The sequence below is a fragment of the Mus musculus genome, chromosome 3 (assembly GCF_000001635.26).
Source record: "Mus musculus strain C57BL/6J chromosome 3, GRCm38.p6 C57BL/6J".
Taxonomy (NCBI): Eukaryota; Metazoa; Chordata; class Mammalia; order Rodentia; family Muridae; genus Mus; species Mus musculus.
The window spans coordinates 81,611,136-81,683,224 of NC_000069.6; the positions used below are offsets into that span (position 1 = coordinate 81,611,136).

Below are 72,089 nucleotides of genomic sequence, written 5' to 3' on the forward strand. Positions count from 1 at the left end.
TCAAATATATACCATGGCTTCAGGTTTAGTGCTATTATGTGATTCCTGAGTGTATAACAGGTGGGCCTCTGTGTCTGTATCTGGCCCATGTGCTTTTCTTTGGCTCTTTTCCTTCTCTTTTTCCATTCTAACACGCTACTTTTTTAAATATTATATCCCCCTTAAAACATGCTTGTTTTTAATGAGAGACAGAAAGAAGTTGGATCCAGATGGGAGGTGGGGAGGAGTAGGTGGAGAGAAACCATAATCAGGATATATTATATGAGATAAATCAATTTTCAATAAAAAGAAAAAATATCATTTGTGTATAGGAGAAATCTGTGATTCTGTTTTCCTTTGTAATTTGAGTTTTGAGTTTGTTGGGTATGTAGATAACATATCACAACATCAAGAGTTTAGGTATGTCTGTAAGAATAGGATTAGATAAACCAAAGTCTATTAAATATTTTGAATATCAATTATTTCACCTTGTTGGCTTAATTATTAATCATTATCATTATTACTATTGTTATTATATGAGGACAAATCTCTGAAAAATCACAAGGCAAAACCAAACAGCCTCCAAGTCCTCTCAGTCTTATAATACTTGATCTGGTATCATTGTTTCATGATTAAATCAAACAGAAACAACAAAGCTTGCAATCTACTATGGAATGATTGTTTTTCTGACTATGTAATCAGCCAAGCTATTGTCATTGAGATCAGTCAAAATGACCCTCAAACCTGTGGGAGATGACATGCCTCTAAATTTAACCACCACTTATTTCCTTTTCTGTGAATAGATGTACAGACATTATAGAAGCTAGTCAAGTTTTATTCAACAAGTCAAATGTCCAGAATATTGTTAAGCTCTGAAAAATAAAAGTCAAGATTTAACAGTGACACATTTGGTCAGCCAGTAATAATCGCCTTTATGCCTATTACTTTGTTTAGGTCAGAAATAGCATGCAAGTGTGTAAAGGCCAGAATGTTTGTCCTTAAAGGTCAAACTGGTTCCTTTTCACCTTCCAATCAATTGTAAGAAGTGTCATTCTTTTGCTTTCGTACCTGCCTCAAGACAATGCCATAGGTGAAAAACATATGCTTTGCTTAAGGGTAGGTAAATGAGAGGTAATGGTGAACCCCAGTGATAGAATGCTTGGCTAGGACACATCCTCAGATTGATTTCTAGCAAACTGATAGAAGGAGGTGTGGGTGGGTATAAGTGAGAGAGGAAAGCAGAGGAGGCAAGGGAGAAAAGAAAAACAAGGCAAGAGTACCAGATAGTTTCAAATGTCAGCTTGATCTAAAATAACCAGTCCCTGGGCATGAAGAACTGACTTGATTAGTTTAATTGAGGGAGAATGACCCACACATTAAAGGTGGTAGCAGTCTCTGGGCTTGGGTCAGGGGCTATGAAAGAAGAAAAAATTGAGGTCAGAGCATGCAGCCATCAGTTGCTGGTCCTTGACTATGAATACAATATGACCAGTTCGAGCTGCCAATAATGGAATGTGCCTTCAATCTGTGAACCAGAAGGAACCAACCTCTTTCTCAGTCAAATTTTGTGTAGTAGGGAATTTATCACAGTAACTGCAAAAGAAACAGAGAAGGGGAAAGGAAGAGAGGAAGAGGGCAAGGGTGGGGAAGGGGAAAGGAGGGAGGAGGAAAAGAGGAAAAAGAGTACCTAGCACACAATTTGAGAAGTCTAGTAATTCAAAGTGTTTAATTGAGTCAACATAAATCCTTCTTCATTACTGTAGATGTTTCTAGTGTTTATCCTCCTTGGGATTTTACTTCTACTTGATCAGGATGACTAAACTTTCTGAGTCTCTTTGTAGGTAACTAAGGGTGTATAAACAGATGTAGGTTCTGAAATGTTTGCATTTATGAATGTGGACACTGCCTTCTCCGTCCCTTCCTCTCTCCATACTGTGGCCATCAGGAACCCAAACTTGAATAGCATTGTCATAAAATGAGACTTTTTGCATCTCTGAATCGCATATAGACCTCTACTTTTGGAGGGTTAGACCATGCATACATCATTATATTATGTTTTTCATGTTGAGTCACTGAGAGTGGGACTTTGTGTTTTAACTTCCTGCTGTAATTGATATGTACCACAGATCTTAATCAAGACTTTATTAATTTATTCATAGATAAAAACAATGTGTCTACATAAATCAGCTTTTAATCATTTGTTTTTCTGCTTATGATTAGTGTACATACACAGTCTTAAAGGATCAAGAGAAAAGACATCTTTCACTTAGCATATGTTTGGTTCAGTCAATCCCTTTTCACATGTCAATGTTCAAGGTTTTTCTGTGCTTGCAAAATTATCATTGATCTCATGGTGAATAAGTCTTTTTAAAAGGCTGTGATATATTTCGTCTTGGAGAAGCAGGTTCTGAATTAGAGCAAATATAATCCACAATGTAACAAACCATAGACGAAGATAAATAATTTGTAAAGAATATGAAATGGTGAGCCATCCAGGCAAATGAACTTAACCCAATTAAATGTGTATCACCCAAGCGTCTCTTTCCTTCAGTATAATAACAATTAATTTTTTTATATCCAACTAAGAATAAGCTCACATTTTATCAGAACAGTGTTGGGTTCTCCTATTTTTACAATGCACTTTTCCTTGCTTTCTGAGTTCAAGGAGTAAAGTCATAGAGTCTTTAGTGTAAGAAATAATACAGAAATGCTTCTCTAAAGAAAACAGATATTTTTGGTGAGTGAAAGTTCAATTACACAAAATTATTTTTAGGCTTGACCTAGAGTGTTGGCTGTAAAAATAAAATAAAATATCCCCACTCCTTTCAAAAAGCTGTGAAGGGTGAAGGAGCAGGAACACAGTCTGCTTGATGGATGCGGTTTGTTTTTGTTTTATTTTTAATGGCAAAGACCAGGAAGGATAGGGCAGAAAGGAAGTAAAAAGAAAGAATTTAGAAATGTGTTCCTTTGATTTAAGAGGAAATGAAGAGCTCTAACTACTTACTCGCCAAACAGTGAAAAGCAAGTTTACAACTAATGGGAAACTTCCAGCATATGGTTGAAACTTTACAAAGAACGTATTGAAACAATTTCAGAAATTAGGTGAGATGTGGCCAGCATTCACATAGACTATTTTAATCTTTCACAGTAATCCTGAGACTGAAATATAGCATCTGTTCAGAACTTGAGAAAAATGACTAAATATCTCAAAAATATATTCTGATAATTATAGTGGATCACAGATTTTAATGTACACTGATTGCAAAGCTGATTACCATCCTGTTGCCAATTTTCATGCCCGATCTGGGTACTTTCCTCCTTTCAGACTTTTGAGCAAGACAGAGAACAAACTAAACAAGAATATTATTCTTTAGCCCAAAACAAGAAAAGTGAGAGGGAACTGGAAATCAGCTTCTCGACCTTTGAGAGTAAGGAGTTATCATTACCAATGAGGAGGGCTAGGCAAATAAGGAGAAAGAGAGTCAAATCTTTCTAAGATTCAAGGATCCTCCTTTGTTTGATAGTTCTTTTCACTCATTACCATAATAATTGTTAGCCCTGGAGATGTGTCACCTATTGTTCACTTGAGATTTCTTCAATTTAGAAGTCTTCTTTGCATCCTTCTGATAGATAACTCATGCCCAAAGTTTTCCTGCAGACGGACTTGACCCAAGACTTCTGGTCCATAGATATTCTGTCCTCAAAGAAAAGCAAAATTAGAATATGACAGACATGGCCGGGAATGGTGGTGCACACCTTTAATCCCAGCACTCGGGAGGCAGGCAGAGGCGCGGGGTGAAGGTGGGGGCAAGGCGATTTCTGAGTTCAAGGCCAGCCTGGTCTACAAAGTGAGTCCCATGTCAGCCAGGGCTATACAGAGAAACCCTGTCTCGAAAAACAAAAACAAAAACAAAACAAACAAAGAAAAAAGAATATGACAGACATTCATTCACTCACTTCGGTTGTACTGAGGGCCATGTGTCCTATGAGCTTCACATCTTTCCTTGGCAGCTAAATTAATTTTCTAAACAAAAGCAAATATTTACACCATTAGCTTCACATAAAAGTGCCTTTAAGCTATTGTGTCTCTTACTCTAGGTCTCTTTCTACCAACCCAAGGTTCTGGCCACAATTGTAGCCTTCCACTGCCAAGGATTACAGGGTTCCTTAAAGGAAAGCTGGGGATGGATGGCAAGGAGAGCGAGAAAAAGAATGAGCCAAGACAAAGTTCTCTGATCAAGGCTCAATGTTTTAATTCTAAGGTCTGAATATAATTGGGCAAAATGCACACACACACACACACACACACACATTGCCAGGACCTCATCAGGAAGACAAGCTCAGCTGTTCAGCAGGTAGTGGCTTCTTGTAGGAAGCTGCAGAAGTGGCAGGACTTTACCTAGGTTGAAAGACTCCACCATAGGTGAGCTAGCAACTGTGATAAACAAGGTCTGATCCAGCCGTTCAAGGCTGGGGTAGAGCACACACAATATTGACAAGGACTATTTAAAAAATAAAACAATGTAATACATTAAATATGAGTTATTTTGTAAAGAATACAGGTAGTGGAATGGTTGGCCTGAATTTATGGCTTATTTCTATAAAATAAGCAAGGAACATCATTTCTTCAAAATTTGGGGTCAAAAGAAACAAAGGATGTACTTGGACAATTACCTTATTCTAGGAATCTAACAGATAGTATCATATTTACATCTCTGTGCTCACTGTACTTAGTCGGAATGCAACTCAGACTCTACTGGTGTACATGTTTCATTAGGGTAGCATTAATGGGAGTCACACAAATTAACTAATAGGGCGTAGAAGTGATTACATTTTTCTACGAATGGAAAGTCTATATATATAATATTTAAAACATGTAAATATTAGATATTAAGTACTGCAGCTACTGAATTCAGCTTGGCAAACCCTTGGTCTGTTGGGCACTTATAGCTCTAAAAGAAGAAAATTTTATAGTAGTTAAGATGGCTATTGCCATTAGAGATAACATAGCCTGTCTGACTAAAGCCATTTAAAAAAATACTTCCAAAGTATTTATTAGTCATAGTTAAAATAAAAATTCAAATGCATAAAACCAAATATAATAAAACATATGAATATCTAAATTTATCTATTATTTATAAATGTAAAATCCCATCTATGCATTTTTTTATCCATCACAGTATTTATTAGGTAAGAGGCAATGTAATTCTAAAATATGAAACACTGTCATCAGTATGATAGTCAAATATAAATTGTATTCATTTTACTACTCAAAAAGAGCAAAAGTTGCAAATATTTAATAGGAGTAGAAAACCAGGCGACCTAAGCCACAGCAGCAGCGGTCGCCATCTTGGTCCGGGACCCGCCGAACTTAGGAAATTAGTCTGAACAGGTGAGAGGGTGCGCCAGAGAACCTGACAGCTTCTGGAACAGGCGGAAGCACAGAGGCGCTGAGGCAGCACCCTGTGTGGGCCGGGGACAGCCGGCCACCTTCCGGACCGGAGGACAGGTGCCCACCCGGCTGGGGAGGCGGCCTAAGCCACAGCAGCAGCGGTCGCCATCTTGGTCCGGGACCCGCCGAACTTAGGAAATTAGTCTGAACAGGTGAGAGGGTGCGCCAGAGAACCTGACAGCTTCTGGAACAGGCAGAAGCACAGAGGCGCTGAGGCAGCACCCTGTGTGGGCCGGGGACAGCCGGCCACCTTCCGGACCAGAGGACAGGTGCCCGCCCGGCTGGGGAGGCGACCTAAGCCACAGCAGCAGCGGTCGCCATCTTGGTCCCGGGACTCCAAGGAACTTAGGAATTTAGTCTGCTTAGGTGAGAGTCTGTACCACCTGGGAACTGCCAAAGCAACACAGTGTCTGAGAAAGGTCCTGTTTTGGGCCTTCTTCTTCGGCCAGGAGGAGGTCCAAATACAAGATATCTGCGCACCTTCCCTGTAAGAGAGCTTGCCAGCAGAGAGTGCTCTGAGCACTGAAACTCAGAGAAGAGAATCTGTCTCCCAGGTCTGCTGATAGACGGTAACAGAATCACCAGAAGAACAATCTCTAAACAGAGTCAACTATAACTGCTAACTCCAGAGATTACCAGATGGCGAAAGGTAAACGGAGGAATCTTACTAACAGGAACCAAGACCACTCACCATCACCAGAACCCAGCACACCCACTTCGCCCAGTCCAGGGAACCCCAACACACCTGAGAACCTAGACCTAGATTTAAAAGCATATCTCATGATGATGGTAGAGGACATCAAGAAGGACTTTAATAAATCACTTAAAGAAATACAGGAGAACACTGCTAAAGAGTTACAAATCCTTAAAGAAAAACAGGAAAACACAATCAAACAGGTAGAAGTCCTTACAGAAAAAGAGGAAAAAACATACAAACAGGTGATGGAAATGAACAAAACCATACTAGACCTAAAAAGGGAAGTAGACACAATAAAGAAAACTCAAAGCGAGGCAACACTAGAGATAGAAACCCTAGGAAAGAAATCTGGAACCATAGATTTGAGCATCAGCAACAGAATACAAGAGATGGAAGAGAGAATCTCAGGTGCAGAAGATTCCATAGAGAACATCGGCACAACAATCAAAGAAAATGGAAAATGCAAAAAGATCCTAACTCAAAATATCCAGGAAATCCAGGACACAATAAGAAGACCAAACGTACGGATAATAGGAGTGGATGAGAATGAAGATTTTCAACTCAAAGGTCCAGCAAACATCTTCAACAAAATTATTGAAGAAAACTTCCCAAATCTAAAGAATGAGATGCATATGAACATACAAGAAGCCTACAGAACTCCAAATAGACTGGACCAGAAAAGAAATTCCTCCCGACACATAATAATCAGAACATCAAATGCACTAAATAAAGATAGAATACTAAAAGCAGTAAGGGAAAAAGGTCAAGTAACATATAAAGGCAAGCCTATCAGAATTACACCAGATTTTTCACCAGAGACTATGAAAGCCAGAAGAGCCTGGACAGATGTTATACAGACACTAAGAGAACACAAACTGCAGCCCAGGCTACTATACCCAGCCAAACTCTCAATTATCATAGAGGGAGAAACCAAAGTATTCCACGACAAAACCAAATTCACGCATTATCTCTCCACGAATCCAGCCCTTCAAAGGATAATAACAGAAAAAAACCAATACAAGAACGGGAACAATGCCCTAGAAAAAACAAGAAGGTAATCCCTCAACAAACCTAAAAGAAGACAGCCACAAGAACAGAATGCCACCTTTAACAACTAAAATAACAGGAAGCAACAATTACTTTTCCTTAATATCTCTTAACATCAATGGTCTCAACTCGCCAATAAAAAGACATAGACTAACAAACTGGCTACACAAACAAGACCCAACATTTTGCTGCTTACAGGAAACTCATCTCAGAGAAAAAGATAGACACTACCTCAGAATGAAAGGCTGGAAAACAATTTTCCAAGCAAATGGTATGAAGAAACAAGCAGGAGTAGCCATCCTAATATCTGATAAGATTGACTTCCAACCCAAAGTCATCAAAAAAGACAAGGAGGGACACTTCATTCTCATCAAAGGTAAAATCCTCCAAGAGGAACTCTCAATTCTGAATATCTATGCTCCAAATACAAGAGCAGCCACATTCACTAAAGAAACTTTAGTAAAGCTCAAAGCACACATTGCGCCTCACACAATAATAGTGGGAGACTTCAACACACCACTTTCACCAATGGACAGATCATGGAAACAGAAACTAAACAGGGACACACTGAAACTAACAGAAGTGATGAAACAAATGGATCTGACAGATATCTACAGAACATTTTACCCTAAAACAAAAGGATATACCTTCTTCTCAGCACCTCATGGTACCTTCTCCAAAATTGACCACATAATAGGTCACAAATCAGGCCTCAACAGATTCAAAAATATTGAAATTGTCCCATGTATCCTATCAGATCACCATGCACTAAGGCTGATCTTCAATAACAAAATAAATAACAGAAAGCCAACATTCACATGGAAACTGAACAACACTCTTCTCAATGATACCTTGGTCAAGGAAGGAATAAAGAAAGAAATTAAAGACTTTTTAGAGTTTAATGAAAATGAAGCCACAACGTACCCAAACCTTTGGGACACAATGAAAGCATTTCTAAGAGGGAAACTCATAGCTATGAGTGCCTTCAAGAAAAAACGGGAGAGAGCACATACTAGCAGCTTGACAACACATCTAAAAGCTCTAGAAAAAAAGGAAGCAAATTCACCCAAGAGGAGTAGACGGCAGGAAATAATCAAACTCAGGGGTGAAATCAACCAAGTGGAAACAAGAAGAACTATTCAAAGAATTAACCAAACGAGGAGTTGGTTCTTTGAGAAAATCAACAAGATAGATAAACCCTTAGCTACACTCACTAAAGGGCACAGGGACAAAATCCTAATTAACAAAATCAGAAATGAAAAGGGAGACATAACAACAGATCCTGAAGAAATCCAAAACACCATCAGATCCTTCTACAAAAGGCTATACTCAACAAAACTGGAAAACCTGGACGAAATGGACAAATTTCTGGACAGATACCAGGTACCAAAGTTGAATCAGGATCAAGTTGACCTTCTAAACAGTCCCATATCCCCTAAAGAAATAGAAGCAGTTATTAATAGTCTCCCAGCCAAAAAAAGCCCAGGACCAGACGGGTTTAGTGCAGAGTTCTATCAGACCTTCAAAGAAGATCTAACTCCAGTTCTGCACAAACTTTTTCACAAGATAGAAGTAGAAGGTATTCTACCCAACTCATTTTATGAAGCCACTATTACTCTGATACCTAAACCACAGAAAGATCCAACAAAGATAGAGAACTTCAGACCAATTTCTCTTATGAACATCGATGCAAAAATCCTTAATAAAATTCTCGCTAACCGAATCCAAGAACACATTAAAGCAATCATCCATCCTGACCAAGTAGGTTTTATTCCAGGGATGCAGGGATGGTTTAATATACGAAAATCCATCAATGTAATCCATTATATAAACAAACTCAAAGACAAAAACCACATGATCATCTCGTTAGATGCAGAAAAAGCATTTGACAAGATCCAACACCCATTCATGATAAAAGTTTTGGAAAGATCAGGAATTCAAGGCCCATACCTAAACATGATAAAAGCAATCTACAGCAAACCAGTAGCCAACATCAAAGTAAATGGAGAGAAGCTGGAAGCAATCCCACTAAAACCAGGGACTAGACAAGGCTGCCCACTTTCTCCCTACCTTTTCAACATAGTACTTGAAGTATTAGCCAGAGCAATTCGACAACAAAAGGAGATCAAGGGGATACAAATTGGAAAAGAGGAAGTCAAAATATCACTTTTTGCAGATGATATGATAGTATATATAAGTGACCCTAAAAATTCCACCAGAGAACTCCTAAACCTGATAAACAGCTTCGGTGAAGTAGCTGGATATAAAATTAACTCAAACAAGTCAATGGCCTTTCTCTACACAAAGAATAAACAGGCTGAGAAAGAAATTAGGGAAACAACACCCTTCTCAATAGCCACAAATAATATAAAATATCTCGGCGTGACTCTAACTAAGGAAGTGAAAGATCTGTATGATAAAAACTTCAAGTCCCTGAAGAAAGAAATTAAAGAAGATCTCAGAAGATGGAAAGATCTCCCATGCTCATGGATTGGCAGGATCAATATTGTAAAAATGGCTATCTTGCCAAAAGCAATCTACAGATTCAATGCAATCCCCATTAAAATTCCAACTCAATTCTTCAACGAATTAGAAGGAGCAATTTGCAAATTCATCTGGAATAACAAAAAACCGAGGATAGCAAAAACTCTTCTCAAGGATAAAAGAACCTCTGGTGGAATCACCATGCCTGACCTAAAGCTTTACTACAGAGCAATTGTGATAAAAACTGCATGGTACTGGTATAGAGACAGACAAGTGGACCAATGGAATAGAATTGAAGACCCAGAAATGAACCCACACACCTATGGTCACTTGATCTTCGACAAGGGAGCCAAAACCATCCAGTGGAAGAAAGACAGCATTTTCAACAATTGGTGCTGGCACAACTGGTTGTTATCATGTAGAAGAATGCGAATCGATCCATACTTATCTCCTTGTACTAAGGTCAAATCTAAGTGGATCAAGGAACTTCACATAAAACCAGAGACACTGAAACTTATAGAGGAGAAAGTGGGGAAAAGCCTTGAAGATATGGGCACAGGGGAAAAATTCCTGAACAGAACAGCAATGGCTTGTGCTGTAAGATCGAGAATTGACAAATGGGACCTAATGAAACTCCAAAGTTTCTGCAAGGCAAAAGACACTGTCTATAAGACAAAAAGACCACCAACAGACTGGGAAAGGATCTTTACCTATCCTAAATCAGATAGGGGACTAATATCCAACATATATAAAGAACTCAAGAAGGTGGACCTCAGAAAATCAAATAACCCCCTTAAAAAATGGGGCTCAGAACTGAACAAAGAATTCTCACCTGAGGAATACCGAATGGCAGAGAAGCACCTGAAAAAATGTTCAACATCCTTAATCATCAGGGAAATGCAAATCAAAACAACCCTGAGATTCCACCTCACACCAGTGAGAATGGCTAAGATCAAAAATTCAGGTGACAGCAGATGCTGGCGAGGATGTGGAGAAAGAGGAACACTCCTCCATTGTTGGTGGGATTGCAGGCTTGTACAACCACTCTGGAAATCAGTCTGGCGGTTCCTCAGAAAATTGGACATAGTACTACCGGAGGATCCAGCAATACCTCTCCTGGGCATATATCCAGAAGAAGCCCCAACTGGTAAGAAGGACACATGCTCCACTATGTTCATAGCAGCCTTATTTATAATAGCCAGAAACTGGAAAGAACCCAGATGCCCCTCAACAGAGGAATGGATACAGAAAATGTGGTACATCTACACAATGGAGTACTACTCAGCTATTAAAAAGAATGAATTTATGAAATTCCTAGCCAAATGGATGGACCTGGAGAGCATCATCCTGAGTGAGGTAACACAATCACAAAGGAACTCACACAATATGTACTCACTGATAAGTGGATACTAGCCCAAAACCTAGGATACCCACGATATAAGATACAATTTCCTAAACACATGAAACTCAAGAAAAATGAAGACTGAAGTGTGGACACTATGCCCCTCCTTAGAAGTGGGAACAAAACACCCATGGAAGGAGTTACAGAAACAAAGTTTGGAGCTGAGATGAAAGGATGGACCATGTAGAGACTGCCATATCCAGGGATCCACCCCATAATCAGCATCCAAACGCTGACACCATTGCATATACTAGCAAGATTTTATCGAAAGGACCCAGATGTAGCTGTCTCTTGTGAGACTATGCCGGGGCCTAGCAAACACAGAAGTGGATGCTCACAGTCAGCTAATGGATGGATCACAGGGCTCCCAATGGAGGAGCTAGAGAAAGTACCCAAGGAGCTAAAGGGATCTTCAACCCTATAGGTGGAACAACATTATGAACTAACCAGTACCCCTGAGCTCTTGACTCTAGCTGCATATGTATCAAAAGATGGCCTAGTCGGCCATCACTGGAAAGAGAGGCCCATTGGACACGCAGACTTTGTGTGCCCCGGTACAGGGGAACGCCAGGGCCAAAGGGGGGGAGTGGGTGGGTAGGGGAGTGGGGGTGGGTGGGTAAGGGGGACTTTTGGTATAGCATTGGAAATGTAAATGAGCTAAATACCTAATAAAAAATGGAAAAAAAAAAAAAAAAAAAAAAAAAAAAAAAAAAAAAGGAGTAGAAAACCTATCAAGCACAAACTCAGTTTATTGTAGGCTTCATTAAAACTCACTCTCTAGGAATAACAGATGAGCTTGTCAGTCAGCCTTGGGCCATATAAATGTTTAAAAAACAACAACAGCAACCACAACCTTGTTTTAAAAAGATGTTTTATAGATATACTTTCAAAGATGTATTAATTTTAGTTTCCATGTATGTGTGCCTGAATGAGTTATATGCACCTCTGTTCCAGATACCTAAAAGGCCAGAAAAATGGAGTTGAATTATTTGGAATTACAATTACATGCGGTTATGAGCAGTTATTCTGGGAAACAAACCTATGTCCTCTGCAAGAGCAGACAATGCTTATTACAGCAGAACCACCTCTCTAGCTGAAGATGTTTGATATGAATAATTATAATCAAGAGTTTTGTTTGCTTTGATGCATGTGAAAAATCAAGCGAAGTATTTCCTAGTCACATTTTCTAAGGCGTTCCAGATAATTGTTTGAGGGGCACCTGCAGCTGCTACCGAGCACTGAGGAAATTCATTAAAGTTCATTTAAGGAACTCATTTAAGTTCATAGAATTGAACAGATCCAACCAAAGCACAAGAGGGGACAGCTCAAGAAGCCAGTTGCCACATAAAGAGTGCACATCCATGAACACATAAATATCCTACTGATTCTCATAACCAGACTCCAACAGCTCCTTTACTCTAAGACATCATTTGACATTATTTTATTCTCAGTTTACAAGTGTTTCCATGACACATTTTGTTATGTAACAGAATCTTGGTGGTTGCAAATGAAAAATAACTTCAATAAGAGTCTTGAATACTCAATATCCAAAACCAACTCAAATCAAATACATACTGAATGGTCAGTATCACCTGTGTTGTCATGTGGAATGTCCCAGTAGCCTTGTTTCTGAAAATGCATGCACACTTTGCATTGCGAGTGCCACTGTGCCACCGAACGTTAATGAACACTGCCTAAAAATAACTGTTTAGAATTGAAAGCACAGCACACTATGAGTTTCAGTGTGTTTACTGTATTGAACTGACCTTACAGAAACATAATGCCTTAATTTTGGAAACAAAGACTTTTGGTATTTTCTTACCATTGTTCTTGAACATACAGATATCAAGTGAGTATGCCACTGGACTTGTGTTTAGTAAAATGTTTGATCTTAAAATTCTCTGGTTTAGTTGTGACTCCTGTTTCACTAAATGTAACTTATTGATTTTTAGTTTGGGATTAGAACAGAATTTACAACAATTTCTAAAATATTCTTAAGCATTCTTCTGCTGCTATGTACTATATAGTTACTCAAAGTGATGCTATCAGTGTAGATGACCATGAGATCCAAATGCAGATCAACTAGAATCCAACATTAAATTCTTCATGGAAAATAAGCTAGCAAATCTATCTTAGTATAAAAAATTTGCTTTAATCTTTAATAACTATAAAATTACATATACATACAATGGTTTTATATGTAAATAAAAACATAGAGTTGTTTTTAAATAAACTGATGGTTTATCAGTAAGTGTTTGGTTTGTATATCTATTTTACATTCTTATGGAACCACAGCTAAGTCACAAATACACAGAGAGAACAGAGCAGAAGAAATTTAAAAAACCTTTATATAGTCTACCTGTGGACCACAAATAATAATCCTCAGATATCTATGTTTACCTATTCCTGATAGTGACCATTATTATTGCTTGTTCCAATATAGAAACACATTTATAGACACTTATAGGTTAAATTTTAATAATAGATTCTCAGCAACAGCATAAAAATATTATCTATCAGAATTATATAGGACTACTAATAATGCATTATATAACTCAGCCTTGAAATGTAGAATCCTTGACAGTTAAGTGTTTTGTGACCAGTGAATTTCAGGATGGTCTTAAAACCTTAAGTCCTAAGGTAACATAGAAAATGAAAATTTTAATAGGTTGTCACTTTTGATTTGTTTCCCATGAAAATGGATAACAGTTATTTGATACATGTACTCATCTCATTTGATATGCATATTCTTTTAAAAAATTGCTTGCTTTTTGCATGTCACTGTAATGGTATATGTTGCCAAATAAATACTTCTACAGTATCCCTTGTATTGTTTCTAGCTGCAACTTTAGAATGAATATATATTGTTTGAATAAAACTTATATGATTTAATGAATGTTTAAGAAGTCATAAGATCTTGTTCTAACTTGTTCTACACTAATGCCTCTGCTCTAAGTTCATATGTCTATGCAAGTGATGCTAGACTGGACCTGTGAAGCCTGACTTGCCTTGGCCAAGAACTTCATTACCCTCCTTAAACTTGTCTAGAGAGGAATTCTGGAAGGCTGTGAACAGAATTTTTCCTTCTTGCTTCACAATACTGGTATTTTGTCTGTCCTTATCATCCTTGACTCCAATCTTGTGTAATTCCTCTTTGAACAAGGCATTACCCGAAGAAATCCTTTCCACTTTGGTGGTGACATAGTGTATCAGAGACATACTCTCAAGGGTGGTTCCCCCAAGAGCTGAGAGCAAATTCTTCAGACCCCGAAGTTCCTTGGATCTCTTGTTCTCAGACAGCAACCAAGAGAGTCTCTTATTCTAGATCAAAAGGATAATCAGCTCACGCTTTGTATGTTAAATCATTTCTCCACATAAGAGTGATCGGGATTCAAGAACTAGTGTCCACTTTTGCAAAAGACAAAACAATGAGGATAACTTGATATGATTAAATTTATCAAGTTTTGTAAAAGTCTTCTTGAGAACTTAGACCTCGAGGTAGAGAATGGTTTTAAGTATGCCATGAAGTCTGAATAAGAGAAGGAACATAAGGAACTTGAGGTTCAATTAGCTGATTGTGGTAGGCACCTGAAATTTGTTTTTAGATAAATTGAATATTTATTCATCAAAGGATGAACTTATTTCTTTTCCATGGACAGGTCAGCTCCTAGGAGTCTGCATATCTTTCTGGAGGTAATATCTGTACTTTTCCCTCAGCAAATTGCCTTATAACCATATCATTAATTATTCATAGATTCTATAAATAATGTCTGTGTTGGGCTTTTTCCTTGTCTTTGGCAAGGTCAATAAAGTTAAATAGTAATGTGCACATCAATACAGCAAGTTGTCTGACTCTCTGCTCTGACATGACATTTCATTTATGGTTGTAGACTGAAATTACCTAAAAGGGTCTGTCAGAGAATGACATTAATGTTAAAGATTGTAATAGGAGCCTAAGTATTTTTCATGGAGTTGATATTTTCCCCTAAAAACATCCACACTGACAATAAGATTGAAAATGTGTAAGTGGGGCAGATATTATAATATAAACAAAGCAGAATCTCTTTTTGAAATATGCACAGCATCCTTGCTTTCCTCATTTTATTTCTTTCCTAATTTGTCATTTAGAAATTACAAATAATGGGTGATTTATTTGGAAAGAAGAGGAGATAAACTTGATATGGGTCATGACATCATTCTATAAAGGTGGTGAGGCAGTTGGGACCTCCTCATCCATCCTATTAGAGTGGAATCTGTAACAAATAGAAATACTCAGTTATTTCTCAGAGTGTGACATTTTCAAGGTGACCCTTCAATAGCTGAAGACATCTGTAGAACAGAAGTGGCTATGTGTGGGCATAGCACTGGGTTTCTGATTTGTTCCTGTAGCAATTCTCACTGAAGAACCTGGATCTCATTGTATATTACATTCCCTATTTACCCTCACAGCATACTCAAAACATAAAGTATCAGATTATGAGATATGACCTCCCCTGGGTCCCTGCAGTGAATTTTTGAATTTTTGCTAGAGTATCAGTAGTCAAAAGCACTCTCATTCCTTGTTTTTATTTCAGCAGTGGTTCCTAATTTAGTAAATCATTGTTCTCAGGAACCTCTTTGAAGAGAACAAAGTATCTACACCCATCTATGGATCTAGTATCCAACCATCCATCCCACTGTCCATCTATTCCTTTTCTCAGGGCTTGGCATGGAGCATGGATGTGAATGCCAGACCTCTATAGACATGTGTGGTATGTACACACTTATAAGTGGATATTATAGGAGGAACAACAATATGAACTAACCAGTACGCCTGCCCCCAGATCTTGTGTCTCTATTTGTATATGTAGCAGAGGATGGCCTAGTTGGCCATCAATGGGATGAGAGGCCCTTGGTCTTGTGAAGATTATATGCCCCAGTAGAGGGGAATGCAAGGGCCAGGAAGCATGAGTGGGTGGGTTGGGGAGAGGGAAGGGTAAGTATAGGGGACTTTTGGAGAGGAAACTAGGAAATGGGAAAGCATTTAAAATGTAAATGAAGAAAATATCTAATGAAAAAAGTGGATATTAGCCATAAAATACAGAAGATCCATGAAGAAGACCCAAAAGAGCTAAATAACAAAGAGGCTCAAGGATTCCTGAATCTCACTGAGAAAGGAAAATAAAATTGTCATTGGAGTTGGATCCTGGGAGATATCTGGGTGTGAAAGGGGATAGAAAGTAGAAGAGAAGGGGTACCAAATGTAGGGGGAACTGGGGAGAGAGGGCTGGGAGAGTGAACAAAATGAGCAGGAGTAGGGTGGTGGAGACTATCTCTATGATGTGGAAGATACCTTAGATGAGGGAGGCTCCAGGGAGTCTATGAGGGTGACCCTAGCTGAGACTCCTATTAGCAGGGGAAATAGAACCGGAAGTGGTCACCTCCTATAGCCAGGCAGGACTACCAGTGAAGGGATAAAGACAGCAAGCCACTCATAAATCCTTTGACCCAAAACTTTTCCTGCCTAGAGAAAGTGCAGGGACAAAGATGTCATAGAGTCTGAAGGAATAGCCAACCAATAACTGGCCCAAATTGAGGCCCACCCCAAAGGCAAGAATTAATCCCTGACACTATTAATGACACACTGTTATGCTTAAAATAAGATCCTAGCATAAGTGTCCTCAGAGAGGCTCCACCCAGCAGCTGATGGAAACAGATGCAGAGACTCACAGCCAAACATTAGCTGGAGCTCAGGGAATCTTGTGGAAGAGTTGGGGAAGGACTGAGGAACCTGGTGATAGGTGGGGAGCGGGGAGGGCGCGGGGAGGATAGGGAATCCACAAGAAGACTAACAATGTCATTAACCTGAACTTTTGGAGGCTCCCAGAGACTGAACCACCAACCAAAAACATATAAAAGCTGCACCTAGGACTCCTGAATGTATGCAGCTTGGTCGTCATGAGGTCCCCTAACAACTGGAGCAGGGGCTTACCTGCTTAATGCTTATGTGCTTACCGCTGCTTGCCTCTGAATCCTGTCCCTCTAACTGGGCTGTCTTGGCCTCAATGAGAGAAGATATACCTAGTTCTGCACTGACTTGAGGTGTCTGAGTCAGTTGATAACCAAGGGTGGTACCTCATTCTTCTCAAAGATAAAGAGAAGGGAGGTACTGGGAAAGAGCAATGTGAGGGGAGGACAAGGGAGGAGAAGTGGCTGCGATTGAGATATAAAGTGAATAAATAAATAAATGAATGGAATAAACAACAACAACAAAAAAGAGTTCTACCATTGAGCCATATCTCCAGCTTCTGTACTTACATTTTAGATTAGAAAATTTTGGATCTCTTTAAAAAGAAACATTACAAATATCTTCCAATACATAAATGTTAAGGATAAAAAGAATAAACATATAGAAGCAGTTTGATTTATACACCACAAGTTTTATGTGTTTTGCTTACTATGCTTTGAGTGTCTTCTGTTTGCCTCTGGATGATGCACCAGAAAAAGAAGTTCACATACTCCATTACAGCCTTGTCTAATCGTATCTTAACAGAGCATGGCAGCATTTTGGATGTGAAGAACTCATGTTTGCCATATTGACAAATATTTAACACCACTAGCTACTTTTGCCATCAACTCTCTACATTCTATCCTGGCTTGCATAGTTCTGTCCACCAAATACAACCAACTATATCAAAGACATGTGCTGCACTTGAAGTTGAATAATTTATCGGTGAGTGGATGCCGCACATCTCTATTCTAGAACTCAGGAGGTGAATTAATGGCTCAGGAGATTGGGGCCAACAGGACTAAAGAGCAAGATACTGCCTTACAAATCCAGGGAAGAAAGACAATTTAAATGTAATTTTATTAAGTAGATGATATAAGTTGATAAAACATTATTCCCCAAGTCTCTCTTCATCAGCATGGAGTCTTCCTGTGTGAGACATTACGTTTTGTTTCTTAAATACCTAATTCTATCACCTCTTTACTGAGCTGGTGCCTCAGCCTTGTCACCTCAGTGGAAATAAATTTTCCAGAGTGGATAATCCTACTTTTGGAGACCAAGGAGTCTTTTATTCATCTACTTGCCCAGCTGTCTCCTACCACTTCACTCCTACTAAGCTCCATTTCCTGTCTGAGGAAACCGTCTATCCTCTGCTGAATTGCTCTGGGCCAGTGAGTAGCCTGTCTTGAGTCATCCAGGCATTTCCAGCGTGGTTACCCAAACTTTGGTCTTATGAATCACTCACTTTCCCTCTTCAGAGGCTCCTTCAGAACCAGTGCTCTATCAAAGGTTCACTTAGTTTTTGCAAACACAGTAGCACACCATTTGTACCTAATTAGGAGGAATTCTTGGCCTCCATATGGGTCAGAAGTGATCACTGTCATAATGGGAGATGTACTAACATCACAAAGAAGCACTATCTACTCCTGGTGCGTGGCGGAGGTCAAGGCTCTCAGGTCTTTCCAGAAGACAGGTCCATTTCTCATGATGTCTCCGAAGCCCTCCAGTTTATGTGAGTCTTCATGAGGTAGAAAATTCATGACACTTGTGTTTTAAATATAAGGTACGGTTTAAATTTAGTTGCACATAGCTCTTTAGGTTTCCCTGAGTTACAGAAAACAGTGAATACATATGAGAATGTAAGTAGGAAATGTATTTTAGTAGCTCGCATCTAGGAGATTCTTTGGAGTCTGTTTTTAATTTTCTACATTATTTTTTTCTAAAATCATTCAGCCATTTTCCAAGCTCCAGTGTCTAGTTAGGACGGTAAGTAAATATGTTAGTGCTCCATGGGGAGGTATTGTTGCCCAGCCATAGGGCAAAGCTGATCTTAGCAATGTTTCTAAATCAGGTGGAATTATTAATAGGAAAGAAAATAATGGAACACCAGAGCAAGTAAGCTTTGTGATCAAGATTTTAAATAAATTATTCTAATCTAGTTATGTGAAATGATAAGAATTGCTCATAAACTACATTTGCCCCATTTATAAAGCAAATATACTTCTTCTTAACTCATTTTCAAAGGGTAGCTTTGAAGTGTCAGTATGATAATGAATTAAAATATTTATGGTGAATATTTAGGAATCAATTCTTGGCCATTGATTAGTTAATATACAAAATTTTTACCTCTATTATTTCATTAGATACGCCCATGCCTTTCTCCACAAAATACCTATTTCAATATCCCTAATACACAGCTTTTGATTCTGGAATTATATCTTTGAAATTTCCTTTACTGAAAACTGCAAGCAAAAGATAGATTACCATTAAAATAAATGCACCAGTTATGAATATCCAGTCTTCCTTCATCATGAAACAGGGTGATGTGGCCTCCTACACTGACCATGGTCTGAGCACTAAAACTGCCACATGGGAATATGGTAATTTACTTGCAGGTCCTGGAGAAAATTTGTGTTCTCTTGACTCAGAATAAAACAAAAACACTTAGAGTAGCCTACATACCCACAATCAGAGCTTTACTGTTACCTCACTTCTCTTCTGGAATGAATGATTCCAGCCACCCAGATTTCCTCACAACCCCTTACATTCACATATGCTCTGGTTTTAATGCATTTGTACCCTCATTTTACCTTTCTAAAACTATTTTCTCTAATTTTCATGTCCGATCAGAATTTGCTTAAATATTATAATTTGTCCATACTGGCCCTGAACTTCTGGACCCAAGTGATCTTCTAGCCTTATTTTTTTTAAGCCAATGGAACTATGAGCTCCTGTTAAAAAGCACAGAGTATCACCTTTTCAATGAGCAAGGCCAATATATCATATCTCAGTTTGTAACCCATTGAAAATCCAGTTTCTGCAAATAGTTAGAGAACATAATCTGATTTTCATGGCATTAAATGCTTCCATTATAGTTTACTTACATATTCAATTTATGGGCTGATGTCTACAAATTTACAGAAAGTAACAAAAAAGTAAAACTATTTGCTGTTCCCAAATATCTATACTTAAATTATTGTTAGATTATGTATACAGTCAGTGTGTGTGTGTGTGTGTGTGTGTGTTTTGTTATACTTAAATTATTGTTAGATTATGTATACAGTCAGTGTGTGTGTGTGTGTGTGTGTGTGTTTTGTTATACTTAAATTATTGTTAGATTATGTATATAGTCAGTGTGTGTGTGTGTGTGTGTGTGTGTTTGTGTGTGTGTGTGTGTGTGTGTTGTTGGGAAAGAATAGCATGAGTAGAGAGTAATGATGTAGATGCTGTTGGTGACAATGACATCCTTCATCGTATTTTTTTCTAAACAGGTTACAAACAGATATATCATAGAAATAGAAAATTACCAAGCAGAAATCCAATTTGTTTATAAGATTACATAAAATATGGTCTCTAGGAATAATAAAAGAACAAGTAAATCATTTATGGGAGCACTTATGTTACAAAGCATTGAATTATTTAAAGATGATTTATAACAATAATTGAATTCCAAAATTTTGTTTGTTTTAAATACAAAGAAAGGACTTCATTTTTTCAAATAATATAGTGTTTTTGAACCATATTTTGCAATGATGTTAAAATGAATTATTTGGGGAAATACCTACAGCTGATAACTGGGTACTAAGTTTCTGATTTTTTTTAACTCTACAAAAAATAATTTAGCTAACATATAAGAGTACAGTTCCTTAAGTTAAAGTAAAATTTTAGACTTTCAGATAAAGAATACATATCCATAAATATATAAATGTCCAAATGTAGGATTGATTTTACATTACAAGATAACTAAAATTGAGAGTAGATATTTTATATAATGTTCCATTTCTGCTAGTTTTTCCACAGTACAATTTGTTCCTTAGTATTTTCTAATAATAGAGGTGGTATGTCATCACTACTGTTAACATTGAAGAAGAGAGGAAAATAGCTGCATATCATGCAACAACCAGAGCAGTGCAATATTACAGACATGAATTTGTTGTTTGTTTGTATTTGTTCACTGCTAAAAATTGGTCCACAACCTTGTACCATCTGTAAGAATACTGGGTTTTTTAATTCTTCTTCAAATTATAAATACATAAGCAACAATAAAAATTATTTATAACTGTTTTTGATAATCCATTAATCCTTCTCCCTGAACAATGATACATAGGGTCCTAACCTTCACTTTACCAATGTGAAAACTGAACTGGGGAAATTCAGCAACTTGCTCCAAACTACACAGCGAGAAATGTCATTAAATTAACCCTTAACTCTAGAGCTTCCATACTTCATGTTCTATGCCCTTAGGCTGTTCTATTACTTATTGCTCCTTTACTGCAACAGATGTCTGCAGGAATCTACTGGAGGAAAGGGGTGAGGCTGACACGTTGTTTCCTAGGTCTCAGTTCATAACCTGTTGGCTTCCTTGCTTTGGAGGCAGAACAAGACCTGAATGGCAGTGCAAACCACCCAATTTCCAGCAGCAGCAAAAGAATATAGGAGTTACGAGAACACAGTTTTCAGATGAGTTATGCCTAACGGGTCTCCAATTGTCTAAAATTCTCCCACAAGTACTCACATGTTAAGATTTTGAGCAATTGTAATGGAATCAAGCCTTTAAGACATGAACATTTGGGGGTGGGGTGCTTAAAATCCAAATTATAGAAATAAACTGTAATTCCTGCACATTATAATATAGAAAAATTAATTTATTGTTTGCAAATATGTAATATACAAATGAAATATATTTATTTTGTATAATCTATAGGATGGCACATGGGCGTTAATCAATCCACTTGATTTGAGATATTATGATATCCAGGTTCTTGAAGACAATGAGTTACTTTTTCTTATCTAAAATTGACAGATTAAATTTCACAAGTGGGCTACATGTTTCACTTGGGTTCCCAGGGCATTGGCTTAAAATAGTTTCCTCTGTGCTCTTCATTTTAACTAACACTTCTGATGTCCCCTTGATTCCCTGTTCTACTGTTTCACTACCTGTGGAAAGCTTTTGTGCAGTGTTCTTTCACTGTATTTTCATCTCTAATCTACTATTTTCCCCTGACTAAATGCATCCATACTCCTGCTTAATAGCTTTAATAGTCGTAATTTCCTGACTCCTTCACACATCGTACAATAAACACAGAAAACAATATTCTAAGCTAGCACCACAAATGCGAGAGAACATGTGGCACTGGTCTTTGGGAGCATGGGAGATCTTACTAATATAATTTTTTCCAGTTCCATCCAATTACTTGCCAATTTCTCTTTTCTTTACAGATAGCAGTATTCTACTTTGTGTGTCTGCTACATTTTCATTATTGTCAGGGGATAGGTATCTAGATTGTTTCAATTTCTTAGCAATTGTAAATATAGCAGTAGTGAGTGTGCATGCACAGTTATCTCTGTAGCATTATAAAGTCCTTTGTGTAGATACCTAGGAGTAGAATATTCCTATCATGTATGTATGTAAGTTCAGGTTCCTATGGAAGACAGAAGTATGGGATACCCTGGAACTGGAGTTATAAGATGCAAGCCACTTGAATCCTGGTCTTCTATAAGAGCAATATATGATCTTAATTACTCAGTTATCTCTTCAGCCCTTGATATGAAAATTCAATTTCTATTTTTAAAGACATCTCCAGACTTAATTCCAAACTTGTCACACACATTTGCACTTCCTCAACAATGTATAAGCATGGCCATTTTGTCATATCTGTACCAGAATTTGCTGTCATTTATATTCCTGGCAGAAATTCTTACTGGGATGACCTGGATGTTTAAAGTAATTTTTGCATTTTTATGATAGCTAAAAGTTTTGAACACTTTTCCAAGTGTTCCCTAGCAATTTCCTTAGAGGAACTTTCTCTGTAGATCCACATTCCATCTTTAAATTAGGTTGTTTCTTTTCTTCATGCCTACTTTTTGTCTGTTTTAGAAACTGATCCTCTGTGAATCTAATCTCTATGGCAAAATATTTTCTCCCATACTATCATCTGCCTCTTCACACTAAAACCTTTTAACTTTCAAGTCACCCCGTCTATTGGTTTCTTGTGCTGCCATGGTCTTCTTCAGAATATCCTTCCCTTTGCTTCCAGTGTACTCCACATTTTGCCCTTTAGCAGTTTTGGTATACTGTGTCTTCCATTTAGGGCTTTATTTCCATTAATTGTTGACTTTGTGCTGGCGGAGAGGCAAGCATATAGCTTCATCATTTTTCATGTTGAAATTCAAGTTTGCTAGTACCATTGACTGAAGTGGTTGTGCACTTCCGTGTGCATTTCTGTCATTTTTGTAAATGTCAGGCAATGGAACGTGCATGGACTTACCTTTCAGTCCATTGATTATTGTGCCAGAAAAATGATTTTTCATCATCATTATCATCATCATCATCATCATCATCATCGTCATCATTATTGTTATTAATATTATTATTACTATGGCTTTACAGTATAGTTTGAAATTAGGTATTGTGATATTTCAGCAATATATAATTCTTATTTTTTTGTTCAGGATTGCTTTGGATATTCTTGGGTTTTTTAACTCCATATAAAAATTTAGATGTCTATTTTTATATATTTGTGAAGATTGCCCCTCATATTATAATTGGCATTGCATTGAATCAGTTAATTTTTTTCTAGTGGGTTATACGTCCTCATAAGATTAATTCTACTAGTTCATCAGCACAGGATATACTTCCATCTACAAGTGTGACTTAAAGTTTTCTCTATACAGGTTTTTCCCTTCATTCACTGGGTTCATTCCCAAGTATTTAGAGTGTGTGTGTGTGTGTGTGTGTGTGTGTGTGTGTGTGTGTGTGTGTGTGTATTGTGAAAGGGATTGCTTTACTGAGTTATACACACACACACATGGTTAATATATTTGTTAATTTTGTATAAATTTTAGTAGTTTTTCTTGGAATTTATGTAAAGAATACCTTTTATGAATATGCATACCTTGAATTCTTCCTTTCCTATTTATGTTCCTTTTTTAAAATCTTCTCTCATCTTATTGATCTAGCTAAGACTTTGAAAACTATACTCAATAGGATGGGATAGAATGGATTACCAGGCCTTGTTCCTGACCTTAGTGAAAACTCTGAGTCTTTCTTTATTTAAAGTATGCTTATGAAAGTTAAGCAATACAAATGAACTATTTGGCATGAAATATTCAGAACAACTTTAAAAATTATTAATTGCTTTATAATATAGGAACTCAAATATTTGAACTCTTGAAATATGAAGGAACAAGAGTGCTCAGCATGGGAGGAGGAAAAAAAAAACAACAACAAAAAAAATTCTCAAGGCTGCAAACTGGACAAGCAAAAACTAAACAAGCAAGAAATATAATGCTTTATCTTTTGCAGTTATTTTACTTAAGTATATTTTTCAATAAGATATGTATACTATGAGGAGTAAATATAGAAGATGAGAGGAGAAAAAAATATAAAGTTTTAGGTAGATGGACACCATCATTGTGCAGTACAGGATACAGAACATTTTAGTATTTCTCTCTGCTGCACCTTCTTCCTGCTATCTCACGAGCAATCTAGCCATAAGCCCCCTCCACATTTTGGTTCATCATTAAAAATTCAAAAATAATGATTCTTCCACATGTTCAAAGTAGGAAATGGAAACAAGGGCCATTAATCCTGACTGATCTCTTTCTTATTGCAAGAAAATGGAAAGAATGATATATTTTATAATTACATCTTATTAAGTCCACAGTAGATACTGAAAGTTGTATGAGACATATAATATTAGTTAAAAATTGTAAGCAGGAGATATAGCTGGTAAGCAAGCGATTAAGGTACCTGAGAGCATGCAAGCACATGTTCCCAGGTTTGATGTAAAGTAAGAAAAAATAATCACAAAGTTAGCTGAAAATCTTCTTACCTGGTTTAAACTTTTCTAGTCAATAAGAGATTCTGGCTCCAGTTTCCGTGTTCATTCCCCATGGCAACATCTTGAGTTTCATTAACAATAATTTTTTTTCCAGTCTCTTTATACCTAGCAAAATTCTACCACTAGTTAGTTTGGTATTTTAATTTTTCTCTCTAAATACTGAACATCTTCAAGTAGTATTGATTATATAATCTAGATCGTCTTTACCTGCATCCTTCAAATAATATAACCTAGACCTATGATTTTTTTATATATAGGCACACCTCTAATTCCAAACTTTTTTTATATAGGCACACCTCAAGTCATCTGAAGAAAAAAATCTTTTTTACATATTTAATTTTATTTCTAATGCATTTTTCCACGCCGTATTCCATTCCCTGCCCATCCCATCTACCCTCCGACTGCTCCACATCTCACACCTCCTCCCCACCTCATCCCATCTCTTCGTGGATGCCCCCACCCCCTACCCCACCTGACTTTTAAACTCCCTGGGGTCTCCAGTCTCTTGAGGGTTAGGTGCTTCATTAATTGAGACTGCTGGTCCTCCTACAGGATTATCCTTCTCCTCAGCTTCTTTCAGCCTTCCCTAGTTCAACAGCAGGGGTCAGCTGCTTCTGTCTATTGGTTGGGGGCAAATAACTGCACCTGACTCTTTCAGCTCCTTTTTGGGTCTTTCAGAGGGCAGTCATGATAGATCCCTTTTTGTGAGCATTCCATAGCTTCAGTAATAGTGTCAGGCCTTGGGACCTCCCCTTGAGCTGGTTCTCACTTTGGGCCTGCTGCTGAACCTTCCTTTCCTCAGGCTCCTCTCAATTTCTATCCTTGTAATTCTTTAAGACACAGTTCTTTAAGAAACAATTATGGGTGGAAGGTGTGACTGTGGTATGACAACACCTTCCCTCACTTGATGTCCTGTCTGCTCCACTATGCCACAGGAGCACCTTTATGTTCATAGAGGACTTATTTGTGATAACCAGAAGCTGGAAACAACCTAGATGTCTCACAACAGAAGAAAGGATACAGAAAATGTGGTTCATTTAATGGAATGGAATACTACTCACCTATTAAGAATGAGGACATCCTGACTTTTGCAGGCAAATGTATGGAACTAGAAAATATCATCCTGAAGGAGGTAACTCAGAACCCAAAGGACATAAATGGTATGTAATCACTAATAAGTAGATATTAGCCAAAAAAGAAAAAAGAAAAAAAAACCCATACAGAATACACAAGCTACAGTCCACCGAATTCAAAAGGCTCAACAAGCTGAAGTGTCCAAGTAAGCTGGAAAGAACCCAGATGCCCCTCAACAGAGGAATGGATACAGAAAATGTGGTACATTTACACAATGGAATACTACTCAGCTATTAAAAAAATGAATTTATGAAATTCCTAGGCAAATGGATGGACCTAGAGGATATCATCCTGAGTGAAGTAACCCAATCACAAAGGAACTCACACAATATGTACTCACTGATAAGTGGATAATAGCCCAGAAACTTAGGATACCCAAGATATAAGATACAACTTGCCAAACGCATGAAATTCAAGAAGAACGAAGACCAAAGTGTGGACACTCTACCCTTTCTTAGAAATGGGAACAAAACACCCATAGAAGGAGTTACAGAGACAAAATTTGGAGCTGTGACGAAAGGATGGACCATCTAGTGATTGCCATATGCAGGGATCCATCCCATAATCAGCTTCCAAATGCTGACACCATTGCATACACTAGCAAGATTCCGCTGAAAGGACCCAGATATAGCTTTCTCTTGTGAGACTATGCCGGGGCCTAGCAAACACAGAAGTGGATGATCACAGTCAGCTATTGGATGGGTCACACGGCCCCTAATGGAGGAGCTAGAGAAATTACCCAAGGAGCTAAAGGGAACTGCAACCCTATAGGTGGAACAACATTATGAACTAACCAGTACCCGGGAGCTCTTGTCGGCCATCACTGCAAAGAGAGGCCCATTGGACTTGCAAACTTTATATGCTCCAGTACAGGGGAACGCCAGGGCCAAAAAGGGGGAGTAGGTGGGTAGGGGATTGGGGGGGGTGGGTATGGGGGACCTTTGGGATAGCATTGAAAATGTAAATGAGGAAAATACCTAATTAAAAAAAAAGGATGACTCAGTTCCACTTGGGAGAGAGAAGAAAGCAATCACAAGTGGGGAGGGATGAAGGGAGGGACTTGGCGGGATTGTGGATGGGGTGGGGGCAGTGAGGGCTATAGGGGAACCTGATCTTGTATTGGTTGAGGGAAAAGGACTGAAGCCTGAGGGCCACCAGAAAGAATGGAAACAGGCAACCTCAGGAGATAGGAGATTTGGGGAACCTCCCAGAATGCACCAGAGACCTGGGAAGTGAGAGACTCCCAGGATTCAAAGCGAGGGACCTTTGATGAAATGCTGGACAGTCAGGAGAGGGAACTTATAGAGCCCACCTCTAGCAGAAAAAAAAAATCTTTAGAAAATCCAATTGCGGATCTGTTAATGCTATTCAAAAAAATTTTTTTTTGCTTTTAAGATTCATTTTGATTTCTTAGGATGTCCAAATATGCTGTGAAATCCAATCTGGATAACAGACAATACTGTCCTATTTTTTTAAAAAAATGTGTTTTGTTGACTGTAAAACTATACCATATGAAGTTGTCTTATGATATTAGATGTTTTTTGCTGTGAGAACTGCATGCTCCCTGACAAAGCTATGAGATCCATCCACTTTTGCTTTTAGGGCCCTGAAAGGGTGGTGTTTAAAAAAAAAAGCATGTTTCTCATGGAATTTAACTGTAGTCCTCAGATGATCCTTACCTCTTACTAGAGTAACTGCGATACTGTGGAATAACATAAGGATCTGTTAGCAGTGGATTAATGTGCATGGTGAAGGAAGGTTTTGTTTTGTTGTAGGTGTCGGTTTTTTGGGGTTTTGTGTGTGGTTTTTTTAGAACTAAGAATTTATGCTGTATATTTAAGAAGGCTTGTGAATAAAGCAGAAGTCCATGTGTCTAGACATAAACTGTTAGCAGTGATTGTTTTGATGTAATTGGGAGCAGACAATAGACAGGCCATGAACAGAACTTACTCTCAGATGGACAGAACTTGTGTTGTCAGGCAAGCCCACAAGCATCAGCTCTCTTATGAAGATGAAGGACAGCCAAAGGGAAGCAAGGAAGCTAGTATGCTTCTAAAAAATATGTTGATTTGCTTCCAATGCAGTAAATGTCCCCGGTGACAAATGTCCTTTCTGTTCGGCTTATTTAATATGTTAAGTTGCTCTCAAGGGCCTGCCAGATTTGCAGTGATAAAATAGCCCACATCAAGTGTTCCTTCAGCCCAGGAACACCATCATCATCATACACACACAGAGGTAGCTACTTCTAGATAAACAACTGAAAAATCACCAAGTCTTACTGTGGAGTCACCAACATTCACACATTACAGTAAGTGGTTTCCACCGTTCCTGACAGAAAGAACAAGAGAACGGATAATAAGAGGAAGACAAAACGTTCAAAAATGGCTGAGACCTTCCTGAAAAGGATTCTGGGCCTTTCAGGGATGAACAAGTTTGGTAAGCAGGTGACCCTGTGTGACTGCAGTTTGTCAGAAGGTGCTAGCCTGAGGCCTTTCCTCAGCCAATCCTCTTGTCTCCGTTCACTCTCCTCTCAGCCAGGTAGGACCAGAGCCCATCATTCCTGACCCCAGACACCCATAGGAGGTAAAGGTTAAAATAGAGTGTTTATCTGGTGGTTGTGATATAAATGTGTTTGTAGTTTGCAATCTTCATAATAAAAATAGAGTGAAGTCTGGATTTCTGAGTACATAGAAGTGCTATGTTAAAGAATTTTTTCACAACTATATTTATGGTGTAGCTTTCAAATACCCTCCACTAATGGGGAAATGTTATCATAGTTGCTTAGTAAAATAGACAAGTAATATAGTATTCTTAGACACAACTTTCCTTGAAATATCACCATCACTGATAAAAGTATCCAAATCAAGAAATAGAATGAATATTATCTTAACAGAATAAAAGAAGAATCAGTTTTTCATCATTACAATTAAATATCCCATCTGTATAACTTTCCCTTGAAGAGTTTCAATTATTTTTAAGAAAATGAATATAGGTAAATGTTACATAATTATTAATAATATCCATTTAAAATTGAAACTAAAAGAGCATGTATATAGACCAGTGATGATTCACTTACCTAGCTCATAAAAGGTCCTCTGAGGTGGGGAAGAAACTTAAAAGGAACTAAAAGAAACAACACCAACCAACAGGGCTCACTCCTATGACTCAGGAAGCAGGGGCAGAAGAACCACAAGTGTGAGGCCAGCTTGCTACTTACTCAGTGGTACCCTGTTAAAATTCCAAACAAAAATTTTAAACTAAGTTGACTGACTGACCTGTTCAGCCTTGTCTGGCCTCAATGGGTGAGGATGAGCACTGCCCTGCAGTGACTTGATGTACCAGGGTGAGTTGGTAGCCAGAGGGGGTCTTCCCCCTTCTCAGAAGGGAATGGGATAAGGGTTGGAGGGATGGAGGAAGTCTGTGTGAGGGATGGGGACTGCGAAGAGAAGAGAGGGTACAATCTAGATGTAAATGAATAAATAAGTAAATGGAGAAAATATTGGAAATTTGTGAATATTCTCCTCACAGCTCAAAGTACTAATTGGATACTACTGTAGTAGGCATTTCCTCCAGGAAACCTGGCTGCTAGTAGCATTCTTTCACTTGTCAGTAAGTAGATGTTAGGCTGCTTATAAAATAGCGGAAGTCAAATCATTAACACTAGGCTGTGTGGCATAGGCCAAATTATACTACAGAAGATGGCATGCTATTACTGTAAGCATTGCACCATAAAGGTACACTGTGAAGTCTGTGCACTGTATTTCTAATATGTATGTGCAGAACACATAATGGTCAGTCTCAGTCATTTTAATTCTAAGTCACAGATTTAAAAGAAAAACATCTTTTTTTTTAAAGACTGTTTCTCAAAATGGGTAAATCATTTTCTTTTCAAAGGCTAAGAAAATATACAAACCTGCTAATGAAACCCATACATTTTCTCCACACAATTCTGGGCATAACGGGAATTGAAGAAGGATGGAAACAATCTTCTATTCATATTCTAAATGCAGATATGTATTTAGAGCAGACCGAGTTAAGTATCAGACTTTCTCAAAGCCACACCAGGAAAGAATAATACCATGGAGCTAGGATAATAAACATGTCAGCTAAATTATGGTCCAAATGTGGGATTTTCACAAACAAACAGTTATCCCTCATCTGGCACCTCTAATATGGTACCTTTTACTTTTAACATTTAAACCAGAGGTCCCACTTGAACTGTAATTTGAAAAGGTGCAGAGTTAGTCCAGTCTTGACCCAGAACTTTGCCTTGATTTTTTTTTTGTCTACCTTTTTTTAGTTGTTATTGTGGCTGAAACAATATTTCCAGAATCATTTGCTTAAGAGCAGAACTGTAAAAGGCAATGTTTGATTCTTCTATTATGATTTTGTTTTTGCTTTTACTTTTTCTTTGGCAGCTGGAATTGGCTTCCTGAATATTTTTTGAGGCTCTGTAGTAACAGAAGAGGCTAATTTTGGCTATGGATCTAAAACCAGGGAAGCTAGATATTTGCTAAGAAATGCTCCGTTCACTACATTCAGTTTCTACTTTTAGGATTTAGTTATTTTGTTTTGTTTTTGTAAATGCCTATTTTCTTGCTTGAATGAAAGTGTGTACAGTGGTGTAGAGATGCCCAGAAAATGGTAGCAGATCCCCTGAACTGTAGTTTAAGGCAGTTATGAGCTGCTAGCATGTGTGCTGAGCTGATCCTGGCTTCCCTGCAGAAACGTAATTGCTTTTAGCTGCTAACCATGTTTTTAACTCCTCCAGTGCTATCTTGGCATGAACTTTTGGATATTTTATCTTCAGTTTCAAGCAATTTATTCAAAGTCTTCTAAGATTTATTTTATATATTATTAGCACAGAGAAAAACATAATTCGACATTATGTTAAGGAAGAGTTGACCAAAACAATAATTCCAAAATAGATTTGCTGACTCTATTGTTTCCACAATTAAAGAAAGAAATAAAAACCTGTTATTCTTAGAGCAAGTGTAAGAACTTTCATCTCATTATTAGAACCAGGAATCATACAAAAACACAAACAATAAGAACTTCAATGTACGTTTCCTCTATGGCATTGTGTTGCTCCAAGCCCTTAAATGCTACATAGCTCAGTTTCCCTATGTTGGTCAACATCATTTATCACCATCTCACCAACTGACACCTTCAACAAAAGAATTATGATGTGCCACTGCTAATCAATTCACTTTGAAGACATTCATTGGTTCAAAAGGCAAAGGGATTACATGACAAAATAATAGAGAACTACTTGTACTTATGCATATATTCTAAAAATATTTACTTATAGCTCATTTCCTTTATTTTATGTGTGGGTTATGTGAGATGTTTACATTTTTATCTGTATGTGCTCATGCTAATTTATCTCAAAATTTTTAGTGGATGACTAGGTCTAATTTGTGTATATATATGTGTTTGTGTGATATATTCATTTCCATGTTTTTACTTTAATATCATTTTTAATTCATGCAATATTTATTTATTCATTCATTCATTTATCTATCTATCTATCTATCTATCTATCTATTTATTTATTTACTTATTTATTTATTTTATTAGGTATTTTCTTTATTTACATTTCCAATGCTATCCCAAAAGTCCCCAATATCCCCGCCCCCTTCTCCCCGACCCACTTACTTCCACTTCTTGGCCCTGGCTTTCCCCTGTACTGAGGCATGTAAAGTTTGCAAGACCAAGGGGCCTCTCTTCCCAATGATGACCGACTAGGCCATCTTCTGATACCTATGCAGCTAGAGACACCAGCTCTGGTGGGTACTGGTGAGTTCATATTGTTGTTCCACCTATAGGGTTGCAGACCTCTTTGCTCCTTGGGTACTTTCTCTAGCTCCTCCAATGGGAGCCCTGTGATCCACCCAATAGCTGACTGTGAGCCTCCACTTCTGTGTTTGCTAGGCCCCAGCATGGCCTCACAAGAGACAGCTATATCAGGGTCTTTTCAGCAAAATCTTGCTAGTGTATGCAATGGTGTCAGCATTTGGAGGCTGATTGTGGGATGGATCCCCGGGTATGGCAGTCTCTAGATGGTCCATCTTTCATCTCAACTCTAAACTTTGTCTCTGTAACTCCTTCCATGGGTATTTTGTTCCCAATTCTAAGAAGGGGCAAAGTGACCACACTTTGGTCTTCGTTCTTCTTGAGTTTCATATGTTTTGAAAATTGTATCTTATATCTTAGGTATTCTAAGTTTCTGGGCTAATATCCACTTATTAATGATTACATATCATTTGAGTTCTTTTATGATTGGGTTATCTCACTCAGGATGGTGCCCTCCAGGTCCATCTATTTGCCTAGGAATTTCATAAATTCATTCTTTTTAATAGCTGAGTGGTACTCCATTGTGTAATTGTACCACATTTTCTGTATCCATTCCTCTATTGAGGGGCATCTGGGTTCTTTCCATCTTCTGGCTATTATAAATAAGGCTGTTATGAACATAGTGGAACATGTGTCCTTCTTACCGGTTGGAACATTTTCTGGATATATGCCCAAGAGAGGTTTTGTGGGATCCTCTGGTAGTACTGTATCCAATTTTCTGAGGAACCACCAGACTGATTTTAAAAAGTGGTTGTACAAGCTTGCAATCCCACCAACAATGGAGGAGTGTTCCTCTTTCTTCATGTCCTTGCCACATCTGCTGTCACCTGAATTTTTTGATCTTAGCCATTCTGACTGGTATGAGGTGGAATCTCGGGTCGTTTTGATTTGCATTTCCCTCATGATTGAGGATGCTGAACATTTTTTCAGTTGCTTCACAGCCATTCGGGAATCCTCAGCTAAGAATTCTTTGTTTAGCTCTGAGCTCCATTTTTTTTTCTTTTTTTGTTTTTTTGGGTATTTATTTCATTTACATTTCCAATGCTATCACAAAAGTCTCCCACATGCTCCCCCACCTGCTCCCCCACCCACCCACTCCCACTTTTTGGCCCTGTCGTTCCCCTGTACTGAGGCATATAAAGTTTGCACGACTAATGGGCCTCTCTTTCCACTGATGGCTGACTAGGCCATTTTCTGATTCATATGCAGCTAGAGACATGAGCTCCAGGGGATACTGGTTAGTTCATATTGATGTTCCACCTATAGGGTTGCAGATCCCTTTAGCTCCTTGTATTCTTTCTCTAGCTCCTCCATTGGGAGCCCTGTGATCCATCCAACAGTTGACTGTGAGCATCCACTTCTGTGTTTGCTAGGCCCCAGCATAGTCTCACAAGTGACAGCTATATCTGGGTCCTTTCAGCAAAATCTTGCTAGTGTATGCAATGGTGTCAGCGTTTGGAGGCTGATTGTGGGATGGATCCCCGGGTATGCTAGTCTCTAGAAGGATCTGATGGTGTTTTGGATTTCTTCAGGATTTGTTGTTATGTCTCCCTTTTCTTTTCTGATTTTTTAAAATTAGGATGCTGTCCCTGTGCCCTCTAGTGAGTCTGGCTAAGGGTTTATCTATCTTGTTGATTTTCTCAGAGAACCAGCTCCTTGTTGGTTTGATTCTTTGAATAGTTCTTCTTGTTTCCACTTGGTTGATTTCAACCCTGAGTTTGATTATTTCCTGCTGTCTACTCCTCTTGGGTGAATTTGCTTTCTTTTGTTATAGAGCTTTTTGGTGTGTTGTCTAGCTGCTAGTGTGTGCTCTCTCTAGTTTCTTTTTGGAGCCACTCAGAGCTATGAGTATTGCTCTTAGAAATGCTTTCATTGTGTCCCATAAGTTTGGGTATGTTGTGGCTTCATTTTCATTAAACTCTAAAAAGTCTTTAATTTTTTCTTTATTCCTTTCTTGACCATGGTATCATTGAGTAGAGTGTTGTTCAGTTTCCAAGTGAATGTTGTCTTTCTATTATTAATGTTGTTATGGAAGATCAGCCTTAGTCCATGGTGATCTGATAGGATGCATGGGATAATTTCAATATTTTTGTATCTGGTGAGGCCTGTTTTGTGACCAATTATATGGTCAATTTTGGAGGAGGTACCATGAGGTGCTGAGAAGAAGGTATATCCTTTTGTTTTAGGATAAAATGTTTTGTAGATATTTGTTAAATCCATTTGTTTCATAACTTCTGTTAGTTTCACTGTGTCCCTGTTTTGTTTCTGTTTCCACAATCTGTCCATTGATGAAAGTGGTGTGTTGAAGTCTCCTACTATTATTGTGTGAGTTGCAATGTGTGCTTTGAGCTTTACTAAAATTTCTTTAATGAATGTGGCTGCACTTGCATTTGGACCATAGATATTCAGAATTGAGAGTTCCTCTTGGAAGATGTAGCCTTTGATGAGTATGAAGTGCCCCTCCTTGTCTTTTTTGATAACTTTGGGCTGGAAGATGATTTTATTCTATATTAGAATGCCTACTCCAGCTTGTTTCTTTGGTCCAATTGCTTGGAAATTGTTTTCCAGCCTTTCATTCTGAGGTAGTGTCTGTCCTTTTCCCTGAGATGGGTTTCCTGTAAGCAGCAAAATGTTGGGTCCTGTTTGTGTAGCCAGTCTGTTAGTCTATGTCTTTTTACTGGGGAATAGATTCCATTGATATTAAGAGATATTAAGGAAAAGAATTGTTGCTTCCTATTATTTTTTTTTTGTTGTTGTTAGAGTTGGCATTCTCTTCTTGTGGCTGTCTTCTTTTAGGTTTGTTGAAGGATTCCTTTCTTGCTTTTTCTAGGCCGTACTTTTTGTCCTTGTATTGGTTTGCTTCTGTTATTATCCTTTGCAGGGCTGGATTTGTGGAAAGATAATGTGTGAATTTAGTTTTATCATGGAATACTTTGGTTTCTCCATCTATGGTAATTGAAAGTTTGGCTGGGTATAGTAGCCTGGGCTGGCATTTGTGTTCTCTTACTGTCTGTATAACATCTGTCCAGGATCTTCTGGCTTTCATAGTCTCTGGTGAAAAGTCTGGTTTAATTCTGATAGGCTTGCTTTTATATGTTACTTGACCTTTTTCCCTTACTGCTTTTAATATGCTATCTTTATTTAGTGCATTTGTTGTTCTGATTATTTTGTGTTGGGGGGAATTTCTTTTCTGGTCCAGTCTATATGGAATTCTTTAGGCTTCTTGTATGTTCATGGGCATTTCTTTCTTTATGTTTGGGAAGTTTTCTTCTATAATTTTGTTGAAGATATTTACTGGCCTTTTAAGTTGAAAATCTTCATTCTCATGTACTCCTATTTTCCATAGGTTTGGTCTTCTCATTGTGTCTGGATTTCCTGGATGTTTTGAGTTAGGATATTTTTGAATTTTGCATTTTCTTTGATTGTTGTGCCCATGTTCTCTATGGAATCTTCTGCACCTGAGATTCTCACTTCCATCTCTTGCATTCTGTTGCTGATGCTCGCATCGATGTTTCCAGATTTCTTTTCTAGGGTTTCTATTTCCAGCTTTGTCTCACTTTGGGTTTTCTTTATTGTGTCTACTTCCCTTTTTAGGTCTATTATGGTTTTGTTCATTTCCATCACCTGTTTGGATGTGTTTTCCTGTTTTTTGTTTGTTTGTTTGTTTGATTTTTAGGACTTCTACCTGTTTGGTTGTGTTTTCCCATTTTTCTTTAAGTACTTGTAACTCTTTAGCAGTGTTCTCCTGTATTTCTTTAAGTGAGTTATTAAAGTCCTTCTTGATGTCCTCTACCATCATCATGAGATATGCTTTTAAACCTGGGTCTAGCTTTTCAGGTGTGTTGGAGTGCCCAGGACTGGTTGTGGTGGGAGTGCTAGTTTCTGATGATGGTGGTTGGTCTTGGTTTCTGTTAGTAAGATTCATAAGTTTGCCTTTTGCTGTCTGGTAATCTCTGGAGTTAGTTGTTATAGTTGTCTCTGGTTAGAGCTTGTTCCTCTCATGATTCTGTTAGCCTCTATCAGCAGACCTGGGAGACTAGTTCTCTCCTTAGTTTTAGTGGTCAGAGCACTCTCTGCAGGCAAGCTCTCCTCTTGCAGGGAAGGTGCACAGATATCTGGCATTTGGACCTGCCTCCTGGCAGAAGATGAAGGCCTGAAAAAGAGCCTGTCTCAGAAGCTGTTAGTTTCTGTAGTCCACACTCTCACCTGTGCAGACTAGTCTCAGAGGGATCTGGGAACCAAGATGGCTCACCCAGGTGCTCTGGCAAAGCTCTCCCGGGCTGGGTGGACACCTCTTCTCTGGCAGGGAAGATGCCTGGATGTCTGGAGCCCAAAATGGGGTCTGCCTCAGAAGCTGTGTAGCTTCTGCCTGTCCCAGACTCTGTTAGCTTCTGTGGTCCACACTCTCACCTGTGCAGACTAGTCTCCTAATAATCATTTTTTTAAATAAGAAGAGTGTAGCCTTGATATGTTAAAAAGAGAAACAGAATTAGCAAATTCCACAGCTAAATTTTCCACTCCGTTTTTAGCCAAATATATGACATTTTTTTATTTGCTTGCTTTGTGGCTGGTAGACAGGGATGTACAGAGGTGTGTATATGTATGGACATGTATGTGATAACACACACGTATATATATATATATATATGATTACTCATAAATATAAAGTGGGAATGTTGAGTATGACTATATCACCCATATCTTACATGATATTGAATAAGCTCTTCATAGACTTCAACCCATTCATTTATCCGTAAAATGGAAATATCACTTAGATAAATTTAAATGAAGCTAAGCAGAAGAGGCCCTAACTGTGGTGCTCATTATCCATGATTGTTTTTATAATTCTAAATACAGAAACCAGTAATTTAAAAAAAAAAGATGCACAGATGAATGCCTGCACATCTTGAATTTCAAAGATTTCTGTTAGTCTTTCCTTACCAATGTCACTAGTACATATGAAGTACTACAACATGTCGCAATATCCTGACAAACTAATCTGGAGATACTTCTGTTGTTGTAGCAAGAATGTACTAGAATAGATAGGGAAAGAACAAATCTGTTGTTCTTCAGTTTATGAAAATCCTTTACATGTAAAGTCTACTAAAATGACTGCAGAAGCCCAATCGTTTTTTGTTTTGTTTTGATTTTTGTTTGTTTGTTTTGTCTATTTCATGTTGGAATGAAATCAATTATCATAAATTCTAAAATGAAAGAACATCTCCCCAGGGTAGCTTGAGTTCTCAAGCTCTTGAAGCCTGTAAGGAGACTGGTAAAGTCCTCACTACAGTGTTGCTCATTGGAATCTCAGCCTTGCTTTGGGATCTTCTGTCACTAGGGCCAAATTTCAGGTTTAAGGAATTCTGATTACTTTTAAATACTTACCTTTATTATCTATAGTCTAGTTAAATTAATTGACTATCTTCAGTGATCTGTATATGCTTTGTATAATGGATATTTTCCTTCTAGCAATGATACTTTTTCCATTCTAAACCTCATGTCTTTTATTCCATTACTTTGGCATAGTATGATGACTATAGAAGATCATCTTATTTCTTTTGCTTTAATTTCAAGACCCAAACTATAAATATTTATCATTAAATGTGATCTTTTCTGGGAATTTTCTTGTGACCCTCTTTATCAGATTGGAAAATTTCATTGGTATTTTTAACTCATTGATAATTTTGCCATGAATGAGCATTAAACTCTTTTCCAAATCTATGAAAAAGATGAAATAAATTTCTCTCATTTTCCTCTTTAGTAGGTGACTTACTAAAACATTTCAAAAGGTTTAAGACACTAAGTCTCCCTTGCACATCTGAAAGAAACTCACTCTTGATGATTTATACCATTTGATCTGGTTTCTCACTAAGAATTTCCACTTGATGCTTTCTAAACTATTATATATTTATTGCACATAGTGATGGATTTCAAGAAATCATTCATATCATGTGGTTTGATGGCACCCTCTACTCTTTCCATTAACTCCTAATCCACTGTTTCCACCAGTTCACTTCCATACTCTAAATAGGCTCCATTTTTACTTTCATACAAATATTTCCATATATTGTTTATGGCTACATTGTGTATATTTATATAATCTAGGAACGTAGATAAGAGGAAAAAAATGCACCTGTCTTTTGAATCAGTTCATTTCTCTTATTATGGTCATTTTCCATTCCACTCATTTTCTAAAAGTGACATAATTTTTTTGTTCTTTATAAATGAATGAGATTCAATTTATCTCTTGTCTACAAAATACACTTAGAAAGAATCTATTACTTGGCTTGTCTGAAAATGCCACAACTATCAGTTTTTTCTTTATTTTTCTATTTTCCTATTATTTGGGTAATAATGGCTCTCATAGGCTCATATCTTTGACTTCTTAGTCATTGGGGAGTGAAACTAGGAATTAGAAGAATGTGTTACATTGTTGCAGGAAGTATAGCCTTGTTGGAGGAAGTGTGTCACTGGGGCTAAGCTTTGAGTTTTCAGAGCCCCAACGTGGCTCAAGGTCTCTCTCTCTCTCTTTGCTGCTTACAGATCCAAATGAGGAACTCTCAGCTACATCTCTCTTCCTGCTGCCTTGAGATCCAGATATAGAACTCTCAGCTACCAAATCTGCCTGCATGCTCCCCATGCTCCCTGCCACGAGGATAATAGACTAAGACTCTGGCATTGTAAGCAAGCCTCAATTAAATACTTTCTTTTATGTGTTGCCATGTTCATAATGCCTCTATACAGCAATAGAATTCTGATGAAGACATGTGCCTACTTATATTCTCACATGTAGTTCAGCTAGATCCTCTGGTAGTTCTTCAGTTGTTATTGTATTTCAGTGTGTGTGTGTGTGCACTCCTGTGTGTGTGTGTGTGTGTGTGTGTGTGTGTGTGTGTGTGCACACTCGTGTGTGTGTGTGTGTTTATGTGGTTTGAATGCATCTGGGTGTGCCTGGGGAATTCATGGGAATCAGATGTCTTCCTAAATTAAACTACCTGGTACATTGAGACAAGGTCTCTCATTTGAAGTCAGAAGTTGCCAATTTGGCTACTCTGGCTATCCAGCTTGCTCTGGGAATCACTTGCATGCACTGCTCAAGGGTAGGAATTATAAGAAGCCCTCCCTCCCCCCCCCCCAATTGCCAGGCATTTACATGGATGCTGTGGAATCCAGATATCGTTCTCATACTTTCATAGAAAGTGCTTTTACCTTTACTACAGAGCAATTGTAATAAAAACTGCATGGTACTGGTATAGAGACAGACAAGTAGACCAATGGAATAGAATTGAAGATCCAGAAATGAACCCACACACCTATGGTCACTTGATCTTCGACAAGGGAGCTAAAACCATCCAGTGGAAGAAAGACAGCATTTTCAACAATTGGTGCTGGCACAACTGGTTGTTATCGTGTAGAAGAATGCGAATCGATCCATACTTATCTCCTTGTACTAAGGTCAAATCTAAGTGGATCAAGGAACTTCACATAAAACCAGAGACACTGAAACTTATAGAGGAGAAAGTGGGGAAAAGCCTTGAAGATATGGGCACAGGGGAAAAATTCCTGAACAGAACAGCAATGGCTTGTGCTGTAAGATCGAGAATCGACAAATGGGACCTAATGAAACTCCAAAGTTTCTGCAAGGCAAAAGACACTGTCAATAAGACAAAAAGACCACCAACAGATTGGGAAAGGATCTTTACCTATCCTAAATCAGATAGGGGACTAATATCCAACATATATAAAGAACTCAAGAAGGTGGACTTCAGAAAATCAAATAACCCCATTAAAAAATGGGGCTCAGAACTGAACAAAGAATTCTCACCTGAGGAATACCGAATGCAGAGAAGCACTTGAAAAAATGTTCAACATCCTTAATCATCAGGGAAATGCAAATCAAAACAACCCTGAGATTCCACCTCACACCAGTCAGAATGGCTAAGATCAAAAATTCAGGTGACAGCAGATGCTGGCGAGGATGTGGAGAAAGAGGAACACTCCTCCATTGTTGGTGGGAGTGCAGGCTTGTACAACCACTCTGGAAATCAGTCTGGCGGTTCCTCAGAAAACTGGACATAGTACTACCGGAGGATCCAGCAATACCTCTCCTGGGCATATATCCAGAAGATGCCCCAACAGGTAAGAAGGACACATGCTCCACTATGTTCATAGCAGCCTTATTTATAATAGCCAGAAGCTGGAAAGAACCTAGATGCCCCTCAACAGAGGAATGGATACAGAAAATGTGGTACATCTACACAATGGAGTACTACTCAGCTATTAAAAAGAATGAATTTATGAAATTCCTAGCCAAATGGATGGACCTCGAGGGCATCATCCTGAGTGAGGTAACACATTCACAAAGAAACTCACACAATATGTATTCACTGATAAGTGGATATTAGCCCCAAACCTAGGATACCCAAGATATAAGATATAATTTGCTAAACACATGAAACTCAAGGAGAATGAAGACTGAAGTGTGGACACTATGCCCCTCCTTAGATTTGGGAACAAAACACCCATGGAAGGAGTTACAGAGACGGAGTTTGGAGCTGAGATGAAAGGATGGACCATGTAGAGACTGCCATAGCCAGGGATCCACCCCATAATCAGCATCCAAACGCTGACACCATTGCATACACTAGCAAGATTTTATTGAAAGGACGCAGATGTAGCTGTCTCTTGTGAGACTATGCCGGGGCCCAGCAAACACAGAAGTGGATGCTCACAGTCAGCTAATGGATGGATCATAGGGCTCCCAATGGAGGAGCTAGAGAAAGTAGCCAAGGAGCTAAAGGGATCTGCAACCCTATAGGTGGAACAACATTATGAGCTAACCAGTACCCCGGAGCTCTTGACTCTAGCTGCATATATATCAAAAGATGGCCTAGTCGGCCATCACTGGAAAGAGAGGCCCATTGGACTTGCAAACTTTATATGCCCCAGTACAGGGGAATACCAGGGCCAAAAAGGGGGAGTGGGTGGGCAGGGGAGTGGGGGTGGGTGGATATGGGGGACTTTTGGTATAGCATTGGAAATGTAAATGAGTTAAATACCTAATAAAAATGGAAAAAAAATATAAATTTCAATATAAAAAAAAAAAAAAAAAAGAAGGTGGACTTCAGAAAATCAAATAACCCCATTAAAAAATGGGGCTCAGAACTGAACAAAGAATTCTCACCTGAGGAATACCGAATGGCAGAGAAGCACTTGAAAAAATGTTCAACATCCTTAATCATCAGGGAAATGCAAATCAAAACAACCCTGAGATTCCACCTCACACCAGTCAGAATGGCTAAGATCAAAAATTCAGGTGACAGCAGATGCTGGCGAGGATGTGGAGAAAGAGGAACACTCCTCCATTGTTGGTGGGAGTGCAGGCTTGTACAACCACTCTGGAAATCAGTCTGGCGGTTCCTCAGAAAACTGGACATAGTACTACCGGAGGACCCAGCAATACCTCTCCTGGGCATATATCCAGAAGATGCCCCAACAGGTAAGAAGGACACATGCTCCACTATGTTCATAGCAGCCTTATTTATAATAGCCAGAAGCTGGAAAGAACCTAGATGCCCCTCAACAGAGGAATGGATACAGAAAATGTGGTACATCTACACAATGGAGTACTACTCAGCTATTAAAAAGAATGAATTTATGAAATTCCTAGCCAAATGGATGGACCTGGAGGGCATCATCCTGAGTGAGGTAACACATTCACAAAGAAACTCACACAATATGTATTCACTGATAAGTGGATATTAGCCCCAAACCTAGGATACCCAAGATATAAGATATAATTTGCTAAACACATGAAACTCAAGGAGAATGAAGACTGAAGTGTGGACACTATGCCCCTCCTTAGATTTGGGAACAAAACACCCATGGAAGGAGTTACAGAGACGGAGTTTGGAGCTGAGATGAAAGGATGGACCATGTAGAGACTGCCATAGCCAGGGATCCACCCCATAATCAGCATCCAAACGCTGACACCATTGCATACACTAGCAAGATTTTATTGAAAGGACGCAGATGTAGCTGTCTCTTGTGAGACTATGCCGGGGCCCAGCAAACACAGAAGTGGATGCTCACAGTCAGCTAATGGATGGATCATAGGGCTCCCAATGGAGGAGCTAGAGAAAGTAGCCAAGGAGCTAAAGGGATCTGCAACCCTATAGGTGGAACAACATTATGAGCTAACCAGTACCCCGGAGCTCTTGACTCTAGCTGCATATATATCAAAAGATGGCCTAGTCGGCCATCACTGGAAAGAGAGGCCCATTGGACTTGCAAACTTTATATGCCCCAGTACAGGGGAATACCAGGGCCAAAAAGGGGGAGTGGGTGGGCAGGGGAGTGGGGGTGGGTGGATATGGGGGACTTTTGGTATAGCATTGGAAATGTAAATGAGTTAAATACCTAATAAAAAATGGAAAAAAAAAAAAAAAAAGAAAGTGCTTTTACCCACAGAGCCATGTCTGTAACCCTACTTTAACTTTGATGAGCAAACTATAATAATGGCTGTAGTGGGTACAAATTTATAATCCCTTCTTCAGTACTCCAGTGCCCTAGTCCCCTACATAATCACTAGTATTTCTTGTTATGTGGTTTTTTTTAATAATGTCTAATCTGAAAAATTTTACAACTATGTTCATCAGAAAAAAAAAAACTGACTGATAATTATATTTTGTTGTCTATTTAATTGCCTACCAGTGTAACCCTGGGATTGTAAAATGAACTTCTTAGCATTCCATGCCTTTCTGTCTGGCAATAATTTAATGAATATTGGTGTGAGCTTTTAAAGAATATACTATAATTTAGCACTGGATTCAACAGGGCTCTTGTAATTGGGAATTTTGCTTTGGTTTGTTCTATATTATTGTTTCTATCTCATTATGCATTATAGACTTGTTTAAGTTGTTTGAGCATCTCATGGTTTAAACAGAGTAATTCCATCTATCTGGAAATATATGTCTTTTTCTTCACTCATAGTTTCCACTTTAACTGGAGAGATTTTGAAGAACAGCACTTGTCATGGAAGGGCAATGAAGAGAGGAATATTTGCCTCTGTAGTGTCCTTGCTAAGGATTCATTGTGGGCCTTTTCAAATGGCTTTTCATTGCTTCAGAACAACACCTACCGGAAGTGGGGGTGTCCAAGCACATGTATGGCATCTGGACTCTAGGTTCCTGCACTGGTTGGTGTGCAATTCTGTGCAGTAATGAGAACCATGTTAATTTTGTTTCCTAAGTGTCTCTAGTTTCTTTCTTGGGTTGTCACTCTTCGCTCTACTGATAATGCTTCTTTTTTTTTTTTCTTTGCTTGCTATGCCATATGTCTCCCACCTCCTAATTTTTCAGTCTAAATATTTGATTTTGAAAACTACAGGGCATATTTGTGAGGCACTCTTTTTCTCTAGTCTCGGTTGTCACCTCCTACAACTGCACTCTATACATAGAATAAAGCATTCCCGGTGTGACACTGAACCCTCTAGTGTACCTCTCTCTCTCTCTCTCTCTCTCTCTCTCTCTCTCTCTCTCTCTCTCTCTCTCTCTCTCTCCCTCTCTCTCTCTCTCTCTCTTTCTCTGTATCTCTGTCTCTATTTCTCTCTGTCTTTCTCTGTCTCTCTCTCTCTCTCTGTCTCTGTCTGTCTCTCTGTCTGTCTCTCTCTCTGTCTCTGTCTCTGTCTCTGTCTCTGTCTCTCTCTCTCTCTCTCTCTCTCTCTCTCTCCCTCCCTCCCTCCCTCCCTCCCTTCCTCCCTCTCTTTCTGATCCCATGCCTTTCTATGGTCACCCATATCAGAATTAGAGGATGACTATTTCTTTTCCTCTCAGTTTAAGCCCAGAGACTCCAATGTTGTTCTCCATCTTTGTCCCCATAGAGTCTACCACTAATTGTGTTTACACATACTGAACTAGTCATGTAGTCTTTTTTTCTTGGGGCATGTTATATTTTTTAAATTAACATTTATTTTATGTAAATACTCAAACTGGTAATAATCACCTTTAATTTCCACTTCATGCCTGTATCCATGTGGTTAAACTTACAATGATGTCTCCTTTCTCATTTTGTTTTTTTTTTCTTTTTTTTTCCATTTTTTATTAGGTATTTAGCTCATTTACATTTCCAATGCTATACCAAAAGTCCCCCATACCCACCCACCCCCACTCCCCTACACACCCACTCCCCCTTTTATTTTGTTTTATTTTTATTACTTTTATTTTTTACACTCCAGTCCTTGCCACCCTCCCAGTCTGCCCTCTCACAGTTCCTCATCCCATTCCTACTCTCCACCCCACTTCTTCAAGAGGATGTCCCCCTTCCAGGCCTCCTCTCTCGCTGGGTCCTCAAGTCTACTAAGGGTTAGGAGCTGAGGGTTCTTCCACTGAGGCCAAGCAGGCAGTCCACTGCTGTATTAGTGTTGGGGGCCTCAGAACAGCTCCTGAATGCTACCTGGTTGGTGGCTCAGTGTCTGATAGATTTCAGAGTTCCGGTCCAGTTGACACTGCTGATATTCCTATGGGTTCATCCTCCTCAGCTTCTTCCAGCCTTTCCCTAATTCAACCACAGGAGTCCCTGACTTCAGTACCTTGATTAGGTATAAGTAGCTGCTTCTGTCTCAGTCAGCTGCTTATTTGGCCTCTCAGAGGACAGCTATGCTAGGCTCCTGTCTGTAAGCTCACCATAGCATCAACAATAATGTTGGGTCTTCGAGCCTCCTTTTGAAGTGGATTCCAACTTGGGCCAGTCACTGTACCACTTTTCCTTTAGTCTCTTCTCCATTTTTGTCCCTGCAGTTCTTCTTTCCTAAACAAAACTCTGATGGCTCAGGCTTTAAGATCAAGAATTGATAAATGGGACCTCACGAAACTGAAGAGCTTCTCTAAAGCAAAGGACATAGTCAATAGGACAAATCTGCAATCTGACTATTGGGAAAAATCTTCACTAACTGCACATCTGCTAGAGAGCTAATATCCAAAATATATAAAGAACTCTGGAAGCTACCCTTCAAATATACGAAGAACCCAATTTAAAAAAAAAAAAAAGAAAAGAAAAGAAAAGAAAGAAAAAAAGGAATTAAAAAAAGGGGGGGGGATATAGACTGAAACAGAATTCACAATAGAGGAATCTTAAATGGCCTAGAAGCACTTAAAGAAATGTTCAAAGTCCTCAGTGATCAGAGAAATGCAAATTAAAACAACCCTGAGATTCCACCTCACACCAATCAGAATGGCAAAGATCAAAAACTCAGGTGGCAGCAGAGGCTGGCAAGGATATGGAGAAAGAGGGACACTTCTCTATTGCTGGGCGATTGTCAGGTGGTACAACTACTCTGGAAATTCCTCAGATAATTGGAAACAGATCTACCTGAAGACCCAGCTGTACTACTCTTGAGCATACACCCAAAAGATGTCCCACCATACCACAGAGGCCCATGCACCACTATATTCATAACGACCTTATCTGTGATAGGCAGAAGCTGGAAACAACCCAGATATTCAACAACGACAGAAGAATGGATACAGAAAAATGTGGTTCATTTACACAGTGGATACTATTCAGCTACTAAGAATGAGGACATCATAAGTTTAGCAGGCAAAGGGATGGAACTAGAAAATATCAGCCTGAGTTACAGCTAGTAACTCAGACCCATTCTAAGTAGGTATTAGTGAGTATGTACTCACTAATAAATGGATATTAGCCAAAAACCTACAAAATACATAGGGTACAATTCACAGAACTCAAGAAGTATTTCAAGTATATCAAGTTTAACTTGAATAAAGTATTATTTAGTACTTTACTGATACTTTCATCTCAGGGAACCAACAAATAGGATTTCTTTCTTTCACTGTGATGAGAGCAAAAAGATACATTTGAATGAATTTATGTGTTCCTTCATAACACTTTAAAATTAATATATGGATATAAAAATTTAGTTCAGTTCTTCTAATATTTGTTTAAGACACTTAGAACCTATGAAGCCAACTTAAGTTTTTGTCAGAATTTATATATGATCTGACGTTCTATTAATTTCATAATGAAAAAGTTTTGATTAATAAAAATTATTTATACTAGTTATGATCAATAGGTTCCATCATTGCAGAACATGTATATAAACCTTAGTAACAATGTTACTCTATCCCTGGTGGAATACAGTGTAATCTTTTCTTTTAAACTATGGAGACACTTACAGCACATGCTGATTTTAAATCTAGGCTGGAATGATCCAGAAGCATAATCACAATAATATAAAATGGATGATACCCATGCTGGGGCCTCCAAACTCGGTAGATTCCTTAGGTAACTTAAGAGGAGACTGATTCACTTTCATGTGACTGAGTAAAGTCCAGATAAGAAAATAGTGTTTCTCAGATTTTATTTAAGAACTCTCTAAGGTGAGAAGTCACAATGGCCCCACCAAGAGAAATCATTTCCCTCTAAGAAGTAGTTTTTGCCAGCTGACCTAATTGGAGATGATGAGTTTGCAGGGTGTGGAAAATGTGTAAATAGTAAGTTCCCATTTCTTTCCTCTTTCTACAGCCTTGGGCATACCTACTCCAATTCAATAAAGACTAATGAAATTAATTAGGTAAATAAAAATGAATTATCTCAAGTCTATAATGTATCTTTATATCAAATTAATGTGGGCTAAAGATAAAGCTTGATGAGAAAAATTTAAGATCTATAGCCTAGAAATTTAAGGCTTCTTGCTAGATTCTGTCTTGAAATGTCTTTCTTTAAGTCTGCGTTTAGTTGACTGACTATAGCGTTTTAAAACAAAATTACAAGTAAGAATTAAGAGGTAATTTTAAAAGGCTGAGTCATAGTAGTGCTAGCAGAATTATCTGGTTGTTCAGTGATATGTAAATTAGTTGCCTACCATTTGGTGAACTCTAGATGGTTTATAGAAATTTGCATTGTGACCAGTTCTCAGGTAGGGCTAGGCACAGTAAAGTTTGGGAGATGGCTTCATAATTAGATAACTTGTAGAGTACTAGATCATTATATAATCATTTATTACATTTCCTTTTTACAAGGACTAAACTCTAATAAATAAAATCACATTTTAAAAAGTAAATGTCTTACTTTGTAACTATCTACAACACTGGAGAGTAAAGATACCCTTGGTGTAAAGATGAATCTTTTACATTATTATACTTTATGGTTTTCCTATTAAAATAAAATAGGCTTTCATCAGAATTGTGTAAAATATTTTGACATATAATCAGTATGCAGAATGATTTGTTTAATCTGTAATTATAAAAGAAGTTCATGGACGAAGGCCTTCTCATCTTTTTTGAATTTTTCAGGTTTCTCTATTTTAATAGTTTTAGAAAGATGTATTTTTGTGTAAAATAAGGTTATGTTACCTTTATAATAGAATGCATACAAAATTAAGATATATATATATATATATATATATATATATATATATATATATATATATAGGCACAGGAGGAAGAGAGCTAGTAAAATTAAATTATATACATCACTATAAACTAATAATTAGCACACTCTGAAGACTTTTCAATGGACTAGAGGTGTGGGATGAAATTCCAGAAAAGCAGGTAAGCACTGACATGCACATACAAAGCTATTACATGATTGGCAGTTTGAATAAACTGGAAGCAAACCAGATACTCCAAGGCAACACAATTGTCCCTGGTAATTGGAGCTTAACAATCCTTCTGTCGGGTTTTACAAGATTTTACTGAGCTATGTTGTCAAACGAAACAGACATGAGGTCTTGAAAGAATAGATGGATTTCAATTAAGCCTTTCTTTAGTTTTGAATATTTGAATAGGTAGAGAGGAAGCTGGATAGACACATTGCAGACAGAGACAACAACAAGAATGGAACTGAGACGTGATGAATTAGCTCTGCATGTTTCAGGTCATTTAAAATGACAAGAGTTGGACGTGTATGGGGAACCTACTGGTAATGTATGGTTCAAATGTCAATGGAGCTCTTGGGAAGACAGATAAAGTTTCAGATAAAAAAACAAGGACGAGCGACAGAGAGGAATGCAAAGTCTGTTGTGGAAACGAGAAAGAAACATGTATCAGTATTTTAAGTAGACAATAATCACTTAATGAAAAACACAAAATCCACTTTGTATACATCTTTTAAAATAAAACAGGACAGCATAATAACAGTTATTCCCTCACTTTTAGCTGGTGCCAAAGGTTTATAGCTCATTTTGAATATCTACACAATTTTCCTACTGGGTCCTTTTTTTTTTTCCTGTTTTAAAGGTAAGGGCATAGAGCAGTTAAGACTTTCAAGATTTACATTAGGTAAAATATTAAGATCAGAATTTCCTATGCTCATATGTTTTCTCTATCTGTATCCAGTGACTACTGAAGCATGGACTCTGAATTCTGTACACTGGAGTTTTAAAACTGTCTCATAAGTCACTAGTACTGCTTAGTCTCTCAACTTCCTTCCTTTGAAAATGAATGTGGTAGCATACCTCAATATTGACGAGTAAGTTATGTTTTATTTAGGATACATTGAAAATGGCATAAGGCATCTGATATGCAGGTCTTATTTTCCATTGCTGTTTCTTCTCACCTCAAACCAAATGTAAATAAAAATAAAGGGAAATGGAACAGTTGCAGAAATCAGATGCGTAGACTTTTGTCACCCCCCGAAACAACATGTTTCCACAAACCTAAATATTGATACATCAAAATTCAAGTACTGAGACTTAAATTTTTAATATAACTGGAAACATCTTCCAAATAATATCATAAGTCTCCAATGAATAGTTACATACATGGCTGATAATTATTCTGGTATTCCAAGAAGATGTTACAGTGTATTTAAGCATTGTGCAAGAGTGTAACCAGAGATACAGAAATGGCATGCAGTCATATTGGAACTGTCCCCAGTTGCCAAGGGTCAGCACACATGATCGGTCGCCATCAGGGAAAACATGCGCTCTCCACACAACAGCAATTGTGAAATTGATTGAATAATAACTATAGTTTGGATTGATCATTTTCTTATTTAAAAATAACTTTAAGACATGGATTAGCAGTTTGGGATGTCATCACACAAGTAGGTAAATCACTCACACATATAAGATAGGGCAAGTTGTCCTGCATATGTCCAGTCCTGAATCAGCCTCAACCAACAGTGAATAGAAAATATTCAAGCTAAACACTGTCCCTGAACTAAACATGTAAGTAATACAGTGTAACAGCTACTTCTCTAGCACATCCAATATTTTTTTTTTCATTATAAAAAGGACAGGATTTAAAGTACAAGTAACTGCATGTAAGATTACATGAAGATGCAAGCAAATTAACAAGAGACTTGAATGCTCAGGATGTATTTTATATTTCATGTTGGTTTTGGCACCAATTCCACATGGGCTCTTATAGACACCTGTGTACATAAGAACGTGGCATCATCCTGAGTTTACACATAGAAATTGTACCCATAGAAATTCCTAACTTTGATATTGACAAACATATATAAGAGAATCGCTGGGTAAACTCAGCCAATGTGTATTTAATCTCTTGTATTTCCTTTGTAATTTCTACCTGCTGTGTATACGTTTCTAAATAAACTTAAATTAGAGACCCTTAGAAAATCATCTCCATCACAGAAACAATAAAACTTAGTTTCCCCCCAAAAAGAAAACTCTGCAAATTTCCAAATGGTGTAAAATTCACAGAGATTTTTGTAACATCAACTATAGTTGAACATTCATTCTAGCAATATATTAAATGCATTCAACGTGTATACAATGATATATTTAAAAATTGGATAATGTATTAAAATTATTAGCAAGAAACAACTAAGTTATGTATCTCAAATTATTTTGGAAGAGATGCCTAAGCACACACTGACTTAAGTAAGAGAATGATTCACTAATAAAAAAAGTAAAACACCAGGACTACAATTCATTAGTTGAAGGATGGAAATCTCAATTTTGAAATATTAGAAAGCAGTAGTTAATATTTGGGTTTGAAATAATTTGGTTTTTATAAGAGATTATAAGACTATGTAAAATGACTATGTTTCATAGTTACACCTATACCTATAACAAACTTGTGCACATTGTAGCATGTCATACACAGAGAGAGAGGGGGGGTAGAGAGAGAGAGAGAGGGAGGGAGAGAGTGACATTGAAGTATGCTCATATAAACAAGAAGGTTGCATTGACAACACTCGCAGAAACTAGACAGAACTGAATAATTATGTGTGGCCCATTTGTGTGTGTTACCTTTTAGTCTCATTGCACATAGTCTTGCATACAGACTCCTTCTGAAATGAAGAGTACAAAAAAGGGAATAGGAAGGGTAGGAAGGGTGAAAAGAAAGAGCCTATGATGATGATATGGTTCAATGAGTTGTTATTTGCATTGTGTAGAATATACTTCCCTTTAAGATGCTTTTAACACATGCAAAAGGCAGGTTATACTATTGTCCCAGAGGTGAAATTCCCAATGAATAATTAGAATGCAAGCAAAAACAGAAAAGGGTGAATTTTTTAGAAAGATAATTTGTCAAAACCACATCATACCATTCTCTTTTCAGATGGTCTTGCTATATAAATTAAAGTGTCTGAGGAGAAGATGTATTTGACAACACATAGAACTCAAATGCCCTCTTGTATGTGTTAACCTTATTAATTGCTTTAACATTCAAGTGCCTGCATTCACTGGCCTAGAAAGTTCCGGTTATTTATTGCCATTTATTGTGGCAGACCTTTGTTCTTTGTGTTATTCAGCTCTGTTATTCTTAGGAGCCAGGAACTCTGGCAGCTGCTGCCAGTTCCCTGAAGTTTGTTTAAAACAATGGGGGAAATTGCCTAGCAACCTCACATCCAGTTTCTGGTACCCTCTTGGAGATCACATTCCACATACTCAGCTCATCTCCATAAGTTCACAGGGGAAATGATGGTGTGTGTGTGCACACACATGCAGCCCAACACACCATAACCAAAATCCCCAACTGGGTCTCTTAAAAGCTTGCCCAGTGTTCACAATCTATGTGACTATTTGACATAAGATGCATGGGTGATTATTAAAGCTGAACTAGTTGCATGAAAATATATGCAAATCAATTACTTTCTTCTCTTCAAAGTTTCTTGTTTAAGGCTTACTTTTGTGGACATTAATATACAAATGAAAATAGGGTTTTAATATTTATTTGACTAAAATAGTAATCAGAAGTCCTCTTGATCCTATGCCTAATATGTGATGCTTCATACCCATTGTCTTTTGTTAAAATTCTCAGCATCCTAATAACTTTTGGAAATGCAGGTTTATGTAGGACAAGTGCCACAGTCTGTGAAGCTGCAAGAATGGAGTAGTCAGCTGATCACAAAGAGCTAGGGACAGCATTCTGCACCCTGGCATTCTATATAAAGCATGAATATTCCTATCTCAGCTAAAACAATGATTTCAACTTACTAGAAATTACTCAGAAGCTATTTCAGGCCAAACTCTAGGACTGGTGGAAATGCATAGATTGTGTACAGAAGCAGCCCGGTGCCTCACTCCACAAAGAGATGAAGGAGTGCCCCGAGTCTATTCATTTTCATGCGGTCTGTTTCTGCTCTTCACATCCATGAAAGACAAAGAGAAATTGTAATTACTACTCAGTATATACTATGTGAAAATTCAGATGCTCTCTAAAAAAAAAAAATGACACCACTGAAATGAAAATGTGGAATCCAGAAGCTTGGATTTACCCTAATGATGTTCTGAAAATCACTGCCATTATGCATATTATGTGCATTATTCACATTACGTGAAGCTAACCACTTTGTTGTAAAACACATCAAGGACCATTAGATGACAGTGTAATTCCTCAATCATCTGTGGTTCATTCATAAGATAGAAATGCAGAGAATGTTAATTTAAATGGGGGAAGAAGCATGTTTATCTTTTCTGTTTCTTCTTTTTCATTCTTTCCATTATCTTGGAAATCAGAGTAGGTAGACAGTGTCTTATCTTGATAGGAGCTTCCTCAGAATTAATTAAACTATCGTTCTGGCTACTATTGAATTTCTTGGTACTCTGTGAAGATTCCTATGATGTCGTGGACAAAGTCACAGTCTCAATACCGTAGAATTTAAAGGTACTTGATGAACATAGTATGGCTGTATATTTCCTTTAAGACCTCTTAGGACATCCAACAACTTATCAAATGTCTTGTTATCCCAAGATGTGGCAGCACAAGATAGCATCAAGAAAACAGTGAGATGGAGAGGCAACTGTCAAGGGGGAACTAAAGTGAAGGAAACAGAAAACAGTAGAGAAGCATTGGGCACATACACATGGAGGTAGCTTACATAAGGTTTAGAAATGTATTGTACCAAACTGTGTTCACCACGATCTTCATGGAAACATTTATTTGCTAAGAGTGTTAAGAAAGTGTGAGGCATAATTAAGGAGAACATTAAAGAGAAAAGGACATGCAGATTCCACATAGTGACCTAAGACTCACTGTGGCATCTGTTTATACTACAAGGGTTTGTACACTATCACTAAACTTCTCTTGCTTGGCCTAGCTTCTGGTTGTATTTTCATTTGATCTACTTCTACAAGTTGGTCTTATTCTCTTAACAGAAGCTATCCTCAAATCTGATCTCTATTTGTTGCCCAAGTTCCATTACGTTAGCAGTGATGAATGGCCTTTGGACTGATGAATATCTACTGCCCCATTTTCCTACTAGATACTGTTTGCATCTCAACTTAGGATCAAGTTGCCCAGAGATAGGTGAGTTCATGTCCTTTTGATCTTGTGTCTGTTCCATATCTGATTTTGGATCCATTGTCCTGACTCTGGCACCCTGCCTTCCTGTATCTTTCTTTTGCTTCTGGCAAGCAATTTCTTTGTCCTATACCTTTGCCAGCGACTTTCTTGAAACTGTTTTGGTCATGGGAATTACTGTGGGGTTGATCTGTTTAGAATGTGACCTTTCAAGTTGGTGAGTTTTCTCCCACACCTGCATTAACTAGTCAGAGATAAAGATAACAGGAAAAATGAATAGTATAGTGCTTAAGATGAAACTGAATTGTAAACAACATGGTAAAATGTTCTTTGTTTTGCTTTTAGTTTCTGTATGTTTCCTTATTCCTAGGATCCCCTTTAACTAATGCCAATGCTAACCAACTTTTGGCTTATACTCATTACAAGGCCACTTTCTTTTTAGAGTTCATACAAAGAATGGAATTTAACATGTCTTCTGGAGCTGGGCAAACTTAATATTTTACTCTAATACCAAAGACAGTGTTTTAAGAAACTTAGCGAAGGAACAATGAATCAGTGTTTTTAAAGCTTGTTTGAATATTACTTACGATATAATAAAAAGTGAACAATAATGACAATAATAATAATAATAATAATAATAATAAATTCAATACATCTTTATATCAGCACCAGCTACCCAGGATTCATCAGTGTGCAGAGGTCACTTGCCTCCCCTTTAAATTCCTCTTCTATACATACCAAGGAAAATATTTAAGTCAAATTACAGCAAAGAAAAGTGAAAATACCCCCTTCATTTTTTTTCCTAAGACATAAGTCTAGACCATGACATCATGTCTCTTTTGTCTCTTTCCTGCTTACATTAATTTTTATGCCATTGGCTAACAGTACTAAAGCCAATGGAATAAATTGAATCTAAGATCCAAAGGAACAGAAATCCCTGGTTTCACAAGTAATGAGAATAATCATGTCAGTTTTTAAGCTGACACTGATATTTAATTAAAGGAAAGCTGAACTTCACTGAGTTATAGAATCTAAGTTTTAGAGAACCATGATTTAATTATCAGAAAAGAAATGGCAATACAGTAGAAAAAAAGCCAGTCTCTGAAGAGATCACTAATGGATTTGAAATAACAACACAAGCGAGCTTTTTCCAGCTCTTGGGCAAATTGAGTGTTAAGACAGCTTGATAATACAAAATGTGTTCATAATTAGAAGGGAAATAGTTGTATATCTAAGTGTTTTCTCCTTCTCTACCTGTGCCCTGTGAAAGATCTAGTGAGCATGTGCCTGCTAAAACCATGGCCTGCTTCATGGAGAGCCTGGGTCACTCATTGTCCCAACTGCATTTATCACACTGGTGAACAGAAGCATCGAGGGAACAAGTCATCCTCTAATGTTCTAGACTACAAATAGCTGACAGTTTTCACAGTTCTGAAGACTGGAACTTCAAAACTAAGCATGAGTTGACTTGTTCTGGAGTTGAAGATTTATGCTCTGCTGCAGACAGCTGTTTTCTGGAAACATGCATGAGAGACAGGAAGAGCAAACCAACTCTGTATAGCTTGACTTGTTAATATACTGATTGTATTTCTTTAATGATCAACCATTTGTAATCTCACTGGATTTTTACTACCTAATAGAGACTCAGTATCCAGAAACAGAATCTTCAGGCTTAAAAGTCATTAGCCCTTGAATTGTCCTTATATATTTTTAATGAAATTATTTTTGTGTTGTATATATTTGTTTGGATCATGCTTTATAGGTGGCTGCATAACAATATAGTAACATACAATATATAATAATCTATAATGATATGATACAATAACAATTATATTAATGAGAAAATAATAAGCTACATAATAACATTATTAATAACTTGTTTTAAACATTATATGAAAAGGATGATACTCAAAGTGTATGCAAGGTTAATACAAGAAATTTTAAATTAACCAAACATATCCCACATCAGGAGGTAGTTTGTTAAAAATCTGAGAATATTGGACGATAGCAATCCAGGGAGCATTTGAAATTAGTAGATGCTAAAGTGTTTTTTAATTAACACAGACATATTTCCTGTATAATGTAGTTTTTCTTACAGAATGTGCCTCAAAATGACAAAAAGTTCAAATGTAACAATATTTCTTGCTCTGTTGAAGAAACAAATCCAACCCAACTAGATTTTTTTTATGTGCTATTTAATTACAAGAGCCTGTCTGATCATTACAGTAATACTCAAGTCCAGTCCTTCTAACTGGAAACAGAATCATCTTTACTTCCTGTCTTTTACTAACAACTTTAAAACTATACGCAGCAGGAAAATGAGCTAAGTGAATGAGCATCAAGGTAAAGATCCCTAATTTAACTAGTCAGTAAGTAATTAAACTCTTAGGAGTGGGCAGTCAACAAATCCTCTGGATCTCTCCTAATTTCCATTCCTATTGTCATTCATTTTATGAAATTCATTTCCTCAGAAGGAAAACAAAAAACAAAAATAACATCATCATCAACAACAACAACAAAAAGATCCACAGATTCTTTTATTTGCTTTTAGTCCTAAATTACTTGTGTGTCAGTTCAAATCAATTATTGTCCCCTAAGGAATGCTGTGTGTCTGAAGTTGCTGCTGTGGCCTCAGGAATTGCTTCCTAAATGGCATTTGGTGGTGTTCTCTACCTCTTATCTGCCTGACACGCATCACTCAGCCCAGAGCTATGGCTGTGAGCCAATACTGCCTGCAACTATGAACAGAAGTCTCTTTGTCTCTGTTTAAATAATTACATTGCACTTCTCATGCATGCACACTGGAATGAAGTTTAACGGAAAGATGGAGTGACTTCAGATGCAATCTGAAAATGATACCTACCACTGGCAATGACCTTTCAGACTTTTATTTTAAACTAAGCACAAAATTCTTTAAGATATGGAATTAAACCAAAGACAAATATACCTGTGTGGTAAGAAAGAAGAAAGACAAAGAGAATATATATATTATATATATATATATATATATATATATATATATATATATATATATATATATATATATAGAGGCTGGTTTTCTAACCCATTACATCAAATCTTTTAAATCAAAAATACTTTTAAAGGTACATCAATGGTTCTGGAGAGATAGCTCAGTGGTTAAGGACACATTCTTGCCTTGCAGAGGACTTAGCTTCAGTTATCAGAACCCATGTGGTAGCCCACAACTACTTATAACTCTAGTTGCAGGGGAACATGCTCCTTTCTCTGGCCTTCACAGCCTCTTACATTTACGTGGGACACAAAGTTTTGCCGTCTCACACAAGTACATATAAATAAAACTAATTAAAAAAAAAAGAGTTAATGCAATGTTCAAATTCTAAAACGTATTTTCTGTATGCATGTCTCAACAGGAGTTCGGTTTACTTTTTTATTACTCAGAACATATTTCTTGAAAATTTTTAACATGCATTAAAAATTGTTCTTATCTTGAGGGGGTGGTCCCAAAATTAAATGTCTTTAGGTCCTGACTCTCAGCATGCAGCATCCTGAGACCATACATCTAGACTAAGAGAAAAACTAATAGGAAACAAACCAAACCAAACAAACAAACAAAAAAAGCACCAATAAGCCTTTCAAATTTGGAAGCCAGTTTGTATTATTTTTTCTCCACTTCATTTTGAGAGAATCAAGATCCAGTTGACAATTTAGGGTAAACAATATAAAGCTAAAGTCACCCACTGATTTGGCTCCATGGGACATCATTATTTTATTCTGGTTCTGATCCCAGACTTTGGTTTATACTATCCTTCACACCACAAAAGCTGTTTTCCGTGGAAAATTTAGTCCACCAAAACATTAGCAGGATAAGCCCCTCCTCATCCCACACAGCATTCCACTGCCTTTACTAGATTCCAACTCTGTAAATACTGACAGACCTCTTCTAGACCTTCATTGAGGGTTTGACCACAAGTCATTCAACGTGTAAATTCTGTGGTGGACCTCATATCATCCTCCAGGCCTAATTTAGGGTTCCAGCACTGAAGTCCTAAGAGTAATATACCTACATTCTTCATTAGTTTCAAAATCCCTGCAGGATTGTGGTTTCTTGTTTCCATCGGTACTGTCAACCACATGACTTCCTCTGGCCAATGATATGTGAGCAAATGTCCTCTGCGGTTCAGCCATAAGGCTGAAGATGCTTAGAGTATCAACCATAGACTTCTTACCTACCTCCCTCGGGTTCCATGAATATCATCAGCGAATTGTTACCATGTGTCCTGAAACAGGGCATTTGGGACAAACAAGATAGAGAAAGAACATTAAATACACAGATAAGAAGTCTACTTCTTTTCTTTTTCTTTCTTTCTTTCTTTTTTTTTTTTTTTTTTTTTTTTTTTTTTTTTGCTTTCTTTATTTCTTCCCTTCATCTGGTTGAGAGCCTTTCAATTCCCAAGAGTGTGTAGATTCCCAGTGTTTCTGTTATTGAAGTCCAGCTTTAATCCATGGTGGTATGATAAGATGGAAGGGGTTCTTTCAATTTTCATGTATCTGTTGAGGCTTTGTGATAGACTATATCATCAATTTGGAGAAGGATCTGTGTTTGGGTGAAATATTCCATATATGTCTGCTAGGCACATCTGATTCACGTCTAAGTGTTTCATTTTTTTCTCTGTTTAGTTTGTGTCTGGATGTCCTGATAATTGCTAAGAGTGGAGTATTAAAGTCCCCCACTATGAATGTATGAGCTTCATTGTGCAATTTAAGCTTTAGAAATGTTGCTGTTATGAAAGTGGGTGTCCTTGTGTTTAGGGCATATATGTTGATAATTGATAAGCTGGTAGAATTCTCCTTGGATAAATATGAAGTGTACTTCCCTGTCTCTTTTGATTAATTTGGCTGAAAGTCTATTTTATTAGATATTAGCATGGCTACTCCAGCTTGAGTCTTGGGTCCCTTTGCTAGGAAAACTTTTCAACCCTTTATATTGAGATAATGTCTGTCTTTATGTCTGAGGTGTATTTCTTTTTTTTTTAATTAGGTTTTTTCCTCAATTACATTTCCAATGCTATTCCAAAAGTCCCCCATATCCCCCCCCCCCACTTCCCTACCCACCCACTCCCACTTTTTGGCTCTGGCGTTCCCCCGTACTGGGGCATATAAAGTTTGCAAGTCCAATGGGCCTCTCTTTCCAGTGATGGCCGACTAGGCCATCTTTTGATACATATGCAGCTAGAGTCAAGAGCTCTGGGTACTGGTTAGTTCATAATGAGCTTGGAGCTGAGACAAAAGATTGCCATATCCAGGGATCCACCCCATAATCAGCTTCCAAACGCTGACACCATTGCATACACTAGCAAAATTTTGCTGAAAGGACCCTGATATAGCTGTCTCTTGTGAGACTATGCCGGGGCCTATCAAACACAGAAGTGGATGCTCACAGTCAGCTAATGGATGTATCACAGGGCCCCCAATGGAGGAGCTAGAGAAAATACCCAAGGAGCTAAAGGGATCTGCAACCCTGTAGGTCGAAGCCAACTTCTTTATCAACTGAGAAACTGGCAGATTGAAAGAACATATGATAATATGAATGGGACTTTTTAAAATGTCGATTGGGCCCTTTGTATTTAACCAAGATCTTCTCAATTACTTTCCATATTGAAAACTTCATGGCCAAAGCACAGAGACAGTCGTGTGTTATGTCTATATAGGTCTGCTTCTTATCTTCTAAGTATGGTAACCTTCGTATGATTTAATCTGTATGATAATAAATGTTCATTATTACCTGTGTGTATCACAGAGTGTGTTACATTATCTTCATTGAGATAAATGTTGACTGTGAACAAGAGTACTTGCACTCATTGCTTTGAGTTTAACTTTTTTCATCAATGTTGGATGTCAGAACACTTTGATCAAGTTATAATACACGTAAATATTTTACTTCTGCTTAGATTGTCAATTACCGAAATCATATTTTGGATATTAGGGGCAATGTGAATCAGCCATATTTTGAAATGGCTCTCAAAGGCAGACAATAAAAAGTTTCACTAGAGCTGGGCAGTGGTGTCGCACGCCTTTAATCCCAGCACCTGGGAGGCAGAGGCAGGCGGATTCCTGAGTTCAAGGCCAGCCTGGTCTACAGAGTGAGTTCCAGGACAGCCAGGGCTATGCAGAAAAACCCTGCCTCAAAAAAACAAACAAACAAAAAAAAAACAAAACAAAACAGGAAAAAGTTTCACTAGCAGCTAATCAACACCATTTAACTTCTGAGCTGTAAGAAACTCAGGTCAAAAAGTAAATTCTCTTCCCACTTGATTTGGAGGGAAATGTGAATTTCTGGCTAGAAGAAGAGAAATTCAAGAGTGGCTTATGAAACTAGAAAGTCTAGAAATAAATTCTTCTAAGATCTTTTGAGATCGCATGCTGTAGTATTTATCACAAGTTCTGATGAGTTAAATGTAGCACAAGGATTACATTTCTCCACCGGCATACAAGATCCTGAGACGTCGAGACACAAGTGCTTTGGCAATATTCACTTGATTTTGTCAAATCAAAGGCTTCCAGAACTATGTTTTGAAGTGTCTCTGAAACCAAAAGAAACCCTCAGTGCTTTTGACATTTGGTCATTCTCTGTAATGCCTCCAATCTGGATATTGTTCTCAATTTTGACGGGTAATAAACAAATCAGAAATTGTTTGAACTGCAATCACAAATTTACTCACACAAATAATTTTTTGTTGTTGTTTTTTGTCTGAGTCTCATTGTAACATTTTCCTGTGAGCAATGTCTCCTAGCGTTACACCAATTTAAAACAAAATTTCAACAAATAATAATAATAATAATAAAGAAAAATGAAGCAACTCAGTTTTCTGAACATTTTTCTGCCCGCAGAACTCTTGCATTGTAGGAACATGTGTACAGTGTCCTCAGGAAAAATGTGATCACCTATATTATCATCAATTAAGCACTTATGTCTAAACAACTTAATAACAGTTAATAATCTAAAAATTCTGTATTCATTTTAAAAGAACTGCTATCCATAAATTAAAAGAAATACTATTTACATTTAATCCTCAAGCAATTATAGTCACTTGCAAATGAATCATGTGTACCAATTGGTTTTACCCACAACTTAATCTTTAAACTCTGGCTTGATGGTAACAACCTTATTTTAACCTGATTTTATAACCTCTTTTGACATTGACTATGCTAAGAAATGAGAATGCCAGGATCACAGCACTCTACCATCATTGGGTAGAAGGCACTATAATTTCACTATGTAACTAGGCAGGCAGTGCTCTGGAAAGACACAAGGTTCTGTCTCAGCTGCAGCTGTAGGCAATACCCAGGGATTTTCATGAGTGAAATCTTGTGGATTTCAAGGTGTCTGTGTGAACACTTTGGGAATAATACATTTGCTCAGTTTTTAAAGTTATCAACTCACTCTCGATTAAGTAAGAATTGATATCAATAGAAAGGAATGGCAACAAAAGCACTTGTTACAGCACCTTGTTATTCTTACTGTGCCCTCCAATCATGATTTGATGTTTACAGGACCACTCATAAACTTAGAAAAGCAAAGTCATCAGCGTCAGCTTTTAATAAGAGCACAAGAGAATCTTCTCTGAAAGGCTACTAATGAAATACTTGATAGAAGTTCTTCACTGTGATAAAACTAAGCATAAATATCACTTAAATAATATATGTACTATACACCACCTCTCAGAATTCAAAGATCATTTTGGAACAGGAGGGAAAAAGCCAGAGATGGTGAATAACTTCAAGGAGATGATGTTCTCCAGACACAATGGAACAGATGCATATGTGAACTCACAGTGAATGTAACTGCATGCAAAAGTCCTGCTTAGTCTTAAACCAGACTAAATTCCAGCATTTTGGAAGAAAAAATGGTGGCTATAAAGTATCATCCTTAGCTGAGGAACTATTGGCATTTGTTATTTGTTGGGGGAGGGTAAATCTGCTTGATTCAATGGCATGACTGGTGTATTGAGTACATCGCAGGACAATCCCAGCACAGTGGTGATTAGACAAAGGAGACTATGATAACATGAATGAAGAGAATATAGATGATAGATAGATAGGTAGATGCATGCATACATACTGAAAGTGCAATAGAAAAGAAGCACATGGGAAATTACTAACCCTCGCCAGAAGAGAGATGGTGGTGTGCCACACAGGTTTGGGGACCACAATCTGGATGCTCCTATATAAGATCAACAAATGTTCTTCACTACTAGAACATCTTTCCAGCCTCACGGAGTTCCTTCTTGAGTACTCATGTGAGGAAAGGGTGTACTAGTTCTGTAGGGCATCCCTAATAGGTTCTAATACCATTTCAAGGGGCTCAGAATGAGGACAAGTTTTCATTCCCTAAATTTCTGGGAGGAAAAAGAACATCCATCATCAAACACAATGCAAGAACTCTCTCTTGTTCACTTTGAGAACAAAGTGGCCAACTTCTGAATTTAAAAGAGTCATAGACATTCAGTGTGTAATAGCTTTTGAAAAGAAGGTGCTTAATCAATAAGGACAGATGGACAGTGGAAAGTCAGGAGAACTACCAGAAGTTGGTCTGGTGGAATCTACAGTGTGAATGACAGTTGGCATAGCCAAGGGGATAGGGATGTTGTAAGAATGCATTTGGGTGGTGTTGGGGGGAGGCAAGCTTGCATCACTGGTCTATAGCAGTTGGTGTAATTTAATGATGGTGAAGTTTCCCTCCCTTGACTTCCTTCACTGTACCTAGTTCTGCCTTCATTTAAAACATTTTAATCTGAAGGTTTTTCTCATGCTGCTTGTTCATAGTTACACTGTAGGTATTGACAGTCCAATACATGTGGTTCACTTTGCATTGTTACCTTTTGACTTCCTGATAATCTCACAGGGGTTCACATTATTAGATTGTTAAAAATGCAGTTGCAGATGTCTTAAATGGCAGCCCTTTAGCTTCTCTGTAAGATGCCTTTTCCTGGCCTGGTTATAACACTAGGAAATGGCCACTGATCCTTCAGAAAAAAATGTTTTCACATATACTCCCAAGGTTCATCTCTTGACATTCCTTTTTTAGTGACCTGATTTTGATTCAGAAAACATGTCCTAATATGTAATTGTATACCAGTTGGAGAGGCAGGTATTTTCCAAACCAAACTACAATTTTTTTTTACTAAAATAATCTTTTTCTCTATTTTTTTTCATGATTTACAATAATCAGAAGTAAACCGGCCAAGACTATAAAACCTTGATGAGAAACATCTTTGACTATAGCATACAGTTTGTTAAATACAACTTCTATCTTCTGTATTTATTCAGTAGATAATATAATACTTTAAACTTTTGACATTATACAACAGATTCATTTTTCTTTCAGTTTAGAATAGCGTTGTGTTCTCTTTCTTTTTTCCTTCCCTTCCTATCACCTTCCTTCTCCCTTCCTTTTTATATGTGTGTTTGATGTTTAGAATGAAATTCATGTCCATGCATGTCTGTCAGGAGTCCTATTACTAAGCCAGACCTTGTACACTGCCACCTTGTTCACTTTCTGTCTTTTATCCCACATCTGGATAGCATGCTAATCACAAGAGCTTCTTTGACATAAATCCATGACATATTCTAAACAGAATCTGGTGACCACTTCAGCAAATCTACCTACTTTTTCTAAGTTTGCACAAGGTAAACTGACCTTGTGTTGGTGGATTTATTGAGCACCACATCTAAGAAACGTCACATAAGTTTTAAAACTATGAAATAAATGTGACAGAAATATTGTACAATTAAAATATCTGTGCTACAGCTCAAGAGCTTTGTCATCACTCTTTCATTTGTTGAACTCCTCCCCACCCAGATATCAGTATGAGGAGACTGGGCCAGGGGGAAGTGATTATGAGCTCATGAGATTAGTGTCCTCACAAAAGAGGCTTGAGGGGATGGCAACCTCACCACCCATCATGTAAGGGGATAGTGAAAAGACAGCTAGCTGCCTAAGGAGGCAGGGCATGTATGGGTCTTCACGAGTCACTGAATCTGCTGACATCCCAGCCTCCAAAAAAACTAAGAATAATATGACTTATTAACTGTTGCTATTTACACTTTATTTTGTTTGATAAGTAAAATTACATTTAGATAACTGCCTTATATGTCCACATTTGTTATTTTGAACTGTACCTGTTAGTTAATATTGGAATACATAGAGGGGCCTGAGAATGGTTCCCAATTTGAAATAATGAGTAGTGATATTCAATAGATTTTGTTGAGGCTGAGTTTTCCTTTAATGTCTAAGCAACACTATCACCTTGACCTCCCAGTTAACTGGGCTCCTAATCTTGCAGTAAGAGTCTAAGAGAAAGAATTTTGATTTTTAAAAGTAGTTACTAGAAATGGTTCTCTTAAATTGCCTCAGAATTTTCCAAAGAAGAAGTAAAAGATTTGTAATGTAGTAAAATAAAATGCCCAAGGAGTATTAGGAATCCTTAGGAACAAAGATCTTGATGATAACTGCCCATTCTTTTCCTTGCTGGTACTCATTTGTACTAACTTTCATAAGATATGTGAGTAATATTTAGATACCAATGCCTTAGAAACTAAAGACCAGGCTCAATGGAAAAGGAGACAGATGAGGACAGACTATGAGTACACATGCATTAAGAGGCTGTAGAAAACCATGTTAGCCTAAAAATAATATTTTAAAATCTATAGCATAGGCAATCTCTAGTACCCATCATATTTTTAAATGACAATTTACTAAATAGTAATAAAGGGGGGAAATAAAAAATAAATAAATAATAAACAATAGATAAGAAAATTTGCCAAATCATAAACTTGAGTAAAAAGTTATTCTTTTTATCTATTAAATATTAGTGATTTTTGTCAAAAAGGTTAACATTTAGTTTTTATAGAGAAACTTGTATTATCTAGCATCTTGAATAAAATATGATGATATGTTATAAGGTTTCATAAAATGTCCTGTGTTTTATCCAGGTATTTTCACTCTTATGAATATACAATAATAATCTGAAAGTCACAATGACTTCTGCTAAATAAATTTTTAACAACATAGCCAATAAAATACAGCTATCCTAGAGTAGGAAAATTCATCAATGGTGACAATTCATTGATATATAATAAGTAAACAACTCAAAATTAAACTGATGGTAATAGTTACTCTTTAATCTCCGGTTCTGTTTGTGAGTTTTGCTTTGTTTTGTTTTGTTTCATCATCTTCCTTCAGACTTTGAAACACAAACTCTGACAAAATAGAAACATTTTTTTGTTACAAAATAATCATGGAAGGGGAACTGGAAAGTTAAAATAAACAAGATTACTCTTCTTTCATGCTAAGACACCTGTGAATTGCTGGTAAGATCTGATAAATGAAACTCTAATGGCTATGGATGCTATCATGGCAAAGATAAGCACAAATGTTGACTCCCTTAAGTTGAACACCACTTTTATAAGTAAAGGCAATATAGATATTTCTTTTATGGGTATTTCAAAATCAAGAGTTGTTTTTAGACCCTCTAGCAATGATTTCCAGGCCATGAAGAACAGGTATCAGGTAAATGCGTTTACTCCTTCTCCTGCCCCTCTTCATTAAACTCAAAACTGCTTGGCAATGTGATCCAAGGGTGAACAAATGAACCAGTTAGAAACAAAAGTTAACGATCCACCTTTAGCTTTATTCTCTGTATATGGCTCACAAGCAACTTGCAAACAAATGAACCAAATTGTTTTGGCTTTGAGACCCACACACCCAGAGCATTTACTTTAAAATCACTGAAAGAAAATTAACATATAACCCAAAAGAGTTAAGAAATATAAACAAGAGTAAATTACAAAATCATTCTGAACAATATTTTATGCACTTCCAGCATATTGAGTTATAATCCACTGAACCAGATTTTGCAAGGACTCCTCCAGTGAGAATTCCCCTTTCCATATCTATTCCAGATTTTGCTAAGGAACACTAAATTATAACGCCAGGAATCTTCCTATCATACATGGCAAGAACACTAGTTCCAACTTAAGGGAATTTCAGCATGCTAATTGATTACAGAAAGACAAATAAGCCCATCCAAACCTTTGTGGCAAGAGTCCTTCTTGCATTGAGACTGAACTCAAGTGTAGAGAAAGGAGTGTTTCATTTCCATGCTACCAAGGGTCTATGGTTTAATGATTCTCTTTCTGGGGCCTTTGCTTGGCTTGTAATCTCTTTAGAAATACCAGTAGAACTAAGGGTTAAAGTATCCAGTGTCGACTAAAATGCTTTCAAAACATAATGCTATTTATTAAAAGCAAACAATTATATAGCTCTGTGTTATTTATTTACCTTGACCAAAGGTAAATACGACATATTTTATTCTGCCTCACATTTCAAAATGAACCTATGGTATGGTAGCAGGACAGGTGGCCAACCAGCTCTTCACATCTTTATCCACACACAGGAAACAGAGAAAGGGAGCTGGAGGTGGTCATAAATCATCAAATATTTTCAAAGTGATATACTTTCTCCATCAAAGCTGTGCCTCCTAAAAGTTCTGTAAAGTCCTTGGACCAGCTAGGGGCCTAGTGTTCACATACAAATCCTAAAAGGGCAGGGACACTTGTCATTCAAATCATTTAGGTATCTCTTTTGCTAAGGAGTATTACCTCTCTGGTATAACACATTTTATAGTTTGAAGTAGGGCCTAGTTATAAAGAGTTTCGTGTTGGGTTTAATTACCTCCTGGCTATCTAAAACAATCACACTGAATTTAATTTAGAATCTAAGTGCCAGAATATTGCATGTTAGGAATTTCATATGTATAATTAATAATCTGCTCTGTGACAATATATTATTTAATTCAGTGTGGAGCACACTCTTGGGTAATCAAGACATTTTTGTTTTAAATGCTTTGTTTGTTGTGTTTCTTCACTTGCATTTTAAGTATTAATCATCTGAGTTTATAAAATAAACATGGAACACAGAAGAGGGCAACTCATCTGGTGAAATGACTTCAAAAGTAGGAAACTAGGTCACTGGGCACTCTGCCTGTGCTTGCATTTCATAGCTCTGCCTTAATTAGAATTGTTAGATCATCTCAGGTTCTGCACATGCCTTCAATGACGAAGTTTGTTTCTTTGAGCAAACTCATTATCACCTTCTTTAATTTTCCTTTAAATTTATTGATTTAATTACTTGAATTGCCATTACAAATATGTATGTTCAAGGCAGCCACCTTCATACTTGAAATTTAAAGCCAGGTTTTATTTAGAAGACAGGGAGTTAGTCTACATAGTTTATTCTTTCTAAAATGAGTCAAAATGTGCGCTGTTGTTTAACTCAGACTGATTACTAAGAGAATATTCTCCCTCCCACCCTCACTCCCCTCTGTTCCACCCTGCATCCCTCCTTCTGTCTTTCTTAAAATGGGGTTTTATGAGTTCCAGACTAGCCTTGAACTGTCTAAATATCCAAAGATGATTTTGAACTTCTGATCTTCTGGCCTCCTCTGAAAAGGAAGAGAGGCAGGAGGTGCATTCCCAGAGCTTAGAACCTTGTGCAGGGCTTCATACATGTTAGACAACCAAGCCACCAACTAAGATGTCTCTGCTACCCCTGACCTGACAGTGATTTTAAAAATGAACTGTTGCAAATGACCAAGTGGTGATGAATGAAATAATTATCTAAATTTAAAAAATAACTATAAACAATATATAAATATATAAAACAATATATAAATAATATATTATTTTTGACATCCCAAACACTGCCCACTCTGATACCCCCTCACAAAGTCCCTCTTCCATTCCTCCTTTCCTCCTTTAAGAGGGTATTACTCCACCCCCCCCCAACACACACACACTCACACCTGGTAACTCCCCACCTGGCTCATGAAGTATCTGCAAGATTAGGTGCATCATCTCCCACTGAGACCACACAAGGCAACCCTGTTGGGGATCAGTGTCAGGCTAAGCTTTAGGAACAGCTCTTTTACAGTTTTTAGGGGAATTACATGAAGACTGAACTACACATCTAATACATATGTGCCAGGGATATTCATCCAGCCTGAGTATGCCCTTTGTTTGGTAGCACAGTCTTGGAAAACTTTCAAGGGTCCAGGTTAGTTGACATTTTTGGTTTTCCTGTGGAGTTCTTATCCCCTTCAGAGCCTACAATCTTTATCCAGTGCTTCTATAAGAGACTTTGACCTCTGTCCAGTCTTTGGCTGTGGGTATCTGTATCTCTTTCAGTCAGCTTCTGGGTAGAGCCTCTCAGAAGATAGTTATGCTCTTGACTACAGTCATAACAGTGTATCACTAATAGTGTCAGGAATTAGTGTTTGCCCACGGGATAGGTCTCAAGTTGGGCAGGGTAGTAGTTGGTCATTCCTTCAGTCTCTGCACCATCTTTGTCTTTACAGTGTTTTTGGACAGGACAAATTTGGGTCAAAAATTTCATGGGTATGTTGGTGTCCTTATGGTTCCACTGGGAGTCATGCCTGGCTATAGGAGGTGGCTTCCTCAGGTTCCAAGTCCCCACTGTTAGGCATCTCAGCTAAGGTCACAGGCTCTTAGAAGCCTCCACCATCCCAGATCTCTGAGTTTTCCTAGAGATTCACCCACTCACCCACCACAGCAGCTGCAGATTTCCATTCATTCTCCTGGCCCTCTCTCCTCTCTCTCCACACACCTGATCCTGCCCTACTATTCTTCTCCCTCTCCCCTCTCCCACTCAGGTCCCTCACTCCATCTGCTTCCTACGACTGTTTTATTTCCCCTTCTAAGTGAGACTCAAGCATCTTCACTTGGTCCTTTCTTCTTATATCATGAGTATCCTATACTTTATGCCTAATAGGCACTTATCACTAAGTACTTACCATACATGTCTTTAGGGTTTGGGTTCCCTCAGGATGATATTTTCTAGTGCACAACATTTGCCTGAAAACTTCAGAATGTCCTTGTTTCTGATAGATGAATATTATTCCCTTGTGTAAATGAACTTTATTTCATGTATTCATTCTTCAGATGAGGGATATCTGTGGAGAGCCGTGACGTGAGCAATCACAAGCCACGAGCAATCACCATTATAAGATGGCACTGGCTTCCGCTGTGCCTAACTAGTAAACAAGCCTTGTACGCAGGTGCGAGAGTGAACTCACTCCTAGTCACTGCCCATCTCGGGGCGTAGTAGTGGGGTGATGGGCGAGCAACAAATCAGGAGATGACACGCCATATCAGGTGCTGAAACGCCATGGCTGAGGGCTATATAAGCGACTCCATTTTCTGGGGTCAGGGTCTTCAAGCTTTGCCGCAGAAGATTCCGGTTGTCCTGAGTGTGTTCTTGCCGGCGGGGACAAAAGCTCGGGATAGACATCTGGGTTGCTTCCAGTTTCTGGCTATTACAAATCAGGTTGTTATAAACATAGTAGAACATGTGTCCTTATGGTATGGTAGATCATCTTTTGGGTATATATCCAAGAGCAGTATAGTGGTTCTTCAGAAGGAACTGTTTTCAATTTTCTGACAAACTGCCAGATTGACTTTCAGAGTGGTTGTACAGGTTTTTAATCCCACCAACAGTGAAGAAGTGTTCACTTTTATTCACATCCGTGCCTGCATGTGCTCTCCCTTGAGGTTTATCTTAGCCATTCCGATGGGTGTAAGGTGGAGTCCCAGGGTTGCTTTGATTTGCATTCATTCCACTGATGATGAAGGATGTTGAATATTTTTTTAAGTGCTTTTGGGTCATTCAACTTTCTTCTGTTGAGAATTCTGTTTAGACCTGTACCCCACTTTTAAAGGGTTATTTGGTTTGTTGGAGTCTAACTTTTGAGTTCTTTATATATTTTGGATCTTAACCCTCTGTTGGATGTAGACTTAGTGAAGATCTTTTCTCAATCTGTAGCCTGCCATTTTATCCTCTGAACAGTGTCCATTTTCTTACAGAAACTTTTCAGTTTCATTAGATCTCATTTGTCAATTGTTGGTCTTAAAGTCTGAGTCATTGGTGTTCTGGTCAGGATACTGTCTCCAGTAACAATGACTTCAAGGCTATTTGTGGCAGTATTTTCCCTGTCCAATTACATTAAAATAATAGTGCAGCAGGAAGCTTGTGATTGGACAGGGTAAAGGGAGGTAAAGCTAAGAGTTGCAGGGACAGAGAGCAACTTGGAAGAGAGGGGAGAAAACAAGATGGAAGGTGATGAGTAGGATGATTCAAAACCATCATGGCTTTAAATAGCCACAGGTAGATATATTGTTATATAGAGATAGAATAATTGGGGTAAATTGTCTAATCCAGGTGGGCATATTATACCATTATTGATTGGTCTTGAAATTATTGTGTGGGCATCTTGTGAATTGAGAATGTATTGATATATAAATCTGACTGTTTAATTATAAGCCTCTAGAGTTTTGTGTTACTGGGCTACTGGTATGTGGGACTGCCATCCACAGGGGATTTATGGCTGAGAAGGAACTAGTGGTTCCAGAGGCCAGCAGGCCAAAGCTAGAAATACTGTGACTAGTTGCTGCTAGGGTTAGCTAGAGACAGAGGTGGTGAGATGGCCACAAGGGCAGAGAGTTGTCTGCCGGTCTTCTAGAGTTTTGTTTCTACAGTGCTGCTGGGTATTGTGTCAGCTGATCTCAGGTGGATGGTCATTGCAAGGGGCTGGTTACATGTGGCAGCAACCTACCAAGGGAACTTAGCAAGTCAGGTACAGACATTTTGGGAGTTATGGGACAGAGACTGCTGAGTTGAGAACACTCCACTTGAGCCAAGAGGCCTGCCAGTGCCTGGTGTAGTGCGGGAATATGCCCATCCTTTTGAACATCTATTTTCTACTAATGCATTTAGTTTTATGTTGAGGTGCTTGATACACTTGGATTTGAGTGCTGTGGAGAGTGATAATATGTATCAATTTGCACTCTTCTACACATAGACATCCAGTTAGACCAGCACAATGTGTTAAAGATGATTTCCTTTTTGCATTGTATGGTTTTTGCTTCTTCAGCAAAAATCAGGTTTCTATAGCTGTTTGGGTTAATTTTAGGGTCTTCAATTCAATTTCATTAATCAAACTGTCTGTTCCTGTACCAATACCATGCAGTTATTACTATGGCTCTTGTAGTATAACTTGAGTTCAGGGATTGTTATACCTGCAAAAGTTCTTCTATTGTTTTGGATTATTTTAGCTATTGTCTTTTATTTTTCTATATGAAGTTGAGTATTGCTTTGTCAAGGTATGTAAGTATTGGAATTTTATGGGAATTGTATTTAATCTGTTGATTGTTTTTGGTAAGATGGCAATTTTCACTAATAATTCTACCTATCTATGAGCATGGGAGATCTTTCCATCTTCTGATATCTTCTTCAATTTCTTTCTTCACAGGCTTGAAGTTCTTATTGTATAGGTCTTTCACTTGTTTGGTTAGAGTTACACCAAGGTTTTTTATATTATTCATGGCTATTGTAAAAGATGTTGATACCCTAATTTCCTTCTTGGCCACTTTATCATTTGTATAAAGGAGTGCTACTGATTTTTTTTAAAGATAACTTTGTATCTAGCCACTTTGCAGTAAGTGTTTATCATCTGTAGGAGTTCTCTGGTGAAATTTTTGGGGTCACTTATGCATATTATCATATTATCTTCAAATACTTATACTTCGTCTTCTTCCTTTCTGATTTGTATTGCTTTGATCTCTTTTTGTTGTAGTATTTCTCTAGCTAGGACTTCAAGAATTATAATAGACAGATAGTGAGAGAGTGGGCAGCTTTTTTTTGTCCCTCGTTTTAGTGGAAGTGCTTTAAATTTCTCTTCACATAATTTGATTTTGGCTATTGGCTTTCTGTATATTGCTTTTATTATGTTTAGGCATGTGCCTTATATCCCTGATCACTCTAAGATTTTAACATGAAGGGATGTTGGATTATGTTGAAGGCTTTTCTGCATCTAATGAGATAATCATGGGGATTATTTTCTTTCAATTTGTTTATTTGGTGTACTCTATTGATGGATTTTCTTATATTGAACCATCCCTGCATCCCTAATATGAAGCCTACTTGATCATGGTAGATGATGTTTTTGATGTGTTCCTGGATTCAGTTTGCAAGTATTTTATTGAGTGTTTTGCATCAATGTTCATAAGAGAAATCAGTCTGAAGTGTTCTTTCTTTGTTGTGTCTTTCTGTGATTTAGGTATAGGATGTTTTCCTTCTGTTTCTATTTTGTGAAGTATTTTGAGAAATATTGCTAGTAGCTCTTTTTTGAAGGACTGGTAAAATACTGCCTGAAATCTATCTGGCTATGGGAGACTTTTAATGACTGCTTCTATTTCTTTAAGGGTCATAAAATCGTTTAGATAGTTTTGATCTTGTTTTAACTTTGCTATGTGGTATCTGTCTAGAAACCATAAATTTCATTTTGATTTTCCAGTTTTGTGGAAAACATGTTTTTGAAGTAAGACATAATGATTTTTTAAATTTCCTCAGACTCTGTTTTATGCCCCCTTTTTCATTTCTGATTTTGTTAATTTGGATACTGTGTCTGTGACTTTCAGATAGATTTCCTAAGGAATGGTCTATTTTGTTGAATTTTTTTTAAAGAACCAGCTCTTGGTTTGGTCAATTCTTTTTATTGTTCTCTTTGTTTCTAATGGATTGATTTTAGCCCTGAAGTTTACTATTTCCTGCTGTCCTCTCCTCTTGGGTGTGTTTGCTTGTTTTTGTTCTAGATTTTTCAGGTGTGCTGTTAAGTTTCTACTACCAATATTAGACTTCTCCAATTTAGTTGTGAAGGCATTTAGTGCTATGAATATTCCTCTTAGCACTGTTTTCATTGTGTCCCATAAGTTTGAGAATGTTGTGCTTTTGTTTTCATTGAATTCTAGGAAGTCTTTAATTTCTTTCTTTATTTTTTTCCCCTGGCCAAACGATTTTTGATTAGAGAGTTGCTGTTTCCATGAGTACTTAGGCTTTCTGTTGATTCTGTTGTTGTTGAAGTCTAGCCTTAACTCATGATGATCTGATAAAGTGCAAGGAGTTATTTCAATCTTCTTGTATTGGTCTAGACTTGCTCTGTGTCAGATTATAGTCATTTTTGGAAAGGGTTCTGTGAGGAGCTAAGAAGAAGGTATATTCTTTTGGTTTTGAGTGAAAGGTTCTATAGATATCTATTACATCCATTTGGTTCATAACATATGTTAGTTTCATTTTCTCTAAGTTTACTTTCTGTTTTGATGGCCTGTTCTCTGGTGAGAGTAAGGTGTTGAAGTCACCAACTATTATTGTACAGGGCTCAATGTACATTTTGAGCTTTAGTAAAGTTTTTTTTACAAGCGTGCGTGCCCTCACATTTGGGTCATATATGATCAAAATTGAGACTTCATCTTTATGGATTTTTCCTTTGATGAGTATAAAGTGTCCTTCTCCATATCTTTTGATTATTTTTGGATGCAAGTCTCTTTTACTAGATATTAGAATGGCTACTCCAGCATGTT

The 72,089-nt window shown here is 37.6% G+C and overlaps 1 long non-coding RNA gene across 1 annotated transcript; it reads left to right on the forward strand.

Annotated features, from left to right (window-relative positions):
• Positions 1–18,489: 18,489 nt before the first annotated feature.
• On the forward strand, positions 18,490–38,593 carry Gm52636. The gene is made up of 2 exons (XR_003954702.1): positions 18,490–18,560; positions 38,425–38,593. It is a non-coding gene; the product is annotated as a predicted gene, 52636 (long non-coding RNA).
• The last annotated feature ends 33,496 nt before the right edge of the window (positions 38,594–72,089 follow it).